The sequence below is a fragment of the Asparagus officinalis genome, chromosome 5 (assembly GCF_001876935.1).
Source record: "Asparagus officinalis chromosome 5, Aspof.V1, whole genome shotgun sequence".
In the NCBI taxonomy this organism is placed as follows: domain Eukaryota; kingdom Viridiplantae; phylum Streptophyta; class Magnoliopsida; order Asparagales; family Asparagaceae; genus Asparagus; species Asparagus officinalis.
Window position 1 is genome coordinate 16,791,425 of NC_033798.1, and position 72,089 is coordinate 16,863,513.

The following is a 72,089-nucleotide window of genomic DNA, read 5'->3' on the forward strand; positions in this document are numbered from 1 at the left end:
TTACTAATAATTCACATATAAACATTATAAAAATTACGGGGTTCTACATTCTTCCCCCTTAGAAGAATTTCGTCCTCGAAATTCGGAAACTATATGCATATTCAAACAGGTGTGGGTAGTCGCGACGCAAATCCTCTTCGCGCTCCCAAGAAATCTCCTCAATGCCTCCTCGGTTCCACTGAACTTTCACCAAGGGAATTACCTTGTTTCTAAGTCTCTTGTCCTCTCTGGCAAGAATACGAACCAGAATCTCGACAGTAGTCAAATCCTCCTGAAGCTCAATCTCTGGTGTATCCAATACTCACTGCTGCTCCTCATCATGCAAGTATTTCTTGAGCATAGAAACATGAAATACATTGTGTATACTAGACATCGATGTTGGAAGATCTAGTCTAGATGACACAACTCCAATGCTCTCCAAAATCTGGAATGGTCCAATATATCTCGGCGCAAGCTTCCCGCATCATCCGAATCGCTGCACGCCTTTCATAGGTGATACCTTCAACATAACTGAATCCCCAACCTGAAACTCCAAGGGTCTTCGCCTCTTATCTACATAGCTCTTCTGCCGACTCTGAGCGGCTAGAATCCGCTCCCTGATCAATGCTACCTTCTTGGTAGTCTGCCTCACCAGCTCCGGTCCAAGCATCAAGCTATCCTCTGGCTCTGCCTAACATATCGGTGATCTACAGGGTCTCCCGTACAATGCCTCATACGGAGCCATACCGATCGTCGCTTGATAACTGTTGTTATAAGTGAACTCTATCAATGGAATGTGATCCTCCCAGCTGCCTTGAAAGTCAATGACATAAGCCCGCAACATGTCTTCCAACACCTGATTTACTCTCTCTGTCTGATCATCCGTCTGTGGGTGGAAAACACTGCTGAATGATAGTCTGCTGCCAAAAGAGTTCTGAAAACTCCTCCAAAAGTGCGAAGTGAACACCGAACCTCGATCCGATACAATCGTGTCTGGAACTCCATGAAGTCGAACTATCTCCCGGATAAATATCCTCGCATATGCCTCGGCGGTATAGGTAGTCCTCGCTGGAATGAAATATGCCGACTTCGTCAACCGGTCCGCAATCACCCAAACTGAATCATTCCCCTTCTTCGACTTCGGTAACCCTACAATGAAGTTCATGGAAATGTCTGCCCACTTCCACTCTGGAATGGGTAAAGGTTGAAGTGTTCTTGTCGGTCTCTGATGCTCTGCCTTTACCTGCTGACAGGTAAAACACTTAGCCACATACTCTAAAATCTCCCTTCGCATACTACTCCACCAAAAGTATCTCTTTAGGTCCTTGTACATCTTAGTAGTCCCTGGATGTACTGTGTACCGAGTACGATGAGCTTCATCAAGTAACTCTCTCTTCAGCTCGGCACTGGCTGGCATGACTAGCCTGCCCTTCATCCGGAGACCTCCGTCTGCTCTAATGATCCAATCAGTCTTAGGTTCCTTGGAAATCTCCTCCTTTCGGATTTGAATCCAAGAGTCTCCCAACTAAGCTCTGACAACTCTGTCACTCCAAGATAGCTGCACTGACACAGCTCCCAAAAATGCATTGGTTCCTCCAATCTCGGGTCTAAAACCAAACTAGCTAAGAGTGATAAGATCCCGATGTAATGAACACCTTAAAGCTAAAACCCGATGTCGACGCTTCCTCCTTAAGGCATCTGCTACGACCTTCGCCTTCCCCGGATGATACTGAATCGCGAACTCGTAGTCCTTGATAAACTCAACCCACCTCCTCTGTCTCTGATTGAGTTCCTTCTGAGAAAAGAGGTACTTTAGACTCTGATGGTCTGTGAACAACTCAAACTGCACTCCATATAAGTAGTGCCTCCATGACTTCAGTGCAAATACCACTGCTACTAACTCCAAGTCATGAGTGGGATAGTTCTGCTCATGCACCCTCAACTGCCATGAGATATAAGCTACTACCCTCTGAGTCTGTATTAATACGCCTCCTAAGCCTGCCAATGATGCATTTGTATACACGATAAATGTCCTGTCGCTGCTCGGAATAGTCAAAACTGGCGCTGTAGCCAACTTAGCCTTCAAAATATCAAAGGCCTTCTGGCACTCCATGCTCTATTTGAACTGTACACCCTTCTTCGTAAGGTGTGTAATCGGCGTTGAAATTTTTGAGAAGTCCTGAATGAACTTTCTGTAATATCCAGCTAAACCCAAAAAAGCTGCGAATCTCTGTCACCATCTTCGGTGGCTCCTAATCAAGAACTACTGTGACCTTAGCCGGGTCCACTGCTATGCCCTCTCTACTGATGACGTGGCCAAGAAATCTAACTTCTGAAAGCCAAAATTTGCACTTGTTGAACTTGGCATACAATTGATGCTCCTGCAGAGTCCTCAACGCTATCCGTAGATGCTCCTCGTGACCTGCCTCCGATCTCGAGTAAATGAGAATATCATCGATAAAAACGATCAAAAACTAAGCTAAGAAGGGACGGAAAACCCGGTTCATCAAGTCCATGAATACCGTGGGTGCATTGGTCAACCCAAATGGCATGACCAAGAACTCAAAAGATCCATATCTAGTAAGAAAGGCGATCGTGGGAATATCCATCTCCCGAACCCGCAACTGATGATAGCCAGAACGAAGATTAATCTTTGAGAAATACTGCGCTCCCTGCAACTGGTCAAACAAGTCATCAATCCTAGGTAGTGGGTACCTATTCCGGATAGTGACCTTGTTCAACTCTCTATAATCTATGTATAATCTCATACTACCGTCCTTCTTCTTCACGAAGAGGACCGGCGCGCCCTACGGAGAATGACTCCGGCGAATAAAACCCTGAGCTAATAACTCGTCCAACTGAGTCTGAAGCTCCCTCATCTCAGCTGGTGTCATGCGATAGGGTGCGCGGGATATCGGGGCTGTGCCTGGCTACAACTCAATACAGAACTCTACCTCTCTCGCTGTAGGTAATCCAGGTATGTCCTGAAAGATATCCTGATACTCTGAGACAACTCTAGTCTCTAATAACTCAGTACCCTGATCCCGTCGCATCACCTCCTCGATGTACGCCAGAAATGACTCCGCAAATCGGTTGCCCTGAGAGGTGGCTACAATCATCTCGGACTCATCGGACGCTCGCAACTTGACTGTCTTCGCAAAGCTGTCAATACTAATATGGTAGGAAGACAACCAATCCATACTAAGGATGACATCAAACTCGGACATATGCAACACTATCAGATCAACTATGAACTCTGACTCATCTAAACTGACGGTACACCTCCTACAAACGCTCTCCAGAAGCGATACCTCACCTAAAGGGGTGGAAACAAATAAAGGGGTGTTTAGAGGCTGAAGCCATAAATGCATGCAATATAAAGGAATGCGAAGCTCCCGAATCGAAAAGAATACGGGCGGGGAAAGAATCCACAAGGAACGTCCCCTCCACTACGGCTTCGCTAGCTCCATGATCACAGAGAACTACTGCATAAACCCTGCCTATGACTGAAGACTGCTCTGCTACTAGAGATGGAGAATATGGGACAATCTTCCCCTGAGGAACTTCCTGAACTGCTCGAATCTGCCCCTCAGTCCTCTGAACTGCTGGCGATGCTTCAAGCCTGTTCTGTTGGCCCTGACCTCTGCCTTACTGGCGCTGCTGCTGGTTCGGACCCTTGCCCTATTGGGCTCCTGCTGGTACGCTATGACACTCCGATGCCTTATGCCCAACCTTGTGACAGTTAAAACAAGATCCCTAGAACTTGCGCTGCTGATGCGCTCTCTGATCCTGCTGGGGTCCCTTCTTATAAGAGCCCTGATGCTGCTGCTGATGTCTAGAAAAAGATCTCTTGTTCTTGTCTTTGTCACCGCTCTGCCCTGCCTTGCCCTTTCCTTCCTTATCCTTCTGGAACATGCTAGTCTCAATCTCCTGTGAAGTGACGGCCTCAGCTACCTCCCTCACTGAATAGAACCTCCTCAAGACTAGGTATCGGCGGAGATTAGGGCGAAGCCCTGCCAAGAACATCTGAGCCTGACGCTCTCCTGTCTGCCATGCACATACCCGTGAATGTAGCAACTCCATAAACCTGCTCTCAAAATCTATCACGGTCATGTCTCCCTGAGTCAACCGGGATAACTCAAGCTCCTTCCCAGTCCGTACTGCAGAAGAAATGTACTGCTCATCAAAGAAGTATATGAAGTCCTTCCATGTGAGTGTCATCCTCTGCTCTGGAGTAAACTGAAGTCGGTACCATCTCCCGGCATCTCCCTTCAGACTATAGGATGCCAATCTCTGCTTCTGAACTGGATCCACACTGAGTATGTCAAGAATATTGCCTACATCCTCCTTCTATTTATGGGCTGTAAGAGGGTCTGGTGATCCCTGGAACTCTGGTGCACTCATCTTCTGGTACCTCTCTATCATACGGAGCCAAGCCTCCTGCTCTGTGGCTTTATCTGGGACTGCTAGAGGAACAGCTGTAGGCATGATCTCTAGGGATCTCTCTCTGACAGGAACAGCGGGTATCCCCTGCTGCTGAGCTACCGGTGGTGGTGGTGTCCGTGGTGCTATATGAGTCGTCACCAACTCCTCAATGGCTGTCATCCGGGCAATGAGAGGGGCCATGATATCCACCAAATACTAAGGAGCCTGTTGCGGCTCTGGTGGTATCTGCTGAGGCTCGGATTGAGCTGGCTGCTGCTCAGATGGAGTCTGCTGTGACTCTGCCTGCCCAGCTCTCCGAGTACAAGGCCTATCACGTCCTGCCATTTCTCTGATCATAAGAAAATAAGAGTTTATGAGTCAAAGTAGACCTCTATAAATAGCGTATCACAATACAATTTTCACAACATATAGTATTTGCACAAATACTTTAAACTTATACAAAAATAGTTGTCATAAAAAAAATTTCTCAAATTTTGAGATATAGGCATATATCGTTATCACTCATACTAGGAAATCCTTACGGACTCTATCAATGAATCCTGAGAAACTCTATCCTAGCTCCACGACTCGACACAGGATGATCCTAAGGATACTGTAACTAGAGCTCTGATACCAACTGTGACGCACCTGGGTTCACACAATGCTACAGTCCTAGGTAAAACCAAGAATGTCAAACCTACCATGTACCACACCGTACAATAACATGTTTCACCATCATAATTAACATCTATCTAGTAGAGTCAACAATAGGTGTAGGTACAAAAGCAAGTAAAAGATAATACAAGAAATAACTGATGAAATAATAGTGATCACATTAATATCTCATCATCCAACGTACAGAAATACATAGTCAATGTCTGAATAGATAAACTGAAATACTCAACAAGTCTCAAATACAAATATCTGACAAGAGGAAATAAGACACACAGTCTTTACATCTTCTAGAATAAGTCTCTCAAATGTCTAAATAAAAGTCTACTGTGAAACTCCAAAAGAAAATATAACTAAGTAGACAGCTGAAGCTAAAATGCATCGCCATCAACCTGCGACTCTCCGGGGTCCTGGCTCGTTACCTGAAAGGGGGAGGGACAACGAGCGTCAAAGCGCTAGCGAGCAACATCACAACCAACCCCAAGGGAACATGGCTCGTTGTATAAGAAAATACAGATAATACATAATAGATCTAAAATCATTGATCTTACTAAAGAGGATTTTAGTATTTAGAAATTTACAACACGGGCATAGGTACGTCGAGCGAAATAATCCAAACAAGGAAACCCTCATGTATATACCTTGTATCTCAAATTGTAAATCCCTAAACACCAAACCCGAGGTTCTAGTACAGGAACAATAATAAAAGAAATACAACTAATCTCAGAGCATAAGTACAGTGCCATGTCATAGCCTACATGAGTATAATGTTATTACTTACATGAATATCATGTCATAATCTACATAAGTGTCATGTCATAAACTCCTGTGAGAAAGTCATATACATGGTTAAGAAATATGTCCGATACAGGAACTAGATACTGTGGTTTCCAAATACATGGAATAAGTGGCAAATGTCCAACACGAGAACTAAAATGGATTATAGTCCAACACGAGGACTTCTATGGATTATAGTACAACACGAGGACTATGTAACAGTGAAAAGTATATGCGGAAAGATATACATATTCTAAACTCGCACGCGTCTCGGTGTACATATCTAAACTTGTGTCAAAAGTCAACCCACATGCACAGATAAATCATTAACATGGTGAACTAGTGTCAGGTCATCGAGACGACCCCAAAAAGCAACTCAAACAGATCAAGAATCTATAAAATATCTCATCAGTCGACTGATATGTCGACTGATGACGTCAGTCGACTCATATGTCGACCGATAAGCTCAGGCAGCACAGCCTCAGCTCACCAGTCGACTGATCTGTCGACTGAGGAACTGAGAAAAACAAAATCAACCCGTCAGTCGATTGATCAGTCGACTGATGCTTAAAAATTTGGCCCGTCGGTCGACTGATCAGTCGACCGATTAACTGCAGAAACTCTGTACAGGTGGATTTCTACCATACAACCTATCTAAAATCATCCCCATCAATCCCAAGCATAAAGATATTGATATTAACATATATGAACTAATCTGAAACGAAAATTTCATGTATAATTACATAAACAAAACCCTAATCATGTGCATTCATGTTTTAAAACATTTTTAAAACAAAAACTCGTGTTAAATCTCTTATAAAAACGTTTCAGATCTAGATCTTCAATTCACAAAACATTGGTGAGTTTTTTTTAACATTCTGAAATCATATATCTTCCCACTATATGCTATAAAAATCATTCCTTTGTACAAAAATTATATTTTTGGCTCATCAAAACTCATAAAAAACCATTTGAAAACGTTTAGAAATTAGGACAAGGTTGGGCGAGATTTTACTCGCCTCTGGGGTGATGAGAAACTCCTGGATCTGAGAGAGTGGTTCCCCTTCGCTGCAACGTGAAGATTTCGACGAAAATCCTCCAAGTTCTTCCCCAAATCACCAAGAACAAAACTAGGGTTTGAGATAGGGGAGAGGGAGCTAGGGTTTTCTCAGATCTGAAGATGAGGGGGGATGATTTCGGGTGAAAGAGAATATATATGAACAGCTAAACCCGACTCAAACCCGAACCAAATCAAAACAGACCCGAAACCTGTAAAAACTGGAAATCAACGTATCAGTCGACTGATCGGTCGACTGATACAGTCAGTCGACTGATCGGTCGACTGATCTGGCAAATTCCAGTTTTTTGTGCATGTTTTGCTTATTTGCAAAACCATCGCATAAAAATCTACACTTATACTCTCATATCATCTCAAATAACTTGTTTTCATGTACATCAATGACCTCAAGCTATTTATCATAAAAGAATTATTTATTACTAATAATTCACATATAAACATTATAAAAGTTACGGGGTTCTACAATAAATTACCGTGACGAATACCTTTCATCACTACTAGGGAACCCCGAACAAGCTTTCTTCACTCCGTTCTCTGTAACAATTCTGCAACCACCGAAGTCCAATGCACCAACTGAGATAAGATTCTTCCGCAAGTCGGAAACGTGCCTCACATCCGTCAAGGTTCATACCACTCCATCATGCATCTTGATCTTGATATTACCTAGCCACACCGTTTTACAAGCATGGTTGTTCCCCATTAATACGGTTCCACCATCAATGCTTTTGTAGGTAGTAAACCACTTTCTATTTGGGCACATGTGGTAAGAGCAACCTGAATCAAGAATCCACTTCTCGGAGATATCATCGCTACCCGTGACAACATAGCATTCCTTCTCGCTCCCTTCCTCTAAAACATAGCTCGCTTCTTCATTGCCTTCTCTCCTCTCAGTCTTGTTGTTGTTCTTCTTCTCACATACTCTCTTATTTGGACAATCGACCTTGAAATGTCCAACTTCACAGTATTTGAAACACGGTCTTCCCACAAGAGGTCTTGATTTAGATCTAGACTTTCCTCCATTGTCTTTTCCTCGCTCATTGCTCCTTCCTTTAGCAAACAATCCATGCGCTTATTCTTTGCTACCATTAGTAGTCATGTCACTGGTTGTAATCTTCCGAAGGTCATCCGATAGAAGCGTCGTTCTAGTCTCATCCATCGTCAAATTGTCTCCCACAAGCATCAGTGTTTGCACCATGTTCTCATAAGACTTCGATAGAGATAGAAGTAGTAGACGCGCATGATCCTCATCTTCAACTGTCACGTCTATGTCCTTTAAGTCTGATATGATCCTATCAAACTTGTTGATGCATTCCCGGATTGATGAGCCCCCTTCCATCTTGCAAGTGTACAATTAGGATTTCAAATAGATCCGGTTCGTTAGACTCTTCGTCATGAATGTGCTTTCTAACTTCGACCACACACCCGCAGCCGTTTCCTCACCATCTACCAAAAAAACTATTTCCCTTTCAAGGCAAAAGATAATCGACATCCGTGTTTTTAGATACAGCTCCTCCCAATTCTCATCAAACATATCCTTATGCTTCTTCTCTTTTCCAGCCAAAGCCTTGTGCAATTTTTACAAAATCAATGAGTTTTTCATCTGCATCCTCCAATAGGAAAAATCATTCTTCCCATTGAACTTTTCGATTTTGCATTTTCCAACTTTAACTGTTTTGCTAGTTGGCGCTGTCATTCGCTTGTATTAATAAATCCGTTTCTCTCAGGAAATTACCGAACACCACCTCAAACTAGAAGCTACACCACTCTCAATCTGAATAACAACTTTGATACTAATTGTTGGGCGCAGAAACACGCCCTCACGTTGCGGAAGCGATATAACCCGAGAGAAAGCTCTGACTTTTGTTTTCACAAAAGCTCAAACCAACCTCTATGTTCATGTTTCGCGAAGAAAACAAAAACAGAAGTGAAATATTTTAACAAAGTGAGATATACACTCTTCCTCTCATCAGTGTTGGCCTTCTTGTTTTGATGATGTTTAACAAATAATTTACCACTAATGTTGTTTGTCTAGTATTTGTTTCGTATTTATTGTAGACAAACAACGTTGTTGGAGGATGGATGGAATAGAGCTTCAATGATCATATCCAAAGGAGGTTGGCAGAATGTCGGTGAAGCCTTGCAATTCTAAGTTAAAGATCAAGTTCAAGCTTCATCCGCATGTATACCAAGTTGAGCTATAATGAAGATCAAGATCAAACTTGGGTAAATTTAGTATAGGTTTATATTATGTGTGTTTAATACTTTAAGCTCAATATCATATACACACACAATATTGGATTTTCTCACAAAATGAGCTATTTTGAGAAAACTTTGTGATATTTTTTTATTGACCATGTTTACTTTATATTCATGTGTTATAATATTTATGAAGACATTTCATAAAGTTTCAATATGCGTTTAAACTCTTTTTGTCAAAAACAAGTTCTTAACAAATTCATATTCATGCATGTTTTTACAAAATAATGAGTTTTCACAATTGAGAAATAAAAATTGAGAAATTATTTTTCTAACATGTTTTTATTCATGTTTATAAACATTTCGCAAAGTTTCATCAAGTTTGGAATTGATTTGTTATGTTTAATGGAATTTACAAAATCATGTTTTTCATTCGTGCATGTTCGTGCATGTTTTACAAAACAGATGAGTTTTCATAAATGGGAAGTGGTATTTAAGAAATTCTTTCTTTTACATGTTTATCTACATGTTTAGAAACTTCCCTCAAAATTTTACTATTTTTGGAGTTGATTTACTGTGCCCAATTGATTTTACAAAATCGTGTATGTCAGCAGGTTTTCAGAAACTGTAAATTCGTGTTCAAATATTTATTTCTCTCAACTGGGAAAAGATTTTTCAGAAATTCCTTCTCGGACATGTTATTCTACATGTCTAGAACATTTCTACAAAATTTCATAATTTTTGGAGTTAATTTAATATTTTAAATTAATTTTACAAAACAGCTGTGCACTGCTACAGTACTCCGGTCGACCAGAAATGTCTCTGGAGGTTGGTTACTGTAGCTAACGGCTATATTTTCCAGATTTATATATATCTATTATTTTATCTTTTTGCTTGGTTTTCTTGGGTTTTTGGGCTTGTTTCATGAGCCTATATATACTCCATGCCCTCATACTTCTAAGAGCACTTAAGAAATGTTTTAAACAAGTTTAAAGAGTTTTAAACAAGGGTTTAAGTGTGTTAGTGTTTGTTTTGGTTTATGAAGAAGTTTTCACAAGTGGAGGAGATCATCTTCTTGTTTGGGCTTCAATCTCCATCTCTCCATCTTGTCATCTATTGGAGAAGTTTTCTAAACTCTATCTAGCTTTACATTTGCTTAGTTATTTGATTATCATTCTTTAAAGCTAGTTTTTTATATTGAGTTTAGATTTGATTATATTATCTCATTGTTACACACACAACCATTGAGCTTATTGTATTTGCATACATTATATAATTAGGTTATGGGATAGTGTGATATTGAGTTGAGCCTAATTAAGTTCTCACCTTGTTAGAGAGAACAATCATTTGTTGAATTGTGCTTATTGTGAGATTCACTTTGTAATACACTTGTACACCGAGTGAGGAGTGTGTGGTGAGAGTCGGGGATCGTCCTAAGAGGAGTGGCGTCGGTTGACGTGCCTAGGGAGAGGTTGTGACCGATCACTTGAGAGAGACACGGCTAGGTCCAACACTTAGTGGGTGTAGAGTGGGATTACAATAGTGTGTTGATTGTAAAGTTTTCGGTTAGCTAGAAAACCGAGTGTGAGGTGTAAATGTTATTCGGGTGAACGTAGAAAACCCGGTTGATAGTGGATTTCTCCCCAGGAGTGGGGAGCGGAGACGTAGGACGGAAGGTCCGAACTCCGTGATCATATTGCTTGTTTGAGTTTGTCTTTGGCGTATTTGTTTTTGCATTCATCTTATATCGCGCATATACATATATCATATTGTATATCTCTTTGATAGGATATATCATCTTGTGTTAGTTTATATATCCTTGCATATATATATATTCATCATATAGGATATATCTCATTGTGTATATTGCACATTCTTGCACATAACTCTTTATATATCTATCTTGCAAGAATTTACTTATTAATTAATTTTAATTGGCATATAATCGGATTAGATTAGCATAAGACCCTAATCACCCCCCCTCTAGGGTCTAATAATTGGTATCAGAGCTTGGTGCTATCTAACACACATAATATAAAACCTAAACTAGATCTTAGTGTGTGAGGTGTGATTGCATAGTGATTGTATTGTGAGGTGTAAACGTTGTTCGGGTGAACGTAGAAAACCCGGTTGTGATAGTGGAGATCTCCTCGAGGTGAGGAGCGGGGACGTAGGTCGTGGGGACCGAACCTCGTAAACATATCCTTTGTTTGTGATTGCATTGGCGCACTTGTTTTCATATTCATATCTTACATCGCCATTGTGTATTGCTTGTTGATCATTTTGCCCTATCACATTTGTAGTTAATTTGTTTACCCCTCTTGTTAGTTTTATATCCTTGCACATACATTGTCTATATCTCTTTGTTAGGATATATCTTATTGTTTATATATCCTTGCATATATTTCTATCATATAGGATATATCACCTTGTGTATATTGCATATTCTTGCACATAACTCTTTGTATATCTATCTTGCAAGAATATATTTGTTAATTAGTTTTAATTGGCATTTAATCGGATTAGATTAGCATAAGACCCTAATCACCCCCCCTCTAGGGTCTAACAATTGGTATCAGAGCTTGGTGCTCTTTGATTTAAGGACTAACCGCCTTGAGTTAAAGATCCAAGTTATCTTATTTGTGCTAATCTAGTTATGATTGCATTTGTCTTGCTTGCATATGTTCATATATATATCTTGAATATGAATGTATTTTGTTTAGGCTATAAATCCAATGTTGCTCCTAAATTCATTAATTTTTCCTATGCACAATGGGCTTCTAGATTTAAACTATTTGTTGAATCTAGAAATATTGACTTATGGAAAATTATTGATTGTGCTTATATTGTGCCCACATTGGAGAAATCTAAGTGGAGCAATCATGATAATAAAATGTTTAATATGAACAAGCTTTTGTTAGAATATTTGCTTAATGCCTTTGACTCATCATTTTCTAACAAATTTGTTCATTTTGATAGTGCTTACAATTTATGGAAATTCATAGAAGCACATCAAGGCAACTTGGAGGAAATCCGACGTAGTTTGGAGGATTGTTCTTCAAGTGAGTGTGGAGCATCATCATGCACACGGCCACTAGGCGATAGCCCTAGTGTGGTAAGCGATTCGGAATCCGATAGTGATATATCCATCAATGAACTCGCTTGTGCATATGATAGATTATCTCATGCCTATACAAAATTGCAAAACAATTTTATTGATCTTAAAAGCAAGCATATTAGTTTAAAATCCGATCATGAGTCGCTAGCTTCCAAACTTGATATTGTTGTTAAAGAGAATGCTATTTTAAAAGAAAACAATGAGTTATTAAGTTTGGAAAATAATAACATGTCTTCATCTATTGCTAGTTTAACTCATGCTAATAATAATGCCATGATAGAAGTAGAAACTATTAGAAATAAGTTTAATTCTTTTAGAAATGATCATGTTTCATCTACTTCTATTTCCAATGCTTGTATGCATAATGATGAATTGAATCTTGTGAAAAACCGAATATTATCTTTAGATTCAACCCTTAAAACATGCATTGTAGATAATAAGAAACTTATGGACTTGGGTGCAAAGTCTAGTACTACAACTTCTAAACCCGTACACTTTGCACACTTGTATAGTAAAACTTATAAGTGCTCCATTTGTGGTCGTAAAGGCCATTTAGCTAAATTTTGCTATGATGCACAAAAACATAAGAATATTAATTCTTCTTGTGCATCTCATAAGGCTTCTTCTTCATCACATGTACACACACATGCACCCATTGTTCATCATAAGCATGCTAATGTGTATCATTGTGATTTTTGTGGTAGAGTTGGTCACTTAGCTAAGTTTTGTTTTGATTTGCGAAAAGTTTCTAAATCGTAAAGTATTTCAAGTAGACCAACATTATTTCAAAATGTTTCTCATTTGCAAAATAATCTTAAAAGACCATCTTTATTTGCAAATGTTCCACGTGCACCTTTTAATGGTCAACATAAGCAAATGCTTCCTTTCCATTGGGTTCATAACCCTAGGGCCTTGAGCTTAAATGATAGGGGTCATGTCCCTAAATCTTTTGGTACCAAGAGTTCTTGGGTACCAAAACAATTTTGAATTTTAAACCAAGAATTTTAATGTTTTTATCTTTCTTTTTCTTGGTTTTGAAAATTATGCTTTGAAACTTTTTATGAAAACACTTCTTAAATTGATCAAACTTTGACCATGTTAGTGCACCACATATGCCTAAGAGGGTTCATAACCCTAGGGCTTTGAGCTTAAATGATAGGGGTCATGTCCCTAAATCTTTTGGTACCAAGAGTTCTTGGGTACCAAAACAATTTTGAATTTTAAACCAAGAATTTTAATGTTTTTATCTTTCTTTTTCTTGGTTTTGAAAATTATGCTTTGAAACTTTTTATGAAAACACTTCTTAAATTGATCAAATCTTTTGTTTTCATGATTATTTATTTCGATCTTGATGAGAGTACTATGTTTATATAACCCTCAGGATTTATTGGGTGTTTATTTAATACTAGCTCAAGAGCTAGATAGAGTTGCCTCTCTTGAATTTTGAAAATCAATGATGATTTGGTTTTATGTTCTTGTATGATTTACTTGTGATTTATGATTTTATTTGGTTGATTTGTTTTCATTTGAAAACTTTTTGCGTGACTCTCATGTTCCTTCTTTTGATTTCATAAATCTACTTTTATACATATTTTCTTATGTTCTTTGATATGAGACACTTCTTTTTCATATTGACATTTTATATGTGTTCTCATTGTCTTTTTGTATGTGAATGGTGTTTAGCTCTCTTATTCTTTTGTCCCCTTTTTGATGTTGTCAAAGGGGAAAAAATATTGTGAGTATATTCTTTCTTGTTTATATGCATGATATATTATACATTGTATGTTCATTTCCTTTCATGCATATATCCTTTTTGTAAATCTATGCTTATTGATAGGGGGAGCTTTCGCTCTCTTATTCCTTTGTCCCCTTTTTGATGTTGTCAAAGGGGGAGAAACATTGTGAGTATACATTTTCTTGTTTATATGTATGTGAATTATAATTTATATATTCATTTCCTTTCATGCATATATCTTTTTTTGTAAATTGTTTGTCATCGTCAAAAAGGGGGAGATTGTTGGCCTTCTTGTTTTGATGATGATTTACAAACAATTTACTACTAATGTTGTTTGTCTAGTGTTTGTGCATTCCTATGTTTTGTAGACAAATAACGTTGTTGGAGGATGGATGGAATAGAGCTTCAATGATCATATCCAAAGGAGGTTGGCGGAATGTCGGTGAAGCCTTGCAATTCAAAGTTAAAGATCAAGTTCAAGCTTCATCCGCATGTATACCAAGTTGAGCTACAATGAAGATCAAGATCAAACTTGGGTAAATTTAGTATAGGTTTATATTATGTGTGTTTAATACTCTAAGCTCAATATCATATACACACACAATATTGGATTTTCTCACAAAATGAGCTATTTTGAGAAAACTTTGTGATATTGTTTTATTGACCATGTTTACTTTATATTCATGTGTTATAATGTTTATGAAGACATTTCATAAAGTTTTAATATGCGTTTAAACTCTTTTTGTCAAAAACAAGTTCTTAACAAATTCATATTCATGCATGTTTTTACAAAATAATGAGTTTTCACAATTAAGAAATAAAAATTGAGAAATTATTTTTCTAACATGTTTGTATTCATGTTTATAAACATTTCGCAAAGTTTCATCAAGTTTGGAATTGATTTGTTATGTTTAATGGAATTTACAAAATCATGTTTTTCGTTCGTGCATGTTCGTGCATGTTTTACAAAACAGATGAGTTTTCATAAATGGGAAGTGGTATTTAAGAAATTCTTTCTTTGACATGTTTATCTACATGTTTAAAAACTTCACTCAAAATTTTACTATTTTTGGAGTTGATTTACTGTGCCCAATTGATTTTACAAAATCGTGTATGTCAGCAGGTTTTCAGAAACTGTAAATTTGTGTTCAAATATTTATTTCTCTCAACTGGGAAACTATTTTTCAGAAATTCTTTCTCTGACATGTTATTCTACATGTCTAGAACATTCCTACAAAATTTCATAATTTTTGGAATTAATTTATTATTTTAAATTAATTTTACAAAACAGCTGCGCACTGCTACAGTACTCCGGTCGACCGGACCGGTCGACCGGAAATGTCTCTGGAGGTTGGTTACTGTAGCTGTCTATATTTTCCAGATTTATATATATCCGTTATTTTGTCTTTTTGCTTGATTTTCTTGGGTTTTTGGGCTTGTTTCATGAGCCTATGTATACTCCATGCCCTCATACTTCTAAGGGCACTTAAGAAATGTTTTAAACAAGTTTAAAGAGTTTTAAACAAGGGTTTAAGTGTGTTAGTGTTTGTTTTGGTTTATGAAGAAGTTTTCACAAGTGGAGGAGATCATCTTCTTGTTTGGGCTTCAATCTCCATCTCTCCATCTTATCATCTATTGGAGAAGTTTTCTAAACTCTATCTAGCTTTACATTTGCTTAGTTATTTGATTATCATTCTTTAAAGCTAGTTTTTTATATTGAGTTTAGATTTGATTATATTATCTCATTGTTACACACACAACCATTGAGCTTATTGTATTTGCATACATTATATAATTAGGTTATGGGATAGTGTGACATTGAGTTGAGCCTAATTGAGTTCTCACCTTGTTAGAGAGAACAATCATTTGTTAAATTGTGCTTATTGTGAGATTCACTTTGTAATACACTTGTACACCGAGTGAGGAGTGTGTGGTGAGAGTCGGGGATCGTCCTAAGAGGAGTGGCGTCGGTTGACGTGCCTAGGGAGAGGTTGTGACCGAGCACTTGAGGGAGACACGGCTAGGTCCAACACTTAGTGGGTGTAGAGTGGGATTACAATAGTGTGTTGATTGTAAAGTTTTCGGTTAGCTAGAAAACCGAGTGTGAGGTGTAAACGTTATTCGGGTGAACGTAGAAAACCCGGTTGATAGTGAATTTCTTCCCGGGAGTGGGGAGCGGAGACGTAGGACTATATATATATATATATTTCATCATATAGGATATATCTCATTGTTTACATTGCTTTTCCTAGCTCATATATCTTGTTGTATTTCACACTTGCTAGGATAACTTGTTAATTAATTTTAAATTGACATTTAATCGGATTAGATTAGCATAAGACCCTAATCACCCCCCTCTAGGGTCTAACAATCAGTTCTAGGACTAAATTGTCAAAGGAACCTACAAGCAATAGCCAACACCGAGAAAACAGTAAAGACACGAGATTTACGTTGTTCGGCAAACTTGCCTACGTTCACAGGAAGGGGTGAGGGGAGATTCCATTATGAGGAGAACACCGACGACTTGTACAATCCACAAGCTCGTCTCAAAAGAAAAAAAATTTGATTTTTACCAAAAAGAAATTGACATCTCTCTTGTAAAATCTCTTCAAGCTCTCTTATCAAGATCTTTCTTTTCTAGCCGCCAAAAGTCCTTGTTTTCTTCTCTGCAGCCGAAAAACAAAACCGTCTGTTCGTTTTTTATCAAAACCCATGAAGCCGAAAAAAACCCTAGCTTCGGATATTTATAGGAGAGCATGAAATTTCTTGGGTGGGTCGTACCCGGGCTTGCCGCTTGCTGCTCCGCGCTCGTGGGTGTGGCCCCCACGTTCACAAGTTTCTGCTGCCTGTAGAAATAGGTTACTTCTTTTAGTTTCTTTTAAATGAGAATAGGCCGAGAACAAAACGAAAGCTAGAAAAATGCCACCAAGATTATCACACTTTTCAGTATACGCCTTTTTTGTGGCAAGAGCAGCAAGCAAGTTATTTGCAGACCAAGACATGAGAACGGCACAAAAGTCACAACTCATAAAACTTGAGAGAATAAGCCTGAAAAAGTACACTCACGATATGCAAACACTTTCTACTCCAAAACCTTTAACATGAGTCAGAAATATTTCAATACATTCATGGATATGTTAACTACGGATGTCCATTGAAAATGGATTTTAACCAAACGAAACTGCCTTCGTAGTCTGTACCCTCTAGACCACAGAAGCTTTATTTTGCTACCAACTTTCCCCTTATAGCTCCTTTCGATTCCCTGGAAATGAAACAGTGAGGTTCAATATGTGCAAGTCTCGGTGCTAAAAAAAGCTAATACTGAGACCGAAGGCGAACAGCATAACTTCTATATATAACATTCTTGCAAAGGATTTCATTAACGATAACTATAAGTTCATTCTGGACGACACACAATTTAACTGCTAGAAAGGAAGACGAGAATGAATAGAACTTGTAATTAACAGCTAAACTTTTCAACTTTACCTGATCCAATTTATTTTGATAAAATACCATAAAAAGCTCTGTAGCTCATGGCTGCTCAAGGAAAATAGTTCCAGGGAAGGTAATTACTTGATTATCTCATTTCCATGAGACCCTGGACAGCGGTATAACAAAGAAAGTTACTAACAACTCACTTGAATGTTCAGAATAACCTCACTCCAGCCTTAGAGTTATCAACACCTGAAAGCAAAAACCAGCTTAGGGAAAAACCAAGCTTTTAAAGTAGACAGATTTCTTCCTACGATAGGGTCAGTATATACTGTTTGCTTTGAAGCTTCAAAATCTCATCGGGATAACCTATTCAAAAGATAAAGCTCATAACTATAACGCAGCACTTTGTAGTAAAATTCATGAAAGAAAAATAGAATAATACAGGCAAAGTAAAAGTGAACTCTTAGACCAGCTTATGTGCTCCTCCATTTCGTCACAAATAACAGAACAAAAATTCTAAATCCGATTACCATGCAATCCACATGAAAATTATTCATGTAGTGGGAAACAGAATCCAAGTAGGAACAAATTATGCTTGTTTTTGCCATCAACAAGTCGGAGCAATTCAAAAATGCATGAGACACGCTGGAGATACTGAAATCTTTTCAGGTTTTAAAATAAAAGCCGAAAAATTGCATGTCAGGAGCTGCAGTGGCTATAAAACTTTTCAGAGAAATTTAGGCACACCACAGAAGTTCCTAGACCAAACAAACGTAAATGGACTCATCATACATAGGCCGCACACACTTTTGAAACAACCTAAAACACCTTCTAAATTGTGAGGTGCATCATGGGCTTTGCATAGGGCTTAATATTAGATAAGACTTCAGATACCTTTTAAATTTAAACAATATATGTTAGTCATTAAAAATTGATTTTCGTTCTTTCTACCTTTGGTGAAGTATGCACTACTTACTATCATGTTGAGGAGTTTGGTTTTAATGTCTTTATGTTTGTTTGCATTGTCGTGTCTTTTAAGATTTACAGTGCCATGATTCCTAGAATGTGATATCTAAAAAAGACGAATTCTAGTAGAAAATTCTAGTAGAATTTGAAACTGCAGCATTTACAAGCTCACTATTGTAATGAAAAGCAAGACAATACACATTATCAAAAGGTATAGGACTGCAGACGTTAAACCTTCAGTGAAAAAGTAAGAAATAATAGAAAAGGGAAGAGGGAAATTCATTCATTTGTTTTGGTGCCCAGTGGTATAGATATTTAAAGTTGCTAGTTAACTTCTGGTGGAGTTGATCCAAGCCAGTAGCCATTATTTCCCAAGTGTTGTGATCGTAGAATACCTGTAATGTTCGAGGAAACTGTCAAGACTGATAATTATCGACCATACTTATGGGTCAGAATACGTACAGAACGAATGAACACATAAACAACAATAAAACACTCAGGCGAGTGATAGCAATATAGGAATAAGAATTAGCGAATCCATAAGAAGTTTAAGGTTACTTCAATTAGGAACAAATTAAGAGAATTGATTGAGATGAGTTAGACATGTAAAATGGAGACAAATATGCACCAGTTAAAGGTGATAGTATTGATATTAATAGATCAAAATCACATGGGGTTGAGGCAGTTATTAACTCTTACCAGAGCTGAATGGAGAAATAAGATCATGCATACAAGACAGGGTGAACCCCATTAGAATAAATGCTCATCCTAAGGAAGGCAAATAACGAAAAATTGGAGACACTCGTGTCAAAGATGTATCTGATACTTTCAAGTGTATGTTGAGAATGCCAAAAATGTTAGGTTCTGCCATGAATACTTTAACTATATGAAATGAACTTGCATGTCGTTTATCAAGATCTGAATTAGAGGGCTTTTGGAAATAGTGCAAATCCCTAGGTGGCTAGTCTGAAATCAAACTGAGCAAATAATTACTGAAACAGTAAATGCCATGCTATTTCTCTGTTTGAAATCAAACGAAAGATGCCAGTGTATATTCCATTGTGAAAATATGTGATAAATGCTCACCAGCATCTTGGCCCTACAGAAGCAAGCTTCGCAGGCCTCCAATTTTGGCCCTGAAAATGCATGAAAAGGGTCAAATATGTAGCAAAATCAAAGAATCGAAAATTGATCCGGTAGAATAACCTTATTGGTAAATTAAAGAGTAGAGATGAGTTGCTCAGTCCCGAAGTATTCAAACAACTATGATTTTAGAAATTTCAATTCACATCAAGAATAACAGACAACACTATTGTAGAATGGATGATGTTGTCTCTGCAGTGAAACATAGTATTCATTTGAGAACATCAATACTTTTCTGCCACTACATCTAAGAAATTGTGAAAGAGCAACTTTTTTCCATATCAATCTCCCTACTATTACGTGATGAAATACATGAGGATCCAAGTGGCTTTCTTAAATCAGTGGTAAACGCCTCTAATCAGGTCACGAAATTTAAACAGGGCCACGAGGTGGCTTTTGACAATAAATGATCAACGTAGTATACCAGGCATAAACAACCTTGCAAAAAATTTAAAAACAAACACAAAATAGTTGCCATGAATGACAAGGTCACAACAATTTTGTAACTTAATCGAACAGCCAAAAGTTGAGAAGAGAGAGACAGCTGGGAATCAGAAACATAGGTAACTAGGACATTTTATTTCTTTTAACAAATTCTATACAAATATTCCCCAAGTATATACCCTACCTTTAGTAAATTTCAGAAATTGAACAATTGAGAAGTGGATACAGCAGCACTGAGAACTTAGAATCAAATAAGTAGAACAAATGGTTCCTACAATAATCTGAAAATGGCTTAAGCTAAGCCGAATCACTTTTGATAGTTCTTAGCTCCAATAGGTGTTCATCATTTGTTATATGAAGCATAAGACGGAGATTAGTTAGCAAAGCTTCTCTCTCCCAACTTAGCGGTCCAGATGCATATAATGCCATTATGATTAAATGGTAGGCATTTAACTCCAATCGATGAATTTCAACGGCCCCTTCCTTTGAAGGTTCAAAAGGTTCTGTTCCTGAGCAGCTCCAGGCTTCATCGTCATTGAAACTAATACTCTTAGGATGGTCAAATGACCTATGTTGACTATTGAAAGGACTACAACTACCAACAGAGGATGAAAGGCTATCAGTATTACTATGTTCTAAACTTCCAAGAAAGAAATGCACATCTTCATTTGGATTTGCCCAATTCATGCCTGAGTCAGGAAACCCAGGGGTTCTTTTGTAATTTTCACCATAAATTATTTGTGATGGAGCACAAATATCTACCATTTTAGGAAATAAACTTCGGCGCTTCCTCACTTTCCTCGCTGCTCCCATCTTTCTCCCAGCTCCTGCTTTATTATCCAACCTTTTCTTCAAGCCTCTTACAGAAATCCTATAAGGTTCATCATCACGTTTGCCACATTTTTTGAAGCGCCGCACCTCTGCATATTGTTGCAGTCTTTGGTTGTCGACGCTCCCTCTTTCCCATGGTATTTCGGTCTTTCGTTCATTTAATTTTTCAGACTCCTGCAACAAGATAATACAACCATCCAACGCCACAATAAGAAAATATAACCATGAACAATAAGACCTAATCAGAGGACTAACCTAAATAATTTAGGGAATACCAATAGTTTACGACATTACCCCAATCTAGATCATTATAATTAAGAGATCCAAATCAAGAGGCATAACAATTTGCAATATTATGAAAAACAAGAAACAGCCATACCTTATTGACTAAGACCCATCTATCGCCATTCCACGACTGCGGGATTCTAACGTTAGATTTTTCTACTTCAAGCTTGTCAGAGGATCCACCAAGCACGAGCACAGAGTAATTCCCACTACCAAGAACATCCACAATCTTCGCAGCTTTCCAAGAGCTATTCTCAAAAACTTCAACAATCTCACCAGGAACACAACTCCCGGATATCTCCACAAGAGGAGGGCATGGCCTAATGTCCTTCCTCTGAACTTTTCCCATGGCAATAGCTCCATTGTGCGAAAAACCGTCGTACTTAACATGGTAATAGTGGCGCCTGAGGGATTCTCCCTCTTGCTCAGAACCTCGACCTTGCTCCCTTTCCTCAATCTCATTCTTGCAGTTTTATAATAAAAAAAACCCCTAATCTACAAATTCAGAAAAATCTATCAATAATCTTCAACTAATTTTTTCCCTTTTTTTCCTGAGAAAATCTGCAACTAGTTATTTATATATAAATCGAACATTGATTACAGAGAGATGAAAATAAGCAAATAAAGAAGCTTTTGTATGGAAATATAATATAAATCATAAACATGCATACAAGACTTGATGATCAATTTAAGAGATTAATATCTTAACCACTAGAAATGATAGTAATTAACGAGCTATTAATACAGCAAATTCATCGAAAAAGACGAAAAAAATAATAAAAACTTGAAAATTGCCAGATTAAGTCTAAACAATAGACGAATTTTAAACAATGTCATCAACTGTAGTTGCACTGATGACTAACATTCTTATTAAAAAATAAAAACAAAATCAGGATGTTGGCGTAAGAAAAAGATAAATGATGAGTAATTTGTTAAGATATTTAGTAGGTATCGGGTAGTTAATAGTTATTAGGAGTTTATCTCTTTAGTGGGTTGTTAGTGGATTGTTAACGGAATTGTTAACTGAATTGTTAACTGAATTGTTGCTGCTGTTATCTATTTAAGTAATGAATGAATCTCTTTAGTGTGTGCGTGAAATTACTCTCTTCTTTCTCATCTTCACATCTGGTATCAGAGCCTCTGCAGAGGTGATAACTGATAAACAAATACTGAGAGTATAGGAGTAGAAATTGTTCTACAAATGGCCACAGAGAAAGCCTCTTTTATCCAACCAGCAATTCCTCACTTTGATGGTCACTACGATCATTGGAGTATGCTAATGGAGAATTTCTTCAGATCTAAAGAGCTTTGGGAGGTTGTTGATAAGGGTTTTACAGCACCTACAGAGGCAGCGTATCAAGCATTGACAGATGCCCAGAAAGCAAAAATTGAGGAATCGCGTTTGAAAGATTTCAAGGCAAAGAATTTTCTTTTTCAATCAATCGATCGTGAAGTTCTAGAGACTATTCTCCAGAAAAATACATCAAAAAATATATGGGATTCTATGAAGAAGAAGTTTCAAGGCTCAGCAAGAGTAAAGCGTGCACATCTTCAAGCAATGAGGAGAGATTTTGAGACTCTTCAAATGAAAAACGGAGAGTCGGTCTCTGATTATTTTGGACGAGTTACGGGGATTGCAAATAAGATGAGGATTCATGGTGAGAAGATTGAAGATGGTGCTGTTGTAGAGAAAATATTGAGATCTATGGCTCCCAAATTCGACTATATTGTGTGTTCCATTGAAGAATCTCATGATATTGACACAATGTCAATCGATGAGTTGCAAAGCTCTTTACTGGTGCATGAGCAGAAGCTGAATCGCAGCACCACTGACAATAATACATCTGAAGAACAAGCTTTGAAAGCCTCTACCTTTAATGATTTTTCAAGCTACAGAGGAAGAGGCAGGGGTAGAGGTGGTAGAGGACGAGGAAGAGGAGGTCGAGGCAACCACAATGGAGGTAGACATCAACAGAATTTCAGGCACGAAGATCGTTCATCGCCGAGCTCTCAAGCCAAAGGAAAAGGTAGTTATAAACATACTGATAAGATGAATATCCAGTGTTATCGCTGTCACAACTATGGTCATTATAGCAATGAATGCTATACGAAGCTGCCGAAAGATAAAGGAGAAGGAGAAAAATCAAACTTTGTTGAGAGAAGGGAAGAAGAAACACTTTTAATGGCATTTCATGCCAATAAAGAACCTGGATTTGATACCTGGTACGTTGACACAGGGTGTAGTAATCATATGAGTGGCTGTAAGTCCTCTTTCTCATCCTTAAATGAAGATTTTCGTACCACTATCAGTTTTGGTGACTGTTCTAAATTAAATGTGATGGGGAAAGGAGATATTCAAATAAAAACTAAAAATGGTTTTACTGAAACAATTTCCAGCGTGTTTTATGTGCCTGATTTGAAAACTAATCTGTTAAGTGTTGGGCAATTGCAAAAGAAGGGATATATCATCACTATACAGGATGGTTCTTGTGAGATATATGATCCTGTAAGAGGCAGCATTGCTGTCATACATATGAGCTCAAACCTGCTATTCCCACTAAAAATTGAGACTGTTAAAGCTTGTTTAGTTGCCAAGGAAGATGATCCATCATGGCTGTGGCATTATCGATTTGGGCACCTTAATTTTAATGGCTTGAGGACACTATATCAAAAGCAGATGGTGACAGGCCTCCCCATGATCACAACTCCATCCAAGGTCTGTGAAGAGTGCATAGTTGGAAAGCAACATCGCGACCCATTTCCAAAAGGAAAGGCATGGAGAGCTCAGAACTTGCTGGACTTGGTGCACTCAGACATATGTGGCCCAATTAACCCAATGTCAAATGGTAAAAAGAAATATTTTATTTCTTTCATTGATGATTTTAGTAGAAAGGCATGGGTATATATTTTGCAGGAAAAATCAGAAGCTTTTAATGCATTTAGAACCTTCAAAGCATCTGTAGAAACTGAAACCGGAAAGAGGATTAAGATCCTTAGAACTGATCGTGGAGGAGAGTATTGCTCAAAAGAGTTCGATGTTTTTTGTGATAAGCATGGCATTCGTAGGCAACTCACAGCTTCCTATACACCGCAACAAAACGGTGTATCTGAGAGAAAGAATCGGACTATTCTCAACATGGTTAGAAGTCTGCTTGCTAAAGGAGGAGTTCCAAAACGTTTTTGGCCTGAAGCTGTTATGTGGTCCACTCATATTTTGAACAGGTGTCCTACTTTTTCAGTTAAGAATAAGACACCCGAGGAAGCTTGGGGAGGACGGAAGCCAGCAGTGGATCATTTTAAAGTGTTTGGGTGCATAGCATATGCACATATTCCAGATGAAAAGAGAAAGAAGCTTGATGACAAGGGTTTGAAGTGTTTTTTTCTGGGAGTAAGTGAACACTCCAAAGCATACAAATTGTTCAATCCAATTACTGAGAAAGTAATTATCAGCAGAGATGTAATATTTGATGAGGAAAAGATGTGGGACTGGTCAAAAACAGTAAAACAGCAAGGAGTTCCAGCTGACATTGATGCAGTTGATGATGAGATTGAAGTGCAACCTCAATCTCCTGTTGTTCCACTTGGAGTCGCTGATCAGCTGCAGCTGCATTCTCCAGCCACTATTGCACCAAGTGTCACTGATCAAATGATTCATAATCAACGTATTCGGAGGCGACCCAGCTGGATGATGGATTATGTAAGTGGAGATGAACTCTCTGATGATGATACTCTTGCTCACTTTGCTTTATTTGCAGATTGTACTCCCCTCACTTTTATGGAAGCAAGCAAAGATGCAAAATGGCAAAAAGCTATGGATGCTGAAATTGCATCCATTGAGAAAAATGATACCTGGGAACTCACTGATCTGCCTAAAGGTCAGAAAACTATTGGTGTGAAGTGGGTTTTTAAAACAAAACTGAATGAAAAAGGGGAGGTTGACAAGTACAAAGCTCGTTTAGTAGCAAAAGGATATAAGCAAGAGTACGGAGTCGATTATAAAGAAGTGTTTGCTCCGGTTGCAAGGCTAGACACAATTCGGATGGTAATTTCTCTTGCTGCTAAAAACTCTTGGCGTATATTTCAATTAGATGTGAAATCCGCTTTTCTACATGGTGAATTGCAAGAACAGGTGTTTGTGGATCAACCTCCAGGGTATGTGCAGCAAGGGCATGAAGGAAAAGTTTTTCGATTGAAGAAAGCGCTTTATGGGCTGAAACAAGCTCCCCGAGCTTGGTATAGCCGCATAGATGCATATATGGTCAAACAAGGTTTTCGGAGATGCCCATATGAACATACGTTGTATGTTAAGTCTGGCAATGATGGTAAACTACTGGTTGTATGTCTATATGTTGATGATCTGATTTACACTGGTAGTGATGTTCGAATGTTTGATGTTTTTAAACAATCTATGATGAAGGAATTTGACATGAGTGATTTGGGGCTGATGCACTACTATCTTGGCATAGAAGTAGTACAATCTACAGCTGGTAATTTTATTTGTCAGAAGAAATATGTTCAGGAGGTGCTGAAACGATTTCATATGATGAATTGTAATCCTGTTGGAACACCAGCTGAAGCTGGATTAAAGTTAAGTACTGATCCTGATGGAAAGAGAGTTGACAACACTCTTTTTAAGCAAATGGTTGGAAGCTTGATGTACTTAACCTCCACTCGACCTGATATAATGCATCCTGTGAGCTTAATTAGCAGATACATGGAAGCTCCAACTGAGATGCATTTCAAAGCAGCAAAGAGAATCTTTCGATACTTGAAAGGCACCGTTGATTTCGGGATATTTTACAAGAGAAGTGCAACATCAGATTTCTTCGGATATACTGACAGTGATTATGCAGGTGATTTAAATGATCGTAAAAGCACCTCAGGGGATGTGTTTTTAATGTGTTCAGGTGCTATTTCATGGTCCTCAAAGAAGCAGCAAATTGTGACATTATCCACTGCGGAAGCTGAGTTTGTTGCAGCTGCTTCATGTTCCTGCCAGGCAATTTGGCTTAGAAGAATGTTGGATACCCTTGGTTATCATCAGCAAGATGCTACAACAATCTATTGTGATAATGTCTCTGCCATCAAGCTTTCAAGGAATCCAGTTTTACACGGGAAGAGCAAACACATTGATGTTCGGTACCATTTCCTACGTGATTTATGTCAAGAGAATGTGATTAAATTAGAATATTGCAGGAGTGAGGTTCAAATTGCTGATATTATGACTAAACCTCTCAAGCAACCGTTGTTCGAGCATCTCAGAAGTTTGCTTGGAATGTGTTCGTTGCATGATGTTCAAGGGAAGACATGCTCAGGAGACTGAAATTCTGATTTACTTGTTTTCTCCTAAACTGTTTTCTGCAGAAATCAGTTTAAGGGGGGATGTTAAGATATTTAGTAGGTATCGGGTAGTTAATAGTTATTAGGAGTTTATCTCTTTAGTGGGTTGTTAGTGGATTGTTAACTGAATTGTTAACTGAATTGTTGCTGCTGTTATCTATTTAAGTAATGAATGAATCTCTTTAGTGTGTGCGTGAAATTACTCTCTTCTTTCTCATCTTCACATAATTTAAGGGATTAAAGGAGATTGAACTGACCTCTCGATGGAACCAAACCCTAGACGTCTTCAAATTGAAGACAGGAACAAAGAAATGGGAAGAGAGATTGTGAATTATTTTCTCCGGTTTATCATTTATTTTATTTTATATTTTCATCTGGGGGGATTTATTAAATGACGGTTCAATGAAAATGATAAATTGAGAGGTTTTTGTCAATCGGAGCCCCAAACCTTTGTTAATTCCATATCAAGTCTTCATTTTAATTACAAGTTAGACCCAACTTAACTAAGTTGTTCTAAGAAATACCCCCATGTTTTAATTTAGAAGAAATTTTCAAAATGAACTCGTTCTCAATTTTATTCCCAAAAATCGACCCACTTAAAAGTTTTTTTTACCAAAATCGACCCATTTTCTCGCTACGTTAGTGACGTGACGAGAAAGTGGGTTGATTTAAAAAAAATTGCGATCCTAATTAGTCGAGATTGTCAACCCCGACTAATTAGGATCTCGCCCACAACTCTTTCGTAATTTGGCAGCTAAACTAGTCGGGGTTTGAAACCCTGACTAATTTAGCGATTGCAAAAATGGTCGGGGCTGGGAACCCTGACCATTTCGAAACGCCTAATTTGAAATGGTCGATATTCCCAACCCCGACGATTTAGCAGAGAGTCCTCCAACCCGAAGTTGGGGAAGTGGCTAAGTGCCTAACTGACGGAATAGTCGGGATTGCCAACCCCGACTACTTGTGTTGGGTCCCGCCCCCTAATATATACTAACCAAAACCCTTTTCCCCCAAAACCCTGATTTCTCTCTTCTCCAGCTCAGTCTCTCTCTCGTTCAGCCGCCAACTCATCTCTCCCAACCCCATTTTGCGGCCGAAATTCGTCGTGAAATTTTTCTTAAGATCTCTAGGGTAATTTCTCTTCCTTCTCTCCTCTTTTAACTGAAATTACCCTAGAGGGGGGGGGGGGGGGGGGGGGGGGGGGGGTTGAATAGGGTAATGCTAATCTAATTCGATAGTAATGCCAATTTAAAACTTATTAACAATATCCTAGCAATTATGATATACAACAAGATATGTAAGCAATGATATGCAATTAAACTAAGTGCGATATAAACATGAGACAATAGCGATATAGAAAACAATAAGCAATGAGCACAAATAATACGCCAAGGAAAACTCAAACACACAATATGATCACGGAGTTCGGTCACCCTCGACTTACGTCTCCGCTTCTCACTCACGAGGAGAATCTCCACTATCACAACCGGTTTTTAACGTTAACCGAAAACGTTTACAACTCACAATTTTGGTTTTCTAGCTCACCGAAAACTATCACAATCACTCACATTTGCAACTACACAATACACCTTCTAGTGTTGGCCTAGCCCGTGTTGCCTTCCTCAAGTGCTCGGAATTACCACCTCTCTCTAGGCTTTACCACCGACCTCACTCCTCTTGGAATCGACCCTATCTCTCATCACACACTACACTCGGTGTCCTTGTGTATTATAATGTGATCTCACAATTAAGCACAATACCAAATGTTTGTTCTCTAAATAAGGTGAGAACTCAATTAAGCTCACACTCAAAGTTACACTCTCACAACCCCAATATACTATATATGAAAATACTTAAGCTCAAGTGGGTGTGTGTAAACAATGAGTATCAATAAAATCCAAACTAAACTTAATGTAGAATCTAGATTAATGAGAAGATAATCAACAACAAATGTGAATACAAGCTAGAAATTAAGTTTAGTAAAACTTCTCTGAAAATAAGAGTGAGAGAGATGTAGATTGAAGCCCAAAAATAATGAAAATAATCTCTTCTTCCTCTTGTGAAAATATCTTCACATAAACAAACTTAAAACACTCTTAAACAAGCTTAAACACCCTTGTAAACTTGATTAAACACTTTCTTGGTTGTTCAGAAGTTAGAGGGTATAAGGTATTTATAAACACCCAAAACAATAGCCCAAGCCCCTAGAAAAATCACAAAACAATAAAATCTGGAAAACTAGCTGTTATAGGCCAAAAACCTCTGATAAGTCGACTTATACCAGGTGTGAGTAGACTCATAACTAGTCGTTGGAACAGTAACGGCAGATTCTAGAATTTTACGTATCTGACTTTGTAAAATCAATTAAAAATAGTAAATCAACTCTAAAAATTATGAAGTTTTGAAGAAAGTTTATAAACATGTAGATAAACATGTTAGAGAAATAATTATGAACTATCACTTTCCATTTGTGAGAAATAATTATTTGAACACAGATATTCCAGATTCTAAAAACTGCTAAAATACTTGACTTTGTAAAATCAATTTAACATAGTAAATCAACTCCAAAATGGTAAAATTTTTGAAAATGGTTATAAACATGTAATAGAACATGTTAGAAAAAGAATCTCTTAAATTATATTTCCTATTTGTAAAAAATCATCTATTTTACAAAAACATGCACGAACATGAACTTGTTAAAAACTTGATTTTGACAAAACGAGTTCAAACAAGTTTGAAAACACGAACATGAACTTGTTAAAAACTTGATTTTGACAAAACGAGTTCAAACAAGTTTGAAACTTCTTTTAAATGGATTAATGGACTTTATAAAACTTGATTTTGACAAAACGAGTTCAAACAAGTTTGAAACTTCTTTTAAATGGATTAATGGACTTTATAAAAGATATTTAACAGTTGTAATCAAGTATTTAATCCATAAACAAGTTATTTTCTCGAAAAAGTATAATACAATAAAAATAAAACGTGTATGTGTGTAGTTTGAGCTTTAAAGTATTAACACACATAATATAAACCTAAACTAATGCACCAGAGATGAAAATCTTCATTAAGCTCAATCTTGGTTTATGGGGATGAAGCGATATAAATCTTGACTTGAATTATGATGGCTTCAATTCATGTTCCTTCCATCTTCCAATGAATATGATCGTGTAAGTGCAAGTCCAACCAGCCTCCGACAATGTTGTTTGTCTAGAATACCTAATAGGCAAGTACGAACACTAGACAAACGATATTAGAGATTGTTTATAAATCATCAAAAAAAGATTAGATAGTAGGCTCATAAACTTGAGTCCTAACATTAACATGTAAAAATCTAGGGTTATCTCTCGAAAACGAATTTCTAGGGTTTGAAATTTATTATCAATCACTCTATTTGTGGTGGTTCGAATGCTTTGTATGTTGATTGTTGTAATTGAAATTAAACTTCTAGGGTATAGATTGCTCAATTCTAGGGTTTAGGATCTTCAATTTGGGGTTTGAGGTTTTTGATCAAAATTATATGAGATTATTTGCAACTTGGGTTTTCCTCTCTTATTTGATGCACTAATAATATTTTTAAAATTTTTTACATTTAAATGATATAATATTCTTTTACATAGGTTGAACAATATGATTTTTATTACTTACTCTTATGGTGGGAAAATTAATTATGGAATGAATAATATGTCAATGTATATCGGAGGGGTAACGACGTCGTTAATGATCTCGGAATCATATAGTTATTGTGACTTGGTTAAGGAATTGCACAGAGTTACGCAAATTGATCCACGAGAACACCGACTAAAAATAATATGTAATTAGCCCATAACTTTTGATAGAACGTCTGCAGTTGAGATCTCAAACGATCATCATATGAGTATTATGTTTAATTTGAGCAAGTCGTAACCAACTGTAGAATAATTTATTAAAAAGTTGTCATATAGTTCATAACAAATATTCAAACCTCTAGGAGAATTCTCACGCGTGTTAGATATGGGAGTTGAGTCTGATGGTTTTCTTTCTTCTTCGAGTGAAATGGAGCAGACTGCACTTCCATTCGGGGGAACGTCAAATGTCATGAACAATAAAGTCCCTTATGAAAATATGAGACCGTTAAGAAGGACAACAATTGAAGAGGATGAAAGAAGCAACGACTCTGAAGGTGAAGAGCAAGATAGTGCACCAATTGATAGCATGTAATTTGTAACCGAAGATGTTGAAGAGAATCTGGATTGGTCTGATGAGGTTTATGTTAATAATGAATATGTTGATTACGGAGAACCACCCCCTGGCGAGTTTGAAGATGATGAGTGGATTCGTTCTTCCACAGTATAAGATATGTGCATTGGCCAAAGTTCAACTCATAGAAGAGATGATGACGTCCCTTTCAGAGTTGGAGATTTATTCGAGACTAAGGACCAATTGGTTGATGCTATTCGTGATTACTCAATCAAAAATAATATCAAATTCAAGCAAGTTAAAAGCAATCGCATAAGTTATGATGCAATATGTTTTATGAATACACAAAGAAAAGGTTGGGCAGAGGGAAATGAAGTTGATTACGCATGTCCTTGCAAGTTATATGCATTTTTCAAAAAAAAAACATAATGGGCATTTCAGGATCACAGAATATTGTGGTGTTTACACATGTAGCAATCCGATATTAGAGCAAGATCACAATGGTGCATCTGCCTCTTACATAGCGCGGTTGATTATGCCAAAATTAAAGAAGAAGCTTGAACTAACTCACGGTAATATAATTGAGAGAGTGCTAGATACGAAGTTCATTGAAATATCGTATAGTAAAGCATGGAATGCAAGGAGAATTGTGATGACAAAAATATTTGGTGATTAGAAGAAGTCTTACGCGACACTACCTCAATATCTTGATGTGATCAAAAGAAGCAATTCTAGATCTGAATACAAACTCATAACCAAAGAGATCAATCCGGGAGTTCATCAATTCACCTTTGTATTTTGGGTATTTGGTCCTTTGATCGAGGGATTTAAATTTTGTTGGCTGGTTCTTAGCATTGATGGCACACACTTATATGGTAAAGATAAGAGTGTATTGTTTGTTGCTGCAGGAGTAGATACAGATGGTGGCTTATTTCCTTTGGTCTTCACAGTTGTGGAGGTCGAGAACAGTGAAAATTAGGAGTAGTTTTTTTCTACATTCAATTATATATTTTTAATGTGTTTCCTCCTAAGAAAATTACTTTTATATCCATTAGGATGAAATGTATTCCTAAAGCATTGTGTGGGCTGGTTCAATTATATATTGATAAATGCGTAGCAAAAGAGTTGGTATTAAACTTGTGGATTGATATGTATTAGCAGAAGAGAGATTTACCAGCAGAGTGTGGGCTGGAGGGTCTCTACCAAATGGTCGGGGTTGGGAACCCCAATCATTTTGTGCACAGAATGATTGGGATTCCCAACCTCGACCATTTCTTGTGTGGGGTGGCCACTTTCTGCTAAATAGTCGAGGTTAGGAACCCAGACCATTTCTAATTAGGCGTTTCGAAATGGTTGGGGTTCTTAACCCCCGACCATTTTTGCAATCGCTAAATTAGTCGGTGTTGCGAACCTCGACTTGTTTAGCTGCCAAATCACAAAAGCGTTGTGGGCGAGGTCCTAATTAGTTGGGGTTGGCGGGTTGGCAACCCCGACTAATTAGGATTGCGATTTTTTTAAATCGACCCACTTTCTAGCCACGAAGCTGACATGATGAGAAAGTGGGTCGATTTTCGTAAAAAACTTTGAAATGGGTCGATTTTTGGGAATAAAATCGTAAAGGATTCATTTTAAAATTTTCTTCTTTAATTTATATTGCCAAATCTATTAAACTGTTGAAATAGGACCTAATTCAAACAAATATAAAGATATGGAGGACTAATTTAAAATAGGGTTATTTAGCTATATTCCGCTAAAATATTCCATAATTACATATTTACCCCCCAAATCTTCATCTGCCAATATACCCCAAATCCAAATGCAACTATGTTACTAATCCCAAATCCAAATGCAACCGTGTTACTAAATGAATGGTGTATGCATCAGTTAAAAAAGATAACCCTCCTCTCCTTCCTAACTTACTAAATCAATGGTGTATGCGTCAGTTGACCAAGAAAACTCTCCTCTCCTTCCTAACTGGCATAACCCTTTGGTCTTTTTTCAATTGAAGATCTAGGAGATACATTAGAAATTATGGAGATTAAAAGTGGTAAATATGCAATTATGGAAGATGAAGATATAATGGCAATTATGAAGATTTAGAGTATATTTGTGGGGTACATTTGTAGTTATGGGGTTTCGGGGGTATATAGCGAAATAATCATTTAAAATATGAAGATATGAAGAGTCCAATATAGGGAATAACAAAGATTTAGGCCATGTTTGTTTTTATCTCTAAACTATAGGGTATTATATGTTGAGAGCTGCGGAAGCCAAACAATCAAACCAACGTGCTACGAGAAATCAAATCAAACGAATGTCGAGAGAAGGCCAAACGAACCAAATCAATGCCACAAACACAAACAACCAATTTTAACGTGGTTCAACAAGTTGCCTACGTCCACAGGGCAAGAAGTGGATAGAGTTTTTTACTAATAGAGAAGAAGAGTACAAACTGAGATTACAAATCACTCAAACTCACTAATTAATCTCACCAACAAATCTCTAATTCTCTCCAAACAAAATCCTAACCAATAGCTCAGAAAATACCTCTTTTCTGTACTCCAAATATCCTCAATTTTCTTCTCAATTCTCTCTTCCAATTATTCCATATATATAGAAATCCTAAAATCCTAAACATACTAGGAATTCTAAAATAAAAAACAAAACAGATTAGGAATCCTAATAACCTGTTACCAAAATAGATTTGGAATCATGTTACCAAAACAGATTAGAAATCCTAATAATCTGTTGCCAAAACAAATTAGGACACATATTAGGAACCTGCTATCCAACAATTCTCCACCTCGGCAAAGTTTTCCCAAAACTGAGCTGACATCAATACCAACCAAACGTCTCACTTGTTGCGTCCAGTACAAAGTGGAATAAATCCATAACAACGGACTCAATCCACAACAAGTCGAGAACCCAAACGAGAATGCAAACAAACTCTAAATGTCGGTATCAACTCACCAAACCGGCTGTATCATAAATGACTGCCTACGTATCCTCTTGCCTAAGGAATCAAGCATTCACGTAGTTCACCTAAACGACCTCCAAAGTTCCTCAATCAAATAGAAAAGTTTGCAACTTTTTACCAATATCACCAACGGATCTGCAACTGATAGCGTTCCTAATGGCCCTAAACTGAAATAAATCAAACACCTCCACCTGAGGTGAACCAATGATCGTATCCAAAACATGCCCACCAGTTGTACTCGAATCCAAAAACAACTCATCATCTGCATCCAAATCCAAATGATCTCCAAACTGTGTCACCTCAGCTAGAATCCCAAACGATGCAGTATGATCTGGAGTATGTAGAGTAATCTCCACCTAATATAAAGTAGCATCACCCTCCACCCGCTGTGATATCCCAATAATCTGATCAACACTCTTCACCTGCCAAGAGTCAAATGTAACATACCTGCTCAGAACAAAATTAGAAGCTCCTAACTGATAATCAAACGAACATCTGAATCCCAAACGTGCAATCGGATCAAATCTCACATCCTCGATATGACCAAATGCTAGGTAACCAAATATCCGACGCAACCCAAAATCTGAAGCAGCTCCACCAGATCCAAAATCTCCACATGCAGCAGTCGGCAACCTATGACCAAGATGACCCAAATATGTCAAAGCTCCAAAACCAAAATCAATGCTCGACAACCAACACCGATCCTCCTCTAATAAAAAACGACCCATCAAAACTGTCATCTCATCTCGTCGCCCCAATGTCTCTACATCAATGAAGTGTCCCAAACTGCTATGAGCTCTGCACAAATACAAGAAAGGACCCCTACCAAAGCTAGAACGATGGGTTACCTTTTTGCCAATACACTTCTTCCAATTGTTATTGACTTCTAGGACTTCACACCAACGGGACCTGGTTGTAACCCACCAATGCCTAGAATAATCCCCAATTGCAGAAACCAAGTACCCATTATCTCCCAATGATGCCACCTTGGAAGGCCCCCAAATGCTTGACTGAACACCACCTAAAAGAACCCTTGATCGATGGATAGAAGTGCTAAACTCCACCTCGGTCTTCTTGCTCATACCAATATGCTCAAATGACTTCAATTTACAGGTCAAAGCACTCCTCAACAAACTATGCACGGCATAACCAATCAAATAACCCAGCCTCACCAAATGTCACAGTCTAGCCAAATCCAAAGAAGTCGTCAGCTCTCTATCAAACACCGTGCTCCTAATCAAATAATACAAATTATTCCTCCTGACGCTCTTTATCACAATCATGGACCCTAATGTGACCTTCAAACGTGAATCGACTAAGTTCACCCTATAGCCTTCTGCCTCCAAAACTCCAAGTGAAATGATGTTCTTCTTCAGGAACGAACCTCACTCCAATCAACTCCCGAATCACTCCGTCACTCATCCTAATCCGAACGGTACCGATACCACCAATAGGACATTCATGATCATTACCCATGAGCACGACCTCTCCTCTTTCCAACTCCTAAAAGCTGGAGAACCAATCCCTTCTAGGGTAAATATGGTAAGAAGCACCCGAATCCAATATCCATTCTATAGAGTCGACAACATAAACTGACGGTAGTGCAGATAACGAGTAGCCTGAAGAATCTGAATCTGAATTATTGCCACTAGCCTTGACAACATTCACCTCTGAAGCTTGAATAGCTTTTCCCTTATTCTTCCCGGCTCGATCAACCAACTTTGGGCATCCGGCTTTCCAATGTCCATCATATTTACAAAAGGCACACTAATTCCTACGAACTCCAAGATGTGCCCCTCTAGACTGCAACCTCCTACCATGGTTTGGACTCTTTGCTCTTGCGACCAATACCCCCGCTATCGACTCAAATGAAATCTCCTTATCATTCTTTCGAAGCTGATAATTCACAAGTACAGTGGTGACCTCACTATAAGAAAGAAATGCCTTCCCATTAATAAGAGTAAAAATGAAGATCTCATATTCCTCGTTAGGTAAGGAACTCAACAACAACAACGCCTTATCCTTATCTTCAATCATCACATCTACATTCTCCAAATCCGCAAGAAGCTTCGTATAGTGGTTCATGTGATCACCAATACAGGTTCCCTTCTTCAATTGGAAGCGATAAAACCTCCTCTTCAAATGCAAGCGGTTCTCTACACTTTTGGTCAAATACTTACCCTCTAGGATCTTCCAAATCTTCTTAGCCGAAGTCTCATTGATCACATCATATTTTAAATCTTGAGTCAAACAAGATCTAATCACATCACACGCTGTTCTATTCATCTTTTTCCAAACCTTCTCCTTAATGTCGTCCAATTTCCCGTCCAACTCCAAAGTATCTTCCAAATTTTGTGTATTGAGCGCATCCAAGACTTCACATCTCTAAAGACCAAAATTGTTTGTGTTATTAAACTTCTCCACATCTATCTTCATAGAGTGAATATTCAAACTTTGGACGGTCTTCACGTCAGAAGTACCCTCCACAACTCCTTCTTTCCCAACCATCTTTCTCAAAGCACCAAAACAAAAGCAGAACAAATGAAGAATAGATCCAAAACTAAAAAAGATAGAGTCTTTACCAAAAAATCCCATCTTTATCACCAAACGAAGTCCTAGACGAGCCTCCAAAAGACCTACTCCTCCAAATAGCCCTGTTTTCGTCAAAAGTTGGTTTTGTCATGAAATTCATTATATCTTCAGTCGATTACAATAAATTTAAAAGAGATAGCCTTTTTATAAGACTCCTTTTACACAACAAAATAAAAATTACAACTCTTGGGAAACAAACGCAGGATCGTTGTTTGGATCACTGCTTGCGTGGGATCTTTGCCTGTGCCGGGGGTGCGTTAGCCCGTGGACCACCAAATCATAGATTCTGATCGAATCGTGAGGGGTTTATGATTCTGACTTCGTTTATCAAAGCGAGAACTTGAAACGATATCTTATCAAAGTAAGATAGTCGTTCTTCTTAAAATCAAGTCAAAACTTAATTTCAAGGCGTTGCCGGAAACTCAAGAACTCTGCTCTCCCTCTGCTCTGGATTGCTCTGAAGTGCTCAAAATGATTAGCCCCTTCAAAAAATGGCCTTCGGGGGGTATTTATAGCCCATATGAACAGTTGGCAAAAAACAGTCTCGCGAGACAGCATTTGCTGTCTCGGCCGTCGAGACAGTGTTTGGAACGAATCGAGAGGGGATTTTGGCTTTGGTCCTAACTGTTTAAAGGTTTGACCAAGATGGGAATTTGAGACGATCCTAACTGTTTAAAGGTTTGATCGTTCAATTTGTGGACCTCTCGTTCATGGAACGAATCGAGAGGGGATTTTGGCTTTGGTCCTAACTGTTTAAAGGTTTGACCAAGATGGGAATTTGAGACGATCCTAACTGTTTAAAGGTTTGATCGTTCAATTTGTGGACCTCTCGTTCATGGAACGAATCGAGAGGGGATTTTGGCTTTGGTCCTAACTGTTTAAAGGTTTGACCAAGATGGGAATTTGAGACGATCCTAACTGTTTAAAGGTTTGATCGTTCAATTTGTGGACCTCTCGTTCATGGAACGAATCGAGAGGGGATTTTGGCTTTGGTCCTAACTGTTTAAAGGTTTGACCAAGATGGGAATTTGAGACGATCCTAACTGTTTAAAGGTTTGATCGTTCAATTTGTGGACCTCTCGTTCATGGAACGAATCGAGAGGGGATTTTGGCTTTGGTCCTAACTGTTTAAAGGTTTGACCAAGATGGGAATTTGAGACGATCCTAACTGTTTAAAGGTTTGATCGTTCAATTTGTGGACCTCTCGTTCATGGAACGAATCGAGAGGGGATTTTGGCTTTGGTCCTAACTGTTTAAAGGTTTGACCAAGATGGGAATTTGAGACGATCCTAACTGTTTAAAGGTTTGATCGTTCAATTTGTGGACCTCTCGTTCATGGAACGAATCGAGAGGGGATTTTGGCTTTGGTCCTAACTGTTTAAAGGTTTGACCAAGATGGGAATTTGAGACGATCCTAACTGTTTAAAGGTTTGATCGTTCAATTTGTGGACCTCTCGTTCATGGAACGAATCGAGAGGGGATTTTGGCTTTGGTCCTAACTGTTTAAAGGTTTGACCAAGATGGGAATTTGAGACGATCCTAACTGTTTAAAGGTTTGATCGTTCAATTTGTGGACCTCTCGTTCATGGAACGAATCGAGAGGGGATTTTGGCTTTGGTCCTAACTGTTTAAAGGTTTGACCAAGATGGGAATTTGAGACGATCCTAACTGTTTAAAGGTTTGATCGTTCAATTTGTGGACCTCTCGTTCATGGAACGAATCGAGAGGGGATTTTGGCTTTGGTCCTAACTGTTTAAAGGTTTGACCAAGATGGGAATTTGAGACGATCCTAACTGTTTAAAGGTTTGATCGTTCAATTTGTGGACCTCTCGTTCATGGAACGAATCGAGAGGGGATTTTGGCTTTGGTCCTAACTGTTTAAAGGTTTGACCAAGATGGGAATTTGAGACGATCCTAACTGTTTAAAGGTTTGATCGTTCAATTTGTGGACCTCTCGTTCATGGAACGAATCGAGAGGGGATTTTGGCTTTGGTCCTAACTGTTTAAAGGTTTGACCAAGATGGGAATTTGAGACGATCCTAACTGTTTAAAGGTTTGATCGTTCAATTTGTGGACCTCTCGTTCATGGAACGAATCGAGAGGGGATTTTGGCTTTGGTCCTAACTGTTTAAAGGTTTGACCAAGATGGGAATTTGAGACGATCCTAACTGTTTAAAGGTTTGATCGTTCAATTTGTGGACCTCTCGTTCATGGAACGAATCGAGAGGGGATTTTGGCTTTGGTCCTAACTGTTTAAAGGTTTGACCAAGATGGGAATTTGAGACGATCCTAACTGTTTAAAGGTTTGATCGTTCAATTTGTGGACCTCTCGTTCATGGAACGAATCGAGAGGGGATTTTGGCTTTGGTCCTAACTGTTTAAAGGTTTGACCAAAATGGGAATTTTGTGAGGGAAGATTGATCTAAAGAGGTGATCGAATCTCATCTCAGCAAAAGAGTATTCGGAAGTCATAGTAGGAGTTTAGTGTTTAGCACTTTGTTCATAATGATCGGGGTTATCCCTAAGAATATTACATTTAACATTCTTCCGGGAACTTCCCGTTACATAAATTATCCACCCCCAGCTTTCTTTGCAAAACTGGATGTAACGAGGAGTACGTTATCCTCAGTCGCATGTTCGGGTTATCCTTAAGAATATAAGATTCTCCAGGAACTTCCCGTTATATAAATCATCCACCCCCAGCTTCCTTTGCGAAACCGGGTTTAACATTGTACTCAGTTGGATAATCGAGAAGCAGTTTATACTCATATGCATTTTGGAGTGTGGGGAAACAGTTTATACTCGTGCACCCACTGGAGTTGTATGGTCGTCTTTACTCGACTTCTTTCGTCGTTATGACGCCGGAGTCAATTAGGGCTTGGATCTTGTTTTTAAGTCCAAAGCAAATCTTGGTGGGATGAAGAACCCTTCTGTGGTACGCACAGTAGTTTGGATCCGTAATCCTCTTAGCTCCATCCTGATCTTTAATAGGTGGTAGCTCGATTTTGTCATTAGCGAGGAGGTATTCCAATATGGCTGGGGCTTCATCATCTTCGAAAGAATACTCCTTTTGGAACATCGGATCGAGAGTTGCGTTCACAGGAATTGTGGATGTCGTCGGTTGACCTCTCTCAACTTTCTTTCTTTTAAGAAAGTGTTCAGCTTGTTCACCCCGAGATTTTAACTCCTTCCAAGTTGTGGATGGCACGACCCCCTGAGCTTCCAGGACATCGATGGAGAGGTTATTGTGGCATATTTGCAGGATTAACTCCTCTGTAATAGGATCTCTGCAATTCATTGCTTTGTTACGGAAACGTTTGACAAAATTGTCAACTGACTCTCCGTCTTTTTGCTTCTCATCCAAAAGGATTCCGATTGACACTTCGGTGTCATCATCGAAGAAATTGCTGAGGAATAAACTTTCCATGTCATCCCAACAATTGATGCTCCCTGGCTTGAGCCGTCGGTACCAATCGAAGGCGGGCCCGCAAAGGGTGCCAACGAATGACCGGACCATTAAAGCCTCGTTTCCAAAGATCATGCCCAAATAAGACTTGAAATAAATTAAGTGCTGAATCGGCGAACTCTTCCCCTCAAACGGTGTGAAGTTAATCAGATTGAACTTTGCCGGGTACGGTATTGAATCCCATTCCCTTGGATAGGGACATGGAATACCCGTCTTCTTAACTTCTTGAGCCGTCATCAAAGCATTGATTTTGTTTTCAAGCTCTTTCATTTTCCCGTCATCGTCTATGTCTTCATTCGAATGACGTTGAGGAGGATGAGTTAGACCACCCCCTGTAAGAGGTGTCATTGAACCACTCCCAATATCGTTATTGGGAGAATGTGTTAAACCACCCCCAGCGTTAATGCTATTGGGAGGTGTATCGGCCATAATGACTTCATCCAATTCTAGATCACTGTCATCCACAACTTTCTGAGTGTGGCGGCTGGATTCAGTTCTTTGACTGGACTCAGGGGATTGAAGCCGCTGAGGTAGCAATTCTCTCATTTGTTGGATAGCTAACTCCATTTCTGTCTTCACTTCAGCTCTAATTTTGTCACGTTGTTTGGCTAGAGCTTCTTGAAGTATTTGAGCAAATTGATCAGAGGTGATCGTGAGTACTTCTCTGGTTTGTCCTGTGCTAGACATTGTATCATCAGAAGCAATTGCCGAATAAGTGTCCGAGAATTCATCCTCCGAGGACATTCCTTCTTGCATTCTTTTGTAATCTCTGCGCCTGATGGCTCTTAATTGGAGTCGAGACATCCTTTGAGCGATTCTTGGATTAACTTTTCCTCTCGGGGAAAAGTCGGGATTTGAGTTACTTGAATGCCGCTTAAACTTTCTTTTATCAGCCACGTTGATGGTGACTTCAGGGAATTCATCATCTTGGGCAGCTGATTTTCTCTTGCAGAAATACCTCGGCTTAAGCTTCGACATTTCGGTGAAAAGGCAGCTGATTTTCTCTTGCAGAAATACCTCGGCTTAAGCTTCGACATTTCGGTGAAAAGACTGTGGAATATCGAGACTCTTCGTGGGAAGGCTTCTCGTTTGAAACAATCACATTCTGATAATGCTGCTTTAACGAGTCGCGCACAGGAACAACGAGAGTTTATCTCTCGAATAACTCTCTTTCGGAAATTATTCACAACCCTAACTTGATAATACGATTTATCGGTATGATTACCAAAAAATCGTATCGTCTGTTGGCATGACCTCCCAGGTATGACGATATCATTTGGTGAATGCGTCTTCTTCTGGGGGTATAAAACCTTGTTGGCATTCTCAGGACAATTTATTTTTGTCTTTGAGCGATCCAAGATTATATCGGGAGTCGCACGTCTAAAACCACCCCTTTGCGGGCATGGGGTCTTAACGGGCTCCGAATGCTGATTTTGCATAAGTCCAGACTTTGGAATCCAAACTTGGCGGAGTTTCGGTGGTTCTTTAATCACCGTTTCTTTCCTCCTTTCTCGTCTTTGTTGTGAGAGAGCACGGACAAGAGCTGCGTTTGCACGACGCTTTTGTATACGTTCTTTGAGGGTCGAACGAGCCCTTTTGACGAGTGTCCATTCCTCCGTCGTGAATTGTGCAGAAACGTGAGTAGTTTGTCGTTGTGTTGAACAAACCACTTGTTGTTTCCTCGACTCTAAATCCGCGTAATAACGAACTCCGTCGGTTTGTTCAAATGCCTTAGCTATTTGGCGAGCATGGCGCTGACGCTGTCTCTGACGAACCCTCTTCGTCAGTACCGGTGGGCTTTGATTCAATGACTCTTTAACTAGATAAGAGTCATTGTGAGTAGAGGTGTCGCGAGTAAAATCCTTAGCAACAATCCGGAGAGAGTTTTCATTTTGTGCCTTCTTTGGCATGTAGGTCTTCCTCAATTGTGAGATCCTCTTGTATTTACGAGACAATGAAGATCTTGAAGAGGATGATGAGAGATATTCCTCAAATTTGGTTTGGTCGAATTCGTATTCGACCATGGATTCAACTGGAATCTTGATCGGCTGCGACACGACGGTCTCGGCAGCGAGACCGTTGGCTCCCACTGTGGTCGCCAGCTTGTTTTCGTCAAAAGTTGATTTTGTCATGGAATTCATTATATCTTCAGTCGATTACAATAAATTCAAAAGAAATAGCCTTTTTATAAGACTTCTTTTACACAACAAAAGGAAAATTACAACTCTTGAGAAACAAACGCAGGATCGTTGTTTGGATCGCTGCTTGCGTGGGATCTTTGCCTGTGCCGGGGGTGCGTTAGCCCGTGGACCACCAAATCACAGATTCTGATCGAATCGTGAGGGGTTTATGATTCTGACTTCGTTTATCGAAGTGAGAACTTGAAACGATATCTTATCAAGGTAAGATAGTCGTTCTTCTTGAAATCAAGTCAAAGCCTGAATATCAAGGAGTTGCCAGAAACTCAAGAACTCTGCTCTTTCTCTGCTCTGAAGTGCTCAAAATGATCAGCCCCTCTCAAAAATGGCCTTCGGGGGGTATTTATAGCCCCTAGGAACAGTTGGCAGAAAACAAAATCGCGAGACAGCATTTGCTGTCTCGGCTGCCGAGACAGTGTTTGTTGTCTCGGCGGGAGACAGTAAAGACTGTCTCGCGTGGGCGAGACAGTAAAAGTCTGTCTCGCCAGCGAGACAGTAAAGACTGTCTCGCGTGGGCGAGACAGTAAAAGTCTGTCTCGCCAGCGAGACAGTAAAGACTGTCTCGCGTGGGCGAGATAGTAAAAGTCTGTCTCGCCAGCGAGACAGTAAAGACTGTCTCGCACGGCGAGACAGTCAAGTCTGTCTCGCGTGCGAGACAGCCCATACTTGTGTTCTTCTGCCTTTTTGAGCTGTATTCGGATATCTCTTAGCATTTTTTGACGCCTACAAGCCCAAGCGTAACCCTAGCTCTGATACTACTTGTTGAGCGCTGCGGAAGCCAAACAACCAAACCAACGTGCTATGAGAAATCAAATCAAACGAACGTCGAGAGAAGGTCAAACGAACCAAATCAATGCCACAAACACAAACAACCAATTTTAACGTAGTTCGGCAAGTTGCCTACGTCCACGGGGGCAAGAAGTGGATAGGATTTTTCACTAATAGAGAAGAAGAGTACAAAGTGAGATTACAAATCGTTCAAACTCACCAATTAATCTTACCAACAAATCTCTAATTCTCTCCAAACAAAACACTAACCAATAGCTCAGAAAATACCTCTTTTCTGTGCTCCAAATATCCCCACTTTTCTCCTCAATTCTCTCTTCTAATTATTCCATATATATAGAAATCCTAAAATCATAAACATACTAGGAATTCTAAAACAAAAAACAAAATAGATTAGGAATCCTAATAACCTGTTACCAAAACAGATTTGGAATTATGTTACCAAAACCGATTAGGAATTCCAATAACATGTTACCAAAATAAATTAGGAAACATATTGGGAACCTGCTATCCAACATTATATTCCTCGAACTATAATACCTAGGACTGCATTATCCTCGAACTATTTTAGTCTAACATTCGGACTAATTTAAAATAGTCTATATTGGTATTTGTGTTTAAAAGGATTATGACCGTTTGGACTATATAATAACTAAAATGATCTTTTTTTTTACCCTCAAGTCAACTAATATTGTATTAATGCATCTATTTTCGGAAAAAATTAACATTTACGCTTAACCTTATCTAGAAAATCAAAATACACTTGAAATATTTAAAAAATGTTACAATATATATTTGCTTATTATTATTTAGCAAAAATAAATGAAAAAAGATATTGTTCATTAGATTGTTGTTACTAGCATTGTTGGCCATATCATATATTATTTTAAAATAAATTTTAGCACTTCTGAACCTTGATGGGGAGGCGAAAAACATTTTTAAAGAAAAGAGTGAGAAGACACATTACAGATTAATCATAATTTAGATGAAAACATTTAAAAAATAAAAGAATCATAGAACTTTAAGGTAGAAAGATCATATTTTTTTATAGAAACATATTAGATGGTTATGATCATTTATTCAATGATTAATATCATGCCATTAGAGATTATACTCATTAAAAAAAGTTTATTCAAACAACTTTTAAATATACATTTAATTACTAGATAAGGATGATAATACTCCTAATTAGCCCTATAGCATATCCAATCAAGCCACATTTTACATAATAATAGCCAAATAGTGGTTAGAAAAGTGGTAAGAAAAAAAGAAAATTTGAGAAAGAAAAGTGTCTAAATCCTACGAGCACACAAATTAATGCAAACATTCCCGAATCTGCACCAGATGAGAGTAACAAAGGTGAAATTGGATGTGAGGAGAGCACCAATTTTCTCTCTTTTTTCCTTTTTTATATATTAATAGATACGCCCTGGGAAAATAACTACGAACAAAGATATTTTCACGAGATAAAACAACGGTGGAAAAAGAAAATTTTGCAAAAAGAAAAATGCAAGGTAGCGTGCTTTTTTTTCAAAATTTTTTAATCCTCACAAATGATTAATACTTTGATTGTAAAGGTGGGGGGTAGGGTAGGTTTAGTTTAATTCCTTCTTGGGTGTTAAGTAGTACCCACTTGAAAGCAGTCCGGGCCAAATTAAAAAAACAAGAACAAAAAAGGTGGATCCGGACTATTTTAAAATAATACTCTCACTATTTGAAAAACAAATAAAGTCTTAGGGTCTTGATAATAAAGGAACAAAGCCCTAAATTGAAACTGTTAGTTTCAAAAAACTTTCCAGAAGCAATGACTAGAAATAGCTTTACTGTATTTATCAGATAATCAACAAACTCGTAAGTTTTATTTGATAATCAATAAAACTGCTAACCCCTAAGGTACCGTTTGGGAAAGGGTTAAGTGAGGCGTTAAGGAGACTTTGTCAGACCCTAGAGGGGGGGAGTGATTAGGGTCTTATGCTGATCTAATCCCGATTAATTACCAATTAAAATTATGTCGATCAATATGTTCTTGCAAGAGATAGATATGAATAAGAACAATAAGAATATGCACAAATAAAATATAAGCCAAGCAAAACACAAACACATGATATGTTTACGAGGTTCGGTCACCACGATCTACATTCCCGCTCCTCACCTCGAGGAGATATCCACTATCACAATCCGCTTTGGAAGCCGGAACTTCTACACACTCCCCGCTCCTCACCTCGAGGAGATATCCACTATCACAATCCGCTTTGGAAGCCGGAACTTCTACACACTCGGTTACAAGTTCACCAAAAACTCTCACACTACACAATCACTAATCAATCATACTTTATACACTAAGTGTAGGAACCTAGCCCGTGTCCTCCTCCTCAAGTGCTCGGTTACAACCTCTCTCTAGGTTCGTCAACCGACGCCACTCCTATTGGATTCGACCTCGTCTCTCACCTCACACTTCTCTCGGTGTACAAGTGTATTACAAGTAATTTTCACAAAAGAAGATTAAATACAATGGTTTGTTCTCAAATAACAAGTGAGAACACAATAAAGCTCACACTCATTCAATCACACTCCACAACCCACACTATATGGTATGAAGATATTAAGCTCAATATGTGTATGTGATAACAGTGAATGAAACTCAATAAATATAGCTAATTGAAATAAAAATGAAATAACAAGCTATATAAGAGTTTAGAAAACTTCTCAAACAAGAAGAACAGTAGATGATGATCCCAATAGGATTTGAAAGCCACTTCTTGTTGTAGGAAAACTTCTCTTGAAATAGATTGATGAAATCAGTTTTAAACAGCTCTTTGAAACACACTAAATATTTTGTTAAACACAAAACTTGGATTTCTTGGATGCATAGAAGGAGAGCAGCAATGGAGTATATATAGCAACCCAATACATCAGTAAAAACACAAGTAAAAGACCAAAAAACCCATTTGAAAATAGCTGTAAAAACTAACCGTTGGAAATGATCTGACAGTTCGGCGGTCGACCGGTGCGGTCGACAAAGTTGGCGGTCGATCGCGACAGTCGACCGGAAAAGTCTCTGGATGTTTTCTCAGTCGACATATGCGGTCGACCGCGAGCACAAAACAAATGAGCTCAGAAAAATACAACTGGTGGTCGACCGCACCGGTCGACCGAAAACTGATATATGGCATATTGATAGGTTTTGGGGCTGTTTTGAAAATTCATTAAAAATATCAAATCAATTCCAAAAATAGTGAAACTTTGGGGAAAGTTTCTAAATGATGAAATAAACATGTTTGAAAAGGAATTTTTGGAAAATCAATTTTTGTTTGTGAAAACTCCCTGTTTTTGAAAAGTGTTCAGAAAACCTGTTTTTCGTGAACATGAAAATTGACATAAGGCTTGTAAATATGTATATATATATTATGCATATATTATATGTATATAATGAAGTATGAAAGAGCTGTAAACATGAAATAAAAGATATTGTAATAACGTTTTATGAAAAATCATTTATATGATAGAAAACGTCAAAAATCGTGTTAAGTGTACATATATTGAGCTTAGATATTAACATACAATATATGTAAGTAAACTAAACTTATACCTAGGTAAATCCACACATATGAACTTGAATCTTTAACGCTTGATTGTCGTGTGTTGAAATACTTGTAAAGAGAAACACCAAGATTAGAAAATAGATTAGATATAAATTGTTTGACAAATCATCATCAAAACTATAGGGTCAACAATCTCTCCCTTTTTGATGATGGCAAACAATTTATACATGAATATAAATTATATACTGATAAACCACATATAAACCAATCAGGTATACAATATGAATAACCACATAAACCATACATGAACATGAATAAATATATAAACCATATGTGGATTTTCTCCCCCTTTGAGAACATCAAAAAGAAAAAAAGAAAAATAGGAGCAACGCCCCCCTGCATATAAGCACAGATAAAAAGCCAAGTATATGCCAAAAGCTCCCCCTGTCAAATTGTATAAATGACATCTAAAAAGCATATTTAGGAGCTAAACAATAATCATACACAACCATAAGCATGTAGAGACCAAAGAACGCATCATTAGCAACATATTTTCCATAAACATAGCATGAAAAATGTTTTGACCATGCATAGTACATAGAAAAGATAAACTAACACAATAGATCACAAATCATCACTTAAACATCAGAAACTACATAGTTTTCCACAAACATAGTTTGTTCCACAATACTACAAACCATACACAAAAGTGTCACAAAGTCACATAGTTCCACACAATCATAGAGTTATCACAACTCAAAAGAAAAGAGCATAAGTATCAAGTTCTACAACTCAGAATAAAACATCACCATAAGCATAGAAACAATAAAAAAACTCCAATAAGCAGCAAGAATCAATCATCACCATCACCATCACCATCACCATCAGAAGCAGGGCCAGATCCATCATCAGAGCCAGAGCCATCAGCAGGGCCCTCCTCAGAACTAGACTTAGAACTGGAAGAGGGATCCAGAATCCCTAGAGACTGACGCTGATAGGATAGAATCGTCCTAACATCCCTCTGGATAGTTGAGACCTGAGTCTCGAGACGATCCAAATGGGTACAGAGGTCAGAAGTGGAGGAGGAAGAGGCTCTAGACCAGGAACGAGAAGATGATGGCTGAATAGGATCAGATAGGGAACTGGAAATTTGCATCCGGGAAAGTGAGACCTTATCAAAAAAGTCCTTCTTGGGTTCAATTTTGGGTTCATGAGTGAGATCAACACCGAAGTGTTGAAGGATAAGGGTGATGAAGGAGCCAAAGGGTAGAAATTTGAAATGCTTAGATGCCATGTTTTTGAGAAAAACGTTTGCCCAATCTACTTTTATTTTGGCAAAAATGGCATATACAACATTGATCTTGTCAGAAGCAAAATGATCAAAACTACCAGTTTTAGGAATCAGGTTTTGAGCAATAATTCTAGCAATAAGTTTGGCATTTGGATTAAGAGAATTATTGTTCATCGGATAAGTGCAACCGGGTTTAAACAAGAGGTTGTTCACAGCTGGATCATCAAGTTCAATAGACATAAGGTCAACATCACCTGTTGGGATTTTAAGAATCCCCGCAAGTTCGTTGGCAGAAAAAGAAATTGCAACATGTTTAACAGATGTACTAATGGTCTGAAGACCATCAGCAGAGGATATCACAGATAAGTTGGCATAAAACAGATAAACCAGAAAAGGATAATAAGGAACTTTACATTCCTCATCTAACAGCCTAGCCAACCTAACATTATGAAGAATCGTATGAGTGTCATACATGGCTAATTGATCAAATTTGATATATCTGGTGGGAAGAATTTTCAGTTTGCACAACTCCCTATATTTCTTAACTAGGGATTTAAACAACAGAAAATCCTCATAATGAGAGGCTACAGAAGAAGATGAACCAACATCAGATTTAGATCTCTTTCTAGGAGGCATGTTTGATTAGGGTTTTGAATGAAATATGGAATATAACAGAAATAGAAAATCCTGGAAAAGCAAATAGAGCACAATAAGTGAAAATAAGCAAACCCTAAACCAAAACCCTAGTCTGAGAATATAATCACTAGAGTAGGAAATGAAATCAAGAGATGAGAGAAGAAATTACCCAGCAAAATCCCTCTGAATATGATGAGAAGGGCAGCCGCGGTCGAAGGAAGTCGAACGGCGGGCGACCGAGACCAGAATTTGACAATTTGGGGAAAATTTTTGAAATGGGGGAAAGATGAGGGTCGGATCATAAGGAAAGAGGAAATCAATGGCCTGGATCCGATATGAAATGAAATCAATGGTGGTGAACAAATTGGGTTCAAAACAGTTATCAATTAAAAACCGAAACCCGATAAGGATTTAAAATCGAAGCTGAAAAAAAATCTCTTGCGGTCGACCGTGGCGGTCGACCGAAACAACTTACAGAAACTTCGTCGGTCGACCGTAACGGTCGACCGCGAGAAAAATGAAAGCATAGTCATTGTAAACTCTAGATTTTGAAAAAGTTTTCAATTTAGACCTTTAAGAAATTGTTTTATAAGATACCAAATGTTTTATAAAATATATATAAAAGTTTTTAGCTATAAAAACATACAAATAATTTATTTTAGCTAAATAAGATGGAAGATTTATATTCAAAAACCAATTTTTAAAAGCAAAAACAAAAACGAACAAAACAACAAAAAAACTATATAAGTCTTTTTGGTACCCAAATCATTTTGGTACCACTAGAACTTGGGACATGACCCCTATCATTTAAATCCAAGGCCCTAGGGTTATGAACCCGTTTGGGCGTATTTTGTGCACCGATACGATCAAAGTAAAAATTGTAAACATGACTCATACGATTGCAATTTGTGCAATGTAGAGGTTTGATTGGTTTACGTTGACCGAAATGAAATGCACGTGGTTCATTTGCAAAAATAGATTTTTCTTTGTAATTATTTTGCAAACGAGAATTTATTTTCAAATCGAAACAAAACATGGTCAAATGACCAAAACGACTACAATAATCACATTTATACACATGAGCATGTTTATAATTTACACTATGTGTGTGTACATGTGTATGTGATGAAGAAGCTTGATGGGATGCACAATCATGAATAGGCTTTTCAATTTTTGATGTATTATGACAAAATTGAGCTAAATGGCCTTTAAGACCGTAAATAGAACATTTGTGAATTTTGTCATACATATGTGCATAGTGAATAGGTTTCTTAGAGGAATTAACATTGAACTTTGCACATAAGTCCATAAGCTTTTCATTATTAGCAATACAAGTATTTAGTGTTGAATCTAAGGTGGATATTCGTTTTCTCATTTGATCCAACTCATCATTGTGCATACAAGCATTGCTACTAGAAGTAGGATAAACAAGATTACTCATCATAGATTTCAACTTATCTACTTCAAACATAGCATCACGTTTTTCATGAAGCAAACTAGCATTTTCAATTTTCAAAATTTTATTACATTCTTTAAGAATTATATTTTCATTTGCAATAAAATTAAACTTAGTAGCTAGTGTTTTATGAGTGGATTTCATATTAACATACTTACTCTTTACATCAATATAGCAATTGTGTACTTTTTCAAACTCAAGAGCAAGTTCATCAAAAGTAATAATATCATCGTTATCGCATACCTCACTAGGGTTATCACCTAATGGTATTGTACATAGAGATGAGACTTCTTTAGAACTCAAAGCGTGATTTTCCAACGCTTGTTGAATAGCCTCCAATTTCCCTTCATGTGCTTCAATAAATTTCCATAAAGCGTGAGCACTATCAAAATTAGCAAATTTTTAGAAAACGATGAGTGAAAAGCATTAAGCAAATATTCTAACAAGAGCTTGTTCATGTTAAACAATCTTTTATCATTTTCATTCCATTTGGATTTTTCCAAAATGGGAACAATATAGGCATCCTCAATAATTTCCCATAAATCGAATTGTTTAGATTGAACGAAAAGTTTGAATCTAACACGCCATTGAGCATAGGGAAAAATATCCAAACGAGGAGCAATATTAATAGCATATCCTAAACTAGATGAATCATACATATCCATAAAGATGAAAGGCAAGAAGCAAAATGCAATCAAAATTAGATTAGCATAAATACGATAACTTGAATCTTTAACTCAAGGCGGTTAGTCCTTAAATCAAAGAGTATCAAGCTCTGATACCAATTGTTAGACCCTAGAGGGGGGGTGATTAGGGTCTTATGCTGATCTAATCCTAATTAATTACCAATTAAAATTATGTTGATCAATATGTTCTTGCAAGAGATAGATATGAATAAGAACAATAAGAATATGCACAAATAAAATATAAGCCAAGCAAAACACAAACACACGATATGTTTACGAGGTTCTGTCACCACGACCTACGTCCCCGCTCCTCACCTCGAGGAGATATCCACTATCACAATCCGGTTTGGAAGTCGGAACTTCTACACACTCGGTTACAAGTTCACCAAAAACTCTCACACTACACAATCACTAATCAAACACACTTTATACACTAAGTGTAGGAACCTAGCCCGTGTCCTCCTCCTCAAGTGCTCGGTTACAACCTCTCTCTAGGTTCGTCAACCGACGCCACTCCTATGGATTTGACCCCGTCTCTCGCCTTACACTTCTCTCGGTGTACAAGTGTATTACAAGTAATTTTCACAAAAGAAGATTAAATACAATGGTTTGTTCTCAAATAACAAGTGAGAACACAATGAAGCTCACACTCACTCAATCACACTCCACAACCCACACTATATGGTATGAAGATATTAAGCTCAATATGTGTATGTGATAACAGTGAATGAAACTCAATAAATATAGCTAATTGAAATGAAAATGAAATAACAAGCTATATAAGAGTTTAGAAAACTTCTCAAACAAGAAGAACAGTAGATGATGATCCTAATAGGATTTGAAAGTCACTTCTTGTTGTAGGAAAACTTCTCTTGAAACAGATTGATGAAATCAGCTTTAAACAGCTCTTTGAAACACACTAAATATTTTGTTAAACACAAAACTTAGATTTCTTGGATGCATAGAAGGAGAGCAGTAATGGGGTATATATAGCAACCCAATACATCAGTAAAAACACAAGTAAAAGACCAAAAAAACCCATTTGAAAACAGCTGTAAAAACTAACCGTTGGAAATGATCTGACAGTTTGGCGGTCGACCGGTGCGGTCGACTGCGAAGCTAAAAAAACACAGTTTTGAAAATATAAAGCTGGCGGTCGACCGCGAAAGTCTCTGGATGTTTTCACGGTCGACCGTCATGGTCGACCGCGAGCACAAAAAAGGCAAGCTCAGAAAAATTGCAACTGGCGGTCGACCGCGGCGGTCGACCGGAATCTGATACATTGCATATTGATAGGTTTTTGGGCTGTTTTGAAAATTCATTAAAAATATCAAATCAATTCCAAAAATAGTGAAACTTTAGGGAAAGTTTCTAAATGATGAAATAAACATGTTTGAAAAGGAATTTTTGGAAAATCAATTTTCGTTTGTGAAAACTCCCTGATTTTGAAAAGTGTTCAGAAAACCTGTTTTTCGTGAACATGAAAATTGACATAAGGTTTGTAAATATGTATATATATATTATGCATATATTATATGTATATAATGAAGTATGAAAGAGCTGTAAACATGAAATAAAAGATATTGTAACAATGTTTGATGAAAAATCATTTATATGATAGAAAACATCAAAAATCGTGTTAAGTGTACATATATTGAGCTTAGATATTAACATACAATATATGTAAGTAAACTAAACTTATACCTAGGTAAATCCACACATATGAACTTGAATCTTTAACGATTGATTGTTGTGTGTTGAAATACCTGTAAAGAGAAACACCAAGACTAGAAAATAGATTAGATATAAATTGTTTGACAAATCATCATCAAAACTATAGGGTCAACAGACTTAACCCTTTCTTAACCCGCCAAACATAAAAAAATCTATACAAGGGTTAAAGTGAGTTAACCCTTCATAATTTGCCAAACATAAAAAATATAAAAGAATTAAACTAACCCTTCTAAAGGGATTAAAATGATTTAACCCCTCAAAATGAAGGGTTTACTAATACTCCTATTTAGAAGGATTAAGAGTTAACCCTTCTAATTATAAAGAAAATAGTCAAAATCATTATTATTCCCAAACACTAAAACTTATCACAAGGGCTAAAATAAAACTTTTTTAACGGGTTAATAATTTAGTCCTTAAGATTATCGAATGAGCTAAGTACATTAATCCTTCTTTTTTAACTCCTCTTCCTTAACCATTTGCCAAATGGGGCCTAAGTTTATAACATTGAATCATATTGACTTCCTCATTCGCTTATTATTATTTTCTTGACCAAAATAACCCACCTTCCTCTGCTCTCTAAAATCTACACATTTTAAAATAACTCCCCAAAACACATATAATTAACAGTATTATTAGAGTATTTTTTATATTGGTCCCCAAATATAACCTATTTTTAGTCCTTCAAAATTGGCATATTTAAATAAGTCCCTCACATCTATAAGTATTTTGTGAATGGGAAAGGGGGGGGCACCACGTGAATGAAGCCCACGCGGAAACAGCCAGGCCCACCCGAATCACACAACCACTATATATATCAACATAATTAGCCATCTAGGGCTTGGTGCAAGGAGGATTTTTTTTTATTGTGTCTGTCTTCATTGGCTGAACTTGTGCAAGTACAAAACGTAGGGGTGCAAAGGAATTGGTTTTTATTTTCTTCGGCTGGGGTGTGCAAGCAAGCAGAAGAAAAAGCGGCGTGTTTTGTGCAGGTGGGCGTGTGGCTTCGTGCTGCAGAAAAGTGTAGAGATTTTGAGCAGTCCCTTTTAGGGTTTTGTGCATCCCTTTAAGAGAGTTCTGTGAGGGATTTGAGAAATTGTGTGAGGGTTTAGATTGAGTGAATATAAATCCTAGTTGTATTCTCTTTTCTCTAGTAGTAGATCTACCCCCTCCTTACGACGTGGACGTAGGTAATTTGTCGAACCACGTAAAATTGGTTGTCTCACTTTTGTGTGATTTGTAATAGCTTACTTAGGTTCCCTCGATAGGTCAGTCCTAGAACTGATGAGAGAAAGAGCTGATATCTCACTTGGTTGAGATATTTTGCTTAAGGTTCTTATTTCCTTTGTAAAACAGAATTTCTTATTGCTACTTGACTCTCTTGTTGTGCTGCCAAAATTTCCGCTACGCGCAACAAGTGGTATCAGAGCCCAAATTTAGAGTTAGTTTGCAATGGGAGAAGAAGGTGAAAGCAGCAAGTCGATGGTAAGTATAATACAAGTTGGTTTTCAGAATACTAAAATTAGTGTGGTGAAGTATAACGGTAAAATCAACTTTGGTTTGTGGATGAGCGACATACATGATGCGCTCAATGCTCAGAATTTGGAAGAGACCATCATAGTCCACGAGAGGCCACCAAAATATGATGAGGCGATATAAGATAAGATGAATAGGAACGTGTGTGGGGGTGATTAGGTCCTGTTTGGAACAGGAACTGAAATATGATGTGATTGGGGTAACGTCTACAATGAAGATGTGGGAAATTCTCAAAAGCAACTATCTCACGAAGAGTGCTGAGAACATGTTGCACTTGCTGCAAAGACTCTTCAGATTTTAGATGTCCAGAGGCACCTCACTAGCGGCGCATGTGAACAACTATACTAATTTATTGTCTGACTTGGAAAATGTTGATGAGAAGATTTCGGATGAGTACAAGGCTATTATTTTATTGGGCTCCTTACCGGATGAGGAGTATGACACATTTGTGCTCACTTTGTTGAGCGGAAGATCTTCTATCAGCTATAGTGAAGTTACTAATGCATTGACGAATTATAATTTGAGGAGGAAGGATAAGGCGACTTCCCGTGCTAGTACTTCAGGGAAGGTCTTATCGATGAGAGGTAGAAGCCCATATCTGAAAGGTGGTAATAGAGGAAGGTCAAAGTCAAGAGGTCGTCACCAGCTAGGAAAGAACCAATGTGCATTCTGTAAGGAGCAGAGACATTAAAAAAGAGATTGTCCAAAGATCAAAGAGAAGGAGAATAGCAAGAAAAAGGGCCCGAAGGCCAATGAGGTGAATATTGTAAAAGGCGATGATTCCGATGATTCGAGCTTTTCTCTACTGATTACTCCAAAGGTGAACCACTTGGATACATCAGATTAGATGCTTGATTCCGATGCTACTTATCATGTGACTCCTAGGCGAGATTGGTTTGCATCGTTCGAGAGACTCGATGGGGGTGTTGTTGTCATGCGAAATGATCAATTCTGTGATATTTGTGGGATAGGTACCATGCATATTAGGATGCACGATGGAGTAGTTCGTGAATTAAAGGAGGTGAAATTCGTTCCTCGGCTGATGAAGAATCTTATCTCAGTTGGAGCTTTGGAGGCAAAGGGATTCAAGGTGACTTTTGAAGACGCTGTAGCAAAGGTTACTAAGGAATCTTTGGTAGTGATAAAAGGAGTCTGCAGTCAGAACTTATACTATCTGAAGGGGAGCATCGAGATTGGCCATGTTGCTTCGGCTATTTCAGAGATGGACATGAGCAGGCTTTGGCATTATAGGTTGGGACACACAGGAAAGAAGTCACTACAAGCTTTGTGAAAGCAGGGGCTATTGAAGGGAGCCAAGAGTGGAAAAATTGAGTTCTGTGAGCACTGTGTTCTTGGCAAGAAAACGAATGTGAAGTTTGGGACTGCTATTCATAGGACGAGGGGCATCCTGGACTACGTGCACACAGATGTTTAGGATCCTACTAAGACTACATCACTTGGTAGTTGACATTGGTTCGTCACGTTCGTTGATGACTATTCTAGGCGATGTTGGGTGTACACCATGATAAAGAAGAGTGAAGTCCTAGATATATTCGTGGAGTGGAAGAAGAGATTAGAACTGCAGACTGGGAGAAAGATCAAGACGTTGCGATCCGACAACGATGGTGAATACACATCAGACCCCTTTCTGTAGTTATGTCAAGACGAGGGTATAGAGAGACACTTCATGGTTAGTCATATACCGTAGCAAAATAGGGTGGCAGAGAGGCTAAATCAGTCTTTTTTGGAGAAGGTCCGATGTTTATTGTCGTAAAGTGGTTTGGAGAAGATCTTTTGGACTGAGGCACTTACATATGCGAGCCACCTCATTAATAGGCTGCATTCATCTACAGTTGAGGGGAAAACCCCTATGGAGAAGTGGTCGGGAGAGCCAGCACGAGATTATTACCAGCTCAAGGTATTCGGATGCCCTGTATTTTATCATGTGAGAACAGATAAATTAGAACCTCGAGCTGGGAAGGCCATATTTATAGGATTCAAGAGTGGTGTCAAGGGATACAAGCTATGGGATCCAGTTGATAGAAAGATTATACTGAGTAGGGACGTCACGTTCGATGAGGCTTCTATCTTGAAGCTTTCCAGCTCTCATCAGGTGGAGAGCGACCCAACAGAGGAGATATCGCAGGTGGTGGAGATCGATGCAGCTCCACAGTGTCCAGATGGTGTAGTATCCATTAGAGTGCCGATTGAGGTGACGTCAGGCAAGCACGATGGTGATACGGAGGATACAGGTACTGATATGCAGGATTAGGAACCGACGGTTCAGGTTCAGGATTCTATTGTAGTTCGGAGACAGAGGAGAGACATACGGATTCCAACACGGTATGCCGACACAGTTGCATATGCACTTCTGATGAAGAGTATCGATGAGATGGTGCCTACTACATTCAGAGAGGCCGAGCAGAGTTCGGAGGCTGATTCGTGACAGGTAGCTATGCAGGAGGAGATGAAGTATGTTCATAAGAACGATACATGGGAGCTTATTGAGCTTCCAAAGGGGCGGAAGGCAATTGGTTGCAAGTGGGTATACACGAAGAAAGAGGGCATTGAGGGCACTCCATTGAGGTTCAAAGCTAGGTTGGTTGTGAAGGGCTATGCACAGGAGGAAGAAATAGATTATAATGAGGTTTTCTCTCTGGTGGTAAAGCATTCTTCAATTCGCATTTTGCTAGCTTTGGTGGCACAATATGGTTTGGAGTTAGATCAGTTAGATGTGAAGACCATGTTTCTTCATGGTGATCTTGATGAAGAAATATATATGACTCAGTCATTGGGATTCCGAGCTGCAGGGAAGGAAAAATTAGTTTGCAAATTAAAGAAATCGCTATACGGTTTGAAGCAGTCTTCTCGACAATGGTATAGACGATTTGATGGTTTTATGATTGGTCATTCGTACACTTAGAGCCAGTTTGATCATTGAGTATATTTTTACAAGTTAAAAGGAGGTGCGTACATCTATTTGTTACTTTATATCGATGACATGTTGGTTGCCTCTATTTCCAGATCTGCTATAAATGAGTTGAAGGAACAGCTTTCAAAGGAGTTTGAGATAAAAGATTTGGGTGAGACGAAGCACATTTTAGGGATGGAGATCGACAGAGACAAGAAGAAAGGCAGAATTTGTTTGACACATGTGGCTTATTTGAAGAAGGTTCTACAATGATTTTATATTATCATAGATACGAAGCCAGTTAGTGTACCATTGGGAGCCCATTTGAAGCTTTCGGCTAATCTTTCACCGAAAACAGTTGAAGATCAAGAGTTGATGTCGAAGACTCTATGAGAGCGTGGTTGGGAGCTTGATGTATGTGATGGTATGTACAGGCTGGATTTGTCACAGGCGGTGAGCATGGTTTCGAGATACATGCATGATCCAGGAGTGGGTCATTGGAACGCCGTGAGATGGATTTTGAGGTACATTCGAGGTACGCTCAATGTTGGTTTGGTTTATGAGCATGACACTACAAGTGGGTAGTTATGATTGGCTATGTTGATTCGGATTATGCCGGGGATTTGGATAAGCGTCGGTCTACTACGGGGTATGTGTTTACTTTGACCCGTGCGTTGGTATATTGAAGATGCACCTTACAGTCGACGGTGGCTTTGTCTACGACGGAGGCAGAGTATATGGCGATTACAGAGGATGTGAAAGAGGTTATTTGGCTTCAAGGACTTTTGGAAGAACTTGGTATATCGCAGCGGTCCGTCACTATTTATTGTGATAGCATGAGTGCTATCGATTTGACGAAGAATCAGGTTTTTCATGTGAGGATGAAGCATATTGACGTTCGTTATCACTTCGTTCGGTATGTTCTTGAAGATGGAGATGTGGAGATAGTGAAGGTCCACACGAAAGATAATCCGGCGGATATGCTCACTAAGGTGGTTCCGATCAACTAGTTTGATTATTACCGAAACTTGTTGCATATTCGTGATTGTTGAGGCCGTTGACGGCCATTTGGGTGAACTACGTGAAGGCTTGATTCCCTGCGGTTCAATTATGGGAAAACTTCACCGATGTGGAGAATTGTGAACGTGGGGGGGGGGCACCACGTGAATGAAGCCCACGCGGAAACAGCCAGGCCCACCCGAATCACACAACCACTATATATATCAACATAATTAGTCATCTAGGGCTTGGTGCAAGGAGGATTTTTTTGATTGCGGCTGTCTTCATTGGCTGAACTTGTGCAAGTACGAAACGCAGGGGTGCAAAGGAATTGGTTTTTATTTTCTTCGGCTGGGGTGTGCAAGCGAGCAGAAGAAAAAGCGGCGTGCTTTGTGCAGGTGGGCGTGTGGCTTCGTGCTGCAGAAAATTGTAGAGATTTTGAGCAGTCCCTTTTAGGGTTTTGTGCATCCATTTGAGAGAGTTTTGTGAGGGATTTGAGAAATTATGTGAGGGTTTAGATTGAGTGATTGTAAACCCTAGTTGTATTCTCTTTTCTCTAGTAATAGATCTCCCCCTCCTTGCCCCGTGGACGTAGGCAATTTGTCGAACCACGTAAAATTGGTTGTCTCGCTTTTGTGTGATTTGTAATAGCTTACTTAGGTTCTCTCGACAGGTCAGTCCTAGAACTAATGAGAGGAAGAGCTAATATCTCACTTGGTTGAGATATTTTGCTTAAGGTTCTTGTTTCCTTTGTGAAACATGATTTTCTATTGCTACCTGACTCTCTTGTTGTGCTGCCGAAGTGTTGCCGAAATTTCCGCTGCGCGCAACATATTTGTCTTCTAAGTTCATACAATATGCAGCAAGCTAATATTTTTACTATGATGATGTTGTTCTTCTATTGACCAAAATAATCTTCTTTTTTCATACTGTTGATTCAACGAAAAACATGATAGATTGAGTTTGCAATATTAGACTCGATGTAGAGTGCCCTGTGATTTGCTTAGATGGTTGGTGTTGGTACGCTCTTGAGATAACTTGAGATAGAACAAAAGAGTGTCAAATTTGACGTTGGTGGTTGTCCACAATTGCCCCTCTGACGCCTAAGTAAGACTCTTGATGATTAACGTCAAAGCAATATGTATGCTAGTTAGTGTTTTGAGTAGGATTCATAGATTAAAGGTTGGTTGTGTCAAGCCTAGCGAAAGATGATCCAATCCCCTGCACCTAAGTTAAGGGCAACATATTTATAGGGATTTTCACGTGCAAATAAGGAAGTACACGTGTCCTAATGGCCGAGATAGTTATGGAGGGCTCTAACACGCCTTCTCTTTTCCTCCACATATTAACTAAGCTGTTCAACTTTTCTCATCGTGGAGGTTTTATTGTATATAGCCATTGTCTTAAAAGGCTTTCTTCCACTGTAAGTTTCTTCTTTAGGTTTACATGCCAATGCTAGCCATAAGAGGGAGTGAGGTTCACTTTCATTGTGGTTGGCGCACCTGTCCCTAAGGGGACAAGGACATGTGTCCTAGCCACGGCACGCGTGAGCCCCCCATGCGACTATGGCTAGCACTCCTCAGGCCTATAAAAAGAGGATGAATATTTATTTATTTCCCATAACACCCACACTTAGCCTACCAACTACGTCACAGCTTATGGACTTGGGATAGGCAGCAAAAGGCCAGTGACAACTGAGTTCATTTTTATTCGGGCACCATGCCTTGCGCTAGTCGGGCCTAGTCGTATGGCTGTTTTCCTTATTGGGAGACAATTTATTCAAATCGCATCATTCCTTAATACATGTTAGGAGATAGCAATCGATAACTAACCTTTTATGATTGGTAACCCCGATAACAACTCGGATCTAAACACTCAATAAGACGAACCTTCCTCTGCCAATGTGATCGCTAGGGTTTTTTAAAAAAAATAAAATAAAAATAAAATAAAAAGGTATTATAAAGAAATACCAATTTAATAATTTAATAAAGTTAAGAAAAGTACCCTTAACATTTATGATGCTTTTTCCTGCTTGTTTGTTATTCTCTAGTTGCCTCCGTGATTCTTCACTTCAAATACGTGCACTAATAAAGCTCAAAGCAAAACCTTTGATTCTCAAGAAAGGTACTGAGGACAAGATTATCGAGGAACCATAACAAACAAGTAGAACAAAAGCACCGAAGACAAATATTTACCGAAAAGAAAATAAGTAAATAAAAATTATTACAAAGGAAAGAAACAAATAAGAAGAACGCAGAGACGTCAATTCCTTCCAAACATTCCCCCCTCTAGTTTAATTCTTTTGGTCGTCCCGTTGTGCTGCTCAATCCGCTGAGGCGCCGATGACGAAGCGTCATGCTGGAACAAGCAGCTAGAGCCATGCCTGCACCCTCTCGGGGTGTTGAAGTAGGCGCACGGCTTCGAAACCTTTCCCATCTGATGATCCCTCTGATTTGCTCCCACTGGATCCATACCACTACCAAGACTACCGAAGAGCACTGGATTTTCTCGAGCTTCTTGCTTCTCTCCACCGTGTAGCTGAATCAAACTCTTGTAATAGTTGGCGTCCCTTACTGGAGGAGGAGCTCTCACAGGAGCTATGGTCGATAAAATATGCGGAGGTGGTGGAGGAGGACGATGAGGCATCTGAAAAACGTGCGAGGATTGCGGAGCAGACATCTGGGATGGTAGGGCCCGTGATGGCCCTGCAACTGTTGCAGTAACAACCGGGGGTGTTGCTGACCATGATGGTATAGCTGGTGATTTAGACACATTAGGCTGCAGTGTTGTTGCTCGTGATGGTGCAGCTTGTGTATTAACCACAGACTGAATTGGTGGCCGTGAATATGCAGCTTGTGCGGAAACAACAGGCTGAGATTGTGGAGGTGGAGTTTGTTGCGGTTGTGAGTCTCCATACTCTGAGGCCAACCTCTTCACCATCACTGGATCGCTTAAGATATTGATAAGCAATTCATGATCGATCAAGCTCCCTTCCTCGGAGCTCTTCATGATGGCTGTGAAAGCAGCAGATGCAGCAGCAAAGACATCAGGTTCTGCGAGGAGTGCAGCAGTGGCAGTCGGCGTGAGTGATGACGATGGTGGTTGCTCCAAACGAAGCAGATTAGGCATTGAAGATGCTGCACTAGACTGTGATTGTAATTGCTCGTAAGTGGATCTGAGATCTGCTAACGAGTTTTGTAGGGTTCCGTTATTTTGTAAATTATGCAACAGTGCAGGTAAATTGTTTGGTACAGACGACGTATCCAATTGCTCTACTCCATCCTCATCTTCAATCGCAGTAATAGGAATGGAAGGGGTGCAGGAATCATCAAAATGGGTAGCTTGGATGTCAGGAGTGACGAAAGGGCTGGATGGGTTTTTAGAGTAAGAACTAGAGCATTCGCAAAGTCAAATAAGAAAGACATGAATGGTAGTATGCTGATGGCTTACTTTAGAGGAACTGAAGATGGACGAGGATAGATTGCTTCAAGAACGCCAGATTGCCTCAGATTCTCTATGGCCACCTCTTTGCTTTCTTCTCCAGCAACCACCAGCCATTCTGAGTTCAAGATTAACTGCAAAAGGGAAGAAAAATTAGAAAAACTGATGCTTGACAAATTGCAGCTGAAAGGTCAGAGGAGAGTCGGTTACTCTTGGAGGGCATTGCCACTTGATGAGGGGGATTTGAGATATTTCTATTTTAGGGTGGTGGTACTTCTGAGGCGCTTCAAAACCAGGAGGTAGAGAATCATCTGAATCTGATAAACCTGCTGCATGCAACAGCCATGTAGCTTTCGCCTGAAGTTGATCTTGGGTTCCAAGTACAGATTGGGACGGAGCATCCTCAGATAGAAATAATCTCACCTGTCCAAGAAAAGGCAAGTGCTTAAGATCTATAAAGCAGTGGATGGGAAAAGTGGAGGAAAAGCAAAAGACGTCACGATTAATAATAAAAATGATGCAGGAAAGACAACTACATCACCAACAATGCTCAGGATATGTGAAAGCCTAAAGTACACTCACTAGGGTACTAAAAGGATCATAAATCTTATTAAGATCAGCTCATTGAGCTTTCTTTCTTTTCTAACTATTCATGAAGAAGAACATAATGAAGCTTATAACAGATGCAAAATGTTTGACATACAATTTGACGCACCATATTTTCAAAGAAGTTTATAATTCTGATCGTTACATACAAATGAAACATATTACCCTATAAATATTATATCAATACAAACGCAGAGTTTCATCAAGCATTCTGCATAGAAGGCTACCGTACAGAATATGTGACAGATCATATCTTACAAAACTAAGTTAATAAAGTGTATATTTCCACTTTTCATACCATACTGTAAGCCAATTATTGCAGTTTAAAAGAAAAACAGGAGAATTAAGATTCGGAACCAGTTCATACTCTCTAGCCAATTAAACCTCTATGAAGACTTGTGATAATGCCTGGATTCTGACAACATTGCAAAGAAAATAAAATGAGTTTTACGGGGTCATGAACTAGAAAAACTATTACATATGCCTTGATGAGCTGGGATTACAACAGCACAACTTGACTCGTAGAGATGAATGCATCCATATATTATAGCCAACCGTTGCATAGAGATGAATGCACCCATATATTACAGCAAAGTGTGTAAAAGTACGCTGCAAGCCTCAAGATTCATTGAGTGCGGCAGAAAGGAAAAATTGAAACAGAAACAGAAGTATCAGGTTCTTGCCACATGTCAAGCTGGATTCGGGAGGCAAACGTTATAAGGATGGTTTACCCACCAATAATTCCCAATATGTAAAGCAAGAGCGCTTGATGATATTTAACAACTATCAGGGAAGTGGTCATAATCATTTTGAAACCAAAAACATATAATAATGCTATGGTTCTCACCCACATTTACAAAAATCTGTTATTATAAGTATAAATGTGACGAGCTTTCCAACAGTTTGATGCTCAGGGTCTAATTTTTAATAGCGCTCCACAAATATTGTGCAGGTAGGAATGATGACAGAGATGAAGCGAACACTGAATCAAAAAGTAAAAGGTATTGATCAAGAAAATTTCTCATGGACTGCAAGTTAGCCAACTGATAGAAACAATTTCTCGTTACCTTTTACACATTTATGCTGAACCAGGGTTCTTAGAAACCATATCCCTCCTTTATATATAAAGAGAAAATGGCGGTACTCTTAAACGTACAGAAAATTGACATGGGTCTTATCAAAAAATTGACAAGTGGACACACCTTTTCCTATTAGAGGTGGCAAATGGACGCCTAGCCTTATACTCACTTAAGAATTTTCCATCAAATTAAAGCTATCCATAATTAAAATTTTCTAATTATAATCAAATATTTAGCAATCCTAAACAAATCATAACTATCCATAACTAGAAAAAAAATCTAATAATCATATTTTTAATTCTCCTTTTCTTTACATATAAAAGAAAATTAGTGGTTTAATATTAACCATACATCTAAAAAATTGCCACGTGTCTGTCCCTATTTGTTTAAAGACTAACTTTTACTAAACCTCCAACAAGTTTGGGTGTTTTATTACTAAGCCCCCAAAATTTTTGAAATTCACTAAGCAACAATCGTTCCTTTATATTAAGCCATACATCTAAAAAATTGTCACGTGTCCATCCCTAATTTTTTTAAGACTAACTTTTACTAAACCTCCAACAAGTTTGGGCGTTTTATTACTAAACCCCCAAAATTTTTAAAATTCACTAAGTGACAATCATTCCTTTATGTATGAAGAGAGATTGGTGGTTTATTATTAGCCTTACGGCCCTTACATATCAAAACATTGTCATGTGGCCCCTCTTAATTTTTTAAAGCTTAAATTTTACTAAACCTCTAATATTTTGGTTGTTTTGTACTAAGCTCCAGAACTTTTTGAAACCCCCATAATTGTAATGGATGCCTACATAATGGTGTTACCCCATAATTGTAAATTTGTAATGGACGCCTAGCCTTATATTCACCTAAGAATCTTCATCAAATTAAATCTATCAATAATTAAAAATTTTTAATTATAATCAAACATTTAGCAATCTTAATCAAATCATAACTATCCATAACTGGAAAAAATTCTAAAAATCATAATTTCCATTCTCATTTTCTTTACATACAAAAGGAAATTAGTGGTTTAAAATTAACCATACATCTAAAAACTGCCAGGTCTCGTCCCTAATTTTTTAAGACTAACTTTACTAAACCTCCAACAAGTTTGGGTGCTTTATTACTAAACCCCCAAAATTTTTGAAATTCACCAAGTAACAATCGTTCCATTCTATATAAAGAGAGATTGGTGGTTTATCATTAGCCTTACATATCAAAACACTATCATGTGGCCCCTCTTAATTTTTTAAAGCTTAAATTTCACTAAACCTCCAATATTTTTGGTTTTTTGTACTAAGCTCCAAAACTTTTTGAAACCCCCAATAAGTTAGAAACTCTCAAGAAACCTCCATAATGTTTTGATGTTTTATAGTTACCCCATAATTGTAGATTGATATCTCTCAAAATCAATGTGTACTTCTCAAAGCATTCTTAAATCATTCCTATTTGCAGATTAACCTATAAAAGTACAAAAAAACCTCTGAAAAATTAGACAAATAGAAATATTCCCATTAAAATATGAAATTACAAATGACCCCCTAAAAATCTAAAAATTACAGCCGACCCCTTTTAGATTCCAAAAACTATAGACAACTCCCTAAAAAATTTGAAAACTACAAACAAATCCCTAAAAAGTATGAAAATTACCAACAATACCCTTAAAATACTAAACATTACAAACAACCCCCTAAAAATCTAAAATTATAGAAAAGCCCTTTGAAAATATAAAAATTACAAGAAGACCTTGAAATGTCCAAAATTACAACAAAAACCCCTAAAAATTTTGAATATTACAAATAGCTCACTATAAAAAGCGAAAATTACAAACAACAATTATTCAAGTTTTCTATCAAAAATTATTGGGGGTTAAGTGACAATTAAATTTTTTTAATACAATTCATAATGAGCATAGCCAAAAAAGAAACTTATAGAGAATAAAGAAATAGGATATACAAAGTAAAAGACCACATCCACCTGTGTGACCACAGGCATAATGCTCGTTACGTTTGAAAGCAAACCAGCAAGGATAACTCAATAAAAAAAGGATCAAACTACGCATTCAAAAAGGACATGATGAATTATATATTAAGCCTTGTTTTTCATTCTTTTTAATTTACATATTGAAGGATACTGTTTAAAGTACCATAGTCCAGATTATAAAGAATGAGCAGATATTCAACATGATTTAGGGATTCATATCTATCCAACTTCGTATGTCATAGTCATAACTCTATATCATTAAGTGAAATCTCAAAATCTTTCCATAGCATCAAATCCATAAAGTAATATTATATGTAAGCATTGTTCTTCGTAAAGACAGATGTATTCAGATATGATCATTAGAAAGACACATAATTATAGGCAAGGTACACACAGTATGGCAAGGTATGAGCACGCAGATATGCAAGATCTATAAAACCTAGAGCATATAAACACCATGGACATAACAATTATGTTTGTATGACGTGGAACGGGATTTGATTTGAGATTTTGGTTCCGTCCCAAAAACTAAAGGAGGAAGAAGATGAACCAGGAGCTTTCATTTTGTTGGCCAAAGAAGAGGGATATTTGGAGTTTTCTGTTTTGGTGAGTTGGGTCATCTTTTTGTCTTTCTGTGAATGTGAAGAGGCTAGAAGCACACGGGTATCATTTCCTTGAAACTAAACTATGAGAGGGAACACACATGCTTTGCTTTTTCCCCCTCTTTAATTGAAGGGAAAATTGTGTCAATGCCCCAAAAGCAAAATCTTCATATGCTTCAGCCCCTTTAACCTTTTCTAATATGGTTCAACCCTTAAATTCGAAATATATGTTCTACAGCCCTCTTTTAGCAACCATTACCTCCTCTATTCTTTCATATTACGTCTAAAAGCAAGTTGAACGAGACTTAACATGAACCGAATTAAATTAGACTTAACATGAACCAAATTAGACTTAACATGAAATAGACTTTCATGTTAAGTCTAATTCGGTTCATGTTAAGTCTAATTTTATTCCTTTTAAGTCTAATTTAAATCATATTATGTCTAATTCAACTTGTTTCAAGTCTAATTTAATTCATGTTAAGTCTAATTCAACTTGTTTTAAATCTAATTTCATGTTAAGTCCAATTTGATTCATATTAAGTCTAATTTAATTTCTTTTAAATCTAATTTAAATCATGTTATGTCTAATTCAACTTGTTTTAAGTCTAATTTAATTGGACTTGCATGAAATTTGACTTAAAAAGAATTAAATTAGACTTAAAATGAACCGAATAAATCTAATTTAATTCCTTTTAAAGTATAATTTTAATCCAATTTAGTGTTAAGTCCAATTTAGTTCATGTTAAGTCCAGTTTGATTCGTGTTAAATCTAGTTTGGTTCGTGTTAAGTCTAGTTTGGTTCGTGTTATGTCCAATTTAAATTATTTTAAGTCTAATTTAAATCTTGTTAAGTCTAATTTAAATCATTTTAAGTCAAATTTAATCCACATTAAGTCTAATTCAACTTGTTTTAAGTCTAATTTTATGTTAAGTCCAATTTAATGTATATTAAGTCTAATTTAATTTCTTTTAAGTCTAATTTAATTTCTTTTAAGTCTAATTTAATTTCTTTTAAGTCTAATTTAAATCATGTTATGTTTAATTTAACGTATTTTAAGTCTAAAAATAAGTTGAATTAGACTTTACATGAATCATGTTAAGTGTATTTTAACTTATTTTAAGTCTAAAAATAAGTTAAATTAGACTTAACATGAATCATGTTAAGTATATTTTAACTTATTTTAAGTCTAATTTCATGTTAAATCTAATTTCACTTCATGTTAAGGCCAATTTGATTGTTGTTAAATCTAATTTAATTCATTTTAAATCTAATTTCATGTTAAGTCCAACTTGATTCGCATTAAGTCTAAATTCAGTTCATGTTAAGTCTAATAACAGTTCGTGTTAAGTATAATTTCATATTAAGTCTAACTTGATTCGTGTTAAGTCTAAATTCAGTTCATGTTAAGTCTAATAACAGTTCATGGTAGATCTAGTTTCATGTTAAGTCTAACTTGATTTGAGTTAAGTCTAAATTCAGTTCATGTTAAGTCTAATTTCATGTTAAGTCTAACTTGATTCGTGTTAAGTCTAAATTCAGTTCATATTAAGTCTAATAACAGTTTATATTAGGTCTAATTTCATGTTAAGTCCAACTTGATTCGTATTAAGTCCAATCTCAGTTCATGTTAAGTCTAAATTCAGTTCATATTAAGTCTAATATCAGTTCATGTTAAGTCTATTCATTTTACGTCTAATAATAGTTTATGTTAAGTCTAATTTCATGTTAAGTTTAATTTGATTCATGTTAAGTCTAAATTCAGTTCATGTTAGGTCTAATTTCATGTTAAGTCCAACTTAATTCGTGTTAAGTCTAAATTTAATTCATGTTAAGTCTAATAACAATTCATGTTAAATCTAATAACAGTTCATGTTAGGTCTAATTTCATGTTAAGTCTAACTTGATTCTTGTTAAGTCTAATTTCAGTTCATGTTAAGTCTAAATTCAGTTCATGTTACGTCTAATAACAGTTCATGTTAAGTCTAATTTCATGTTAAGTCCAACTTGATTCGTGTTAAGTCTAAATTCAGTTCATGTTAAGTCTAATAATAGTTCATGTTAAGTCTAATAATAGTTCATGTTAGGTCTAATTTCATGTTAAGTCCAGCTTGATTCGTGTTAAGTCTAATTTCAGTTTATGTTAAGTGTAATTTCTTTCATGTTAGGTCTAATTTTAATCATGTTAAATTTCTTTTTAAGTCTAATTTAAATTATGTTAAGTCTAATTTAACTTTTTTAAGTCTAATTTCATGTTAAGTCTAATTAAATTAGACTTAAAATAAGTTGAATTAGACATAACATGATTTAAATTAGACATAAAATGAATTAAATTAGACTTAATATGAATTAAATTAGACTTAACATGAAAGTAAACTTAAAACAAGTTGAATTAGACTTAACATGAATTAAATTAGATTTGTAACAAGTTGAATTAGACATAACATGATTTAAATTAGATTTAAAAGGAATTAAATTAGACTTAACATGAACCGAATTAGACTTAACATGAAATAGATTTTCATGTTAAAGTTTAATTCAACTTGCTTTTAGACTTGACATGAAAGAATGGAGGAGATAATAACATTTTGGGGTTTTTTACTTTTTATTCTCTGTCTATGCTTAGTTGGCAGGTAATAATTGCTAAAAGAAGGGTGCAGAACATAGATCTCCAATTTAAGGGCTGAATCACATGGGAAAAAGTCAAATGGGCTGCAGCACATAAAGATTTTGCTTTTGGGGCATTGACACAATTTTCCTTTAATTGAAAGAAGAGATAAAGAATAGATGAAAGACCAACGAGATAAATTAAGGCTAGATTAGACTGGTTTCACACACAAACATGAAACTTGGAAGATAGCTTCACGGCTTGGCAAATCACATGCCCACCATAGAAATTCACAAGCTAAAAATCTTAGGTTTACTCATAATTTTTCTCATAAACCAAGTACAATGAAAACCTACAACCCCTTATATTGGGTCTAGTGTCCCATCTCTAATAAAATTCCAAATACAAATAAACTTCTAATCCTACTACAATTAAATCCCAAATAACTCTATTCTAATAGAATTAAACGTCAAATCAAAGTCCTAGAATTTAAATTCAAACCAAACTCTAAATCCTAATCAAAGAAAATTCAAACATAAAATTTGAATTTCAAACAGCCCTATCTACTATTATCTTCATCAAATAAAATCTTTGAATTTGTCCTGTATCAAAGTGAAATGAAGACGAAATGTCATAGAAAAACAATCATATCACTCTAAAACCTCAATATTCATGAAAACACAATCATATCACTCTAAAACCCCAGATCATAAAAAGTATGAAAATTAGACACCATAACCACCAAGAAGACAAATACATCCATAGGATATTTGTGAGCTATATAGACACGTCACCTATAATATGTTTCATTATTTCTAGGAGCAGCTATGTCTGACATATCGTAATGATTAAGTATATCCTGCATGTGTCAGCGTCGACCAAGCATTGATCACAGACACAGGGGCCTCCTTAGTGAAATACAAGCTATAATTCATAAACTACTTCGCCATTTAGAGTACAAGGCTAAGCATTGACCTCATTTGATAAGCTTTTGTAAAAAATGTTATAAAGAGTTTGCTTAACGTCACAATCAATATTTCTCCAAATCTGGTCTGCTTACCAGGAGTATTTTCTACCTGGATGAAGTTTGCAGGTTGGACTCGAATATAAAGTCTTATACAACTTCATTACTTTACCAATAACCATGACTGAGGGCTACCCTGACTAGTATGATTGCATGGTTAAACTTTATACTAGTATACCCATTATATTTAAATCAATGATGATCATAAAATCATAATAGAGATGTATTTTACAACTTTCTGACCAAGACAAATAGAACTCCTTATCTGATCCCTATCCAGTACCCATATTGTACCTCACAACTTTTAGACGTATTTCATCAATCCAATGACACAACTGCATGAAGGATCTTTAATAAATATTGGTAAGCACTTTGTCTATAATTGCAAACACTTGAAGAATTGGGGTATGTTTATGTTTTGAATGTTTGTGCATATTTTCCTCAAGGTAAAGGATTTTCAAATAGAAAAAAGACAAAGGGAGGAAAGAAAATGTCTCAACATTTTAATATGCAATACAAAAAAGATGGCTCTGGATTATAGTGATAAATCATGCTATTCACATGTTTTACAAGGTTTTACCTTCTAGGAATCAACAACCTTAAACTCCTTACTCCCTAAAATCTACTCCCTTTCAAATTTCAGCCATAATCTAAACACAAAACAGAAAAGTAAACAAACCTAGAAGAAACTTCTGAAATATTTATCTTCTGCAAACCTCTGACAAGCAATGATCTTTACTGCGTCTTAAGTAAAAAATCACAAGGAATAAGAGGCTTCATATTTGAGAAATGATTTCAATGTTTGATCAGTCCGAAACTACGAGGCATTTCAAAATAGAAGCACCTACAAGTAATATATTGAATATGTAATTTTACATTCTAGCATTTACCATGTATAAATTTAATAACCATACAAGAGTAAAGCTATTATGAGCTATCATCTTATAACATATTTTCGAGCATTTGAATTTTCAAGATCAATAGCAACGTCAAGTGGATTTGGGTTATTCCTATTTATTTCAAATGAGAAGCTGGAAACAAGACACAGATATTGGCTAAAGTTGATAGATTTTACAAAAATTATGTCAAATCTTTGTAGACATTTCCCAGCATTTGGCCCAAGTTTGCACTGACCAAATTTTTTAGTATGAAGAGATCAAATGTACATTCTCTACTTAATCTAGAAGACACATACCAAAATATTTAAAATGGAAGATCTAGACAATGACCAAAAATGAAAATTTGATCATCTGTGGAAGAAATGATGGGTGGAAACAACAAAGGGTACTGGGAAGACATGTCATGTAAGCAGGGTATAATGCCAGACAGAATAATCTAGGAGCAAGTAAAGAAATTTATGAATAGCGTCGGACATCTAATTTCTGTAAGAAGGGAAGGGGAGAGAGAGAAAGGAAGGGAAATACAGCTGGTTATGAGCTTAGGAGCACAGAAATTTCAGGTCTCTTTTGATTCAAGATATGGAGAATTATAAGTTTAAAAACTAACTAATTCTATTTTGATACTTGTAACAAAATGATTGATTCCTTTCCCTTCAAATTCTTCATTTAGTTTGTTGTACACGAAGTCAACTGTCGCCATTTTAGCCGTGCTATAAAACTTAACTCTTTTGAGTAAAGTGAACTTAGAACTCAATCTATTCCAGTGAATACCGACAAATGAGAAGACAATCTTCAATTGTGATAAATTAACCCTGCGATCCCATCTAACACCGTAACTGATAATCCTAGGTTAACATTTGGCAGTTGCAGGTAACAAATTGTCCCAATGAGGCTGTGAAACAAAGAGAGTTGAACATTGGTGCATTCTGTCATTGTATACGGTGTAGGTAACAATTTAGTTATATCACGTCAAAACTGCCACAAGACCCCATTAGTTTCTTAAGTCTTAAAGGGAAAGGATAAATTATTCAATAGCATTTTATTTCAAAGCATATACGTTGGAAGGAATAAGCACAGCAAACAGCTACATGACAATATTTAGATTAATATTTCTCTCCACAGTTTACTAGGATAAGTAAAAATGTCAGTGAATTTGGTCCATGTTCGATTAATAGAGAAATGTCAACAGGCTAAGAACAAGTTAACGTATCATTGGCAAGTTGTTATGACTTATACTATTAGTAGAATAGTAGGAGTTCACACAAAAAATTAAAAAAATTTAAAAAAAGCTAGAAGCCTAGCACAAGAAAAAGAAGTAGACCATTAAAAGTTCCGAGATGCATTTTATTGAAATTGTTGTTAAATCATTCTATATGCCCCGACATGTCATCTTTACCCCTTAGTGTCCCATTCTTTAGTACATGTTAGCGCAAGTGTGAGATTTGACCCGATATATTACTAGTCATGGTGATTTAATTATCTCGCTCATTTATTTGGATTTTATTTCATAGTATCTGCTCTAAGCTATCAGCACAAAAAATACTATAAATGTTTTTGTTCTTGTTATTCTATAAAGGTTTTTTGTTTGACATTGGTTTTCTCACTGCATTTCATGAATATAAGTTGCCTTTATTACCTTCACATTTGGGTAAAATCAGGTAAAATCATTTTTTCCTGATAGATCGCATTCATGACTTTGCACTTTAAATTAAATCATTGATATTTAATCTCAAATCTGAATGACAGTTTTTTATAAACAAGAATAGGTCTGAAGAATAGCTTTCCAAGGAAGTTCCCTTCAGACTATAAGAGGTAGAGAAGAATAAATTTCTTCTCCAAACCCCACTGTTTGTTCATTTTGGAATTCATCAGCATTCAATAAAAGTTACAAACAATCATTAGCATTTCAAGATCAAGAATATACACCCTTTGAGTTGTCAATGTCCAGTTCTCAGTTTTAGACCATTGAGAATGTGTAGGACAGATTGAAGTTCAAGGGAGAAAGACAGATCGAACATAAGGATTTTGGAAAGTTATACAAGACATTCAATCAAAAAAGTTTCTGGCCATATTCTTCTTCTATTCCCAATGCCCACAAGGTTTTCCAAGGCAGTATTGCAGAAAGAGTTGAAAGTGGATATAGAATGTGTGGCTTGATATAGAGCAAATGGAGGGGAAACAATAGCATCTATGTTCCAAGTGCATTTTTACTGCAATTACTTGGAATCTGTGTAGCATGAATATTGGATTTTGTCATAAGGTAATATTTACTGCTGCCATCGGAAGCTTTAAGATATTAAGTAAATTTTGGGAAGACAACTCCAACTTCTTAGTTTTGACTGGATTGAATTTTATACAAGAGTTGTATGCAGCTTTGATCTAACAAACAGGAATTGTAAGCTATGCAAAATGATGTGCTTAATTAATTTACATAGT

At 37.4% G+C, this 72,089-nt stretch overlaps 2 protein-coding genes across 13 annotated transcripts in view; both read right to left on the reverse strand.

Moving 5' to 3' along the window:
- Nucleotides 16,478-21,487, reverse strand: LOC109843183. Of its 12 annotated transcripts, XR_002247566.1 has the most exons (6): nt 21,179-21,487; nt 20,731-20,973; nt 19,468-19,517; nt 17,745-18,776; nt 17,619-17,664; nt 16,738-17,242 (listed from the first exon to the last, which is right to left on the reverse strand). XR_002247566.1 is itself a non-coding variant. In XM_020412116.1 (5 exons), exons 1-5 carry the CDS (start codon nt 21,431-21,433, stop codon nt 16,618-16,620), a joined length of 642 nt encoding a protein of 213 aa, XP_020267705.1. In that variant the 5' UTR covers nt 21,434-21,487; the 3' UTR covers nt 16,478-16,617. The 12 variants fall into 12 exon arrangements, 6 of the variants coding, with proteins under 6 accessions (XP_020267705.1, XP_020267704.1, XP_020267709.1 ...); XM_020412116.1 differs by lacking the exons at nt 17,619-17,664; nt 17,745-18,776 and adding an exon at nt 16,478-16,646 and having other exon boundaries at nt 16,762-16,826; XR_002247561.1 differs by lacking the exons at nt 17,619-17,664; nt 17,745-18,776 and having other exon boundaries at nt 16,737-16,826; nt 16,921-17,242.
- The window catches only part of LOC109843025 (zinc finger CCCH domain-containing protein 30), a 20,945-nt gene continuing 8,354 nt past the window's right edge, over nt 59,499-72,089 (reverse strand). The window contains exons 2-4 of the mRNA XM_020411958.1: nt 61,062-61,274; nt 60,861-60,985; nt 59,499-60,777 (exon numbers count right to left, since the gene is read on the reverse strand). Coding sequence (XP_020267547.1) covers nt 59,673-60,777; nt 60,861-60,985; nt 61,062-61,274 — 1,443 coding nt within the window. The 3' untranslated portion in view covers nt 59,499-59,672. The remainder of the gene's footprint in view (nt 60,778-60,860; nt 60,986-61,061; nt 61,275-72,089) is intronic.

Excerpts from the sequence above, each read along its gene's own strand:
- LOC109843183 (XM_020412114.1), bottom strand. The coding sequence starts at position 21,433 with ATGGGAAAAGTTCAGAGGAAGGACATTAGGCCATGCCCTCCTCTTGTG. Across the intron at positions 20,974-21,178 it reads GATGGGTCTTAGTCAATAAG|GAGTCTGAAAAATTAAATGA; the intron begins GTATGGCTGTTT and ends ATCTTGTTGCAG.